The following is a 72,089-nucleotide window of genomic DNA, read 5'->3' on the forward strand; positions in this document are numbered from 1 at the left end:
AAAGTGGAAATGTGAAAGGAGAGATGTCACCTCGGTTTCAAGAGCTCTTGCACGCGCTCGTGTCATGGGTCCAAGAGGTGTCATAGGAGATGTAGTTGGGTCCATGGGGATGGCCTTGGGATGCTCCGCATCATCTCCCCTCCCTTGGGGAAGATCCATCTTCGGATCAAATTCCTCATCACCATGGAAGGGACAGAGATCTTTGACATTGAAGATATCGCTCACGTTGTACTTGTCGCGTGGGAGGTCGATCTTGTAAGCGTTATCGTTGTATCGTGCGAGCACCTTGAAGGGTCCATCCGCTCGTGGTCGAAGCTTGGACTTGCGTTCTTGTGGAAAACGGTCCTTGTGAAGGTAGCCACACGAGATCACCAATGTTGAAGACCATAGGGTGCTTGTTGAAGTTGAGCTTGGACGCAAGGCGTTAAACTTGGCGCTCGATGGTGTTCCTTGTATCTTCATGCACCTTCTTGAGATGTGTCGCTCTTGCACTAGAGTCCAAATCGATGCGCTCTTGGAGTGGTAGAGGGAGAATGTCCAATGGTGACAAAGGATTGAAGCCATAGACGACCTCGAAGGGGGACTTGTCGGTTGTTGAATGTCTTGCTCGGTTGTAGGCGAACTCGGCGATAGGTAGGCACTCCTCCCACTCCTTGATGTTCTTCTTGATGAGTACCCGAAGTAGAGCAGAGAGTGTGCGGTTGGTAACTTCCGTTTGGCCGTCGGTTTGTGGATGATATGTCGTAGAGAAAAGTAGCTTGATTCTGAGCTTGGCGCATAGGGTCTTCCAAAAGTAGCTAAGGAACTTGATGTCGCGGTCCGAGACGATAGTCTTTGGCACTCCATGTAGACGCAATATTTCCCTACAAAAGATATTAGCAACATGTGAAGCATCGTCTATCTTGTTGCAAGGAATAAAATGTGCCATTTTTGAGAAACGGTCCACAACGACAAATACCGAATCCTTCCCATTTCTAGTCCTAGGCAAACCAAGTACAAAGTCCATGCTAATGTCTTCCCATGGTTGATATGGAATTGGTAGAGGCATATAAAGGCCATGAGATTGAGCTTTGGACTTAGCTTTGTGACATGTAGAGCAACGGTTGGTGAAGCGATTGACGTCGCGAAACATCTTTGGCCAAAAGTGGTTCTTCGAGAGCGTAGTGAACGTCTTGTCGCATCCAAAATGTCCCATTAAGCCTCCTCCATGAAATTCCTGCAAAAGCAACAAACGAAGAGAAGACTCGGGGATGCAAAGTTTGTTATCTCTCATAAGATATCCATCTTTGATGTAATAGCGTTCCCAAGATGTGTGCGTCAAACACTTGGCATAAGGAGTAGCAAAAGTAGGATCATGCTCATACAAGTCTTTGATATGCTCAAAACTAATGACATCCAATTCAAGTTGAGTGACAAGCATGCATATGCGAGAAAGGGCATCCGCTACAATGTTTTCCTTACCCTTAATGTACTTGATGACATAAGGAAAAGACTCAATAAATTCACTCCATTTAGCATGACGCTTGTTCAACTTGGTTTGGCCCTTAAGATACTTGAGCGTTTCATGATCGGTATGAATGATAAACTCATGTGGGCGAAGATAGTGTTCCCATTCATGCAAAATGCGGACTAAAGCATATAGCTCTTTGTCATAGGTGGGGTAATTGAGTTGCGCGCCGGAGAGTTTCTCACTAAAGTAAGCTATGGGGCGCTTCTCTTGCGTTAGCACGCCTCCTATGCCATTACCACTAGCATCGCAATGAATCTCAAAGGGTTTGTCAAAGTTGGGTAAAGTAAGCACGGGAGCATGAGTAAGCAAGTTCTTAAGCTCATTGAAAGCGGTATCTTGGGATGGTCCCCAAACAAAAGGCGCATTCTTCTTGCTCAAAGCATGCAAAGGCGAAGCGATGGTGCTAAAATCCTTCACAAAGCGACGATAGAAACTCGCAAGGCCAAGAAAGCTATGCACTTGATGCAAATTGGTTGGTTCTGGCCATGTCTTAATAGCATTGATCTTGGACTCATCAACATGAACACCCTTAGAGGAAACAACAAAAACCCAAGAAAACGAACTTATCAACGCCAAAAAGGCATTTCTCCATATTAGCATAGAGTTGCTCTTTTCGAAGAGTTTGCAAAACAGTTCGAACATGGGTGACATGATCTCTAAGAGATTTTCTATAAACAAGGATATCATCAAAGTAGACCACAACAAATATGTCAATGTAAGGGCGAAAGACATGATTCATAAGACGCATAAAAGTGCCCGGTGCTTCCGAGAGACCCATAGGCATGACTAACCACTCATACAAGCCAAACTTGGTTTTGAAAGTGGTTTTCCATTCAGCACCCTCTTGTATGCGGATTTGATAGTAACCACTCTTAAGATCAATTTTGGAAAATATAGTGGCACCACTAAGTTCATCAAGCATATCATCTAGGCGTGGAATGGGATACCTATAGCGAACGGTGGTAGCATTGATAGGTCTACAATCGGAGCACATGCGAAAGCTACCGTCGCATTTTGGCACAAGAATGACCAGGACGGCACAAGGGCTCAAACTTTCACGCACATGTCCATGGTCTATGAGATGCTTTACTTGCCTTTGTATTTCTTTGGTTTCTTCAGGGTTGACGCGGTGGGGAGCTTTGTTCGGAAGTGATGCTCCAGGGATGAGGTTGATGCGGTGCTCAATGCCTCGTAGTGGAGGTAGTCCCAGAGGTAGCTCATCGGGGAAAACGTCGTGAAATTCCCGCAAAATAGACGACAATACTAGAGGAAGAATGTGAGAAGTGTTAGTTTGTGGTGCATTGTCTTTGCACACAAGGATGTAGTGTAGGACACTAGATGGGTTCTCACACACTCCTCTTATCTCACTTTTGGTGGCAAATAGAACTAAGTTCTTCTTTTTTCTCATCGTGGAGGTGTTCGATTTGGGCTTGTGGCACTCACTCTCTTTTTGGTGGCTCGCTCTCTCACTATGATCTCCACGATGGGTGGCTTGCTTATCAGCAATCACTTGACTTGGCGACATTGGACGGAGGACGTACTCCTTGCCCTTCATCTTGAAGATGTAGTGGTTCGTTCGGCCGTTGTGGATGACTCCTCTATCGAATTGCCATGGGCGTCCAAGGAGAAGATGGCAAACGGTCATTGGAACAACGTCGCACTCCAATATGTCTTCGTAGGCGCCAATTTTGAAGGAGACTTGTACTCGGTGCTCGACTTGGATGGTGCCGGAGTCGCTAAGCCATTGCACTTTGTATGGATGTGGATGCTTCGTCTTGGGCAATTGGAGCTTGGAGCAAAGTTCTTCACTAGCGACGTTATGACAACTCCCTCCATTGATGATGACCTTGACGGATAGTCCATTGATGCCGGCCTTGGTGTGGAATATGTGGCATCTTTGGTCTTCTTCTTGGTGATGTTGGAGAGTCAAGACCTTGGAGACAACAAGAGCGGGACTTGAATCTTCATCGCAAAAGACTTGTTCCTCTTCATCGTTCACTTGCCGGTGCATGCCGACTTGCTCGATGGCGTCCATTTATTCTTCACTCATTGAATCATAGGTGCCGTCGTTGTTGAGGATCATGGTCCACTTGTTGGTGAACTCATAGGACTTGTGGCCTCGGCCTCCACTTGTGAAGCATTTGAAGGAACTTGTCTTGACGGTCTCATCGGTTGGAGTGGATGATGATGAAGCTCTCGGCTTGAAGTTGCTCGTAGTAGGAGGATGACTTGGAGTTGATGAACCTTTCTTGGAACTCGACTTGTCGATGTTGCTAGTAGAAGGCTTGGTAGTCGGTGTTGGAGTCGTTGAAGCTTGGTTGTTGAAGAAGCCGTAGGACTTGGATGAGAACTTGGCATACTTGAAATCATCTTGCACCTGGTGTTCTGCTTTGGTAGCTTGATGCACTAGCTCGATGAGGTTCGAGTATGGTTGGAAGTCGGTGATCTTCTTGATAGGATGGTTGAGTCCATTCAAGAAACGTGCCATTGTTTGCTCATCGCCTTCCGTGACATTGGCTCGTATCATGGCAATCTCCATCTCCTTGTAGTACTCTTCAACGCTCTTGGTTCCTTGCTTGAGTAGTTGGAGTTTCTTGAAGAGGTCGCGGTTGTAGTAGGTAGGCACAAAGCATGCTCTCATGACATCCTTCATTTGCGCCCAAGTAGTGATGGGTGGTTCACCTCTTGCCTCTCGGCGCTCGATAACTTGTTCCCATCAAATGAGGACATAGTCTTGGAACTCAACGGATGCCATTGCGATCTTCTTCTCTTCTTCATAGTTGTGCAAACGGAAGATTTTGTCGACCTTAAATGCCCATGAAAGATATTCTTCGGGATCGTTGCTTCCATTGAACTTGGGCATGGTGAACTTGAGCTTTCCGTAGCGTTGTTCTTCATTGTGTTGGGGTCGGGGGTGATGACGCCCGTGTTGTAGATGATTGTCAAGCTCGTGTCGCTCTTGGTTAGGAGGGTTGTCAACCTCATGTTGCTCTTGTCGTGGAGGATTTCCATTGTCGTCATGCTCTTGATGAACTTGATGTTCTTGGCGAGCTTGTGGGGGAGCTTGGCGAGCTCGAGGAGGAGCTTGAGGGACTTGACGATGCACGCGAGCTTGAAATCTCTGTTCTTGAATTTCTTCTCGAAATGCTTCTTCTTGTTCTCAAGCTTGTCGGCCTCGGTTGGCTACTGCTTGACTTGAATCTTGGAGGGCTTGTTGCGCCGCAATTGCTTGAGCTTCATGGAGTTGTTCTTCTTGGTGTTGTGCCTCGACATCTTGTGCAACTTGGTGTAGACGCGCTCGCTCTTCCTCTTCATGTTGGCGTTGTTGTTGCCATTCTCGTGCTAGCACAAAAGCCTCTTGGGTTTCACGTCGTCGGCGCTCTTGAGAGTCGGTGTTGCATAGAGGATTGAGGCTTGGTTGATGATCGTTGCATGCGGCACGGCATAGAGTGTTCGATGTCGGTGTACTTGAGCCGGAGAGGGTGAAGTCGGAGTGTCGACTTGAGCGAGTCCTTCTTGATGAAGACGAATAGGAAGAAGAGCGGCTGAGCAACAAAGCGCGAATTTCGTCCATCCTTGCGTCATTCTCTTGCTTGTGATTGTCAAGCTTGTGGTCGAAGTAGTCCCTTGTACGTTGCTCGGAGAGTCGCAAGTCGGCGGCGAGGTTGTCGATGCGTTCACTCATGGCTTGTTGCCCTTGATGCAAAGCACGTTGTGCACCAAAGAGGTGGCTCTTGGTGACGTAGGAGTTCATGTCGTCGTCGTGCTCAATGAAGAGTGGATTGGTAGAAGTACTTTGCATATCCATCATTCCAAGATACACAATGTGAGTGGTAGAAAGAGAAGAACGAATACCAAATGTACCTTGACCGAAGTTGAAAGTGGATCGATGATCACTCCAATGTAGGACAAGGAAATAGCACAATTGGTACTAGCTCTTGTCGGTTTCTCACACCTACACAAGTAAAAGCTTATGGTGGAGCTTGGTTAGGATGGTGGCACAAAATTTGATGCAATTTTAAGTGAGCTTCAATAATGTTGGAAAAGATTCGCAAGATGCAATGTAACAAGTAGACCAAGCATAGAAGGTACACGGAAACACACACGCAAAAAGATAAGTGGGGTTGGGCAACCAAGGATGAGCCAAAATGTGCACAACCTACTTAGCAAAAATGCAACGACTTCTATCCCAAGTATGCTTTATGCAAGGTGTTTCTATGATATGATCCAAGATGACTGAGTATGACAATCTTAATGTTGTATGATGTTATGGTTCTTGCTTAAAAGCTCTTTGCTTATCTTTCATCTTTGCTTAACAGCTTGTTTGGCTCTTCGATGTTGGAGCTCTTTTCTCATGCAATGCTTGACGAACCAAGATAGCAATTGTATATGTGATGACAACTTTGTGACACAAGAGATGATACCAATATATGCAATAATGATGTATGTATGCTATGGGAAGTATGATCACTAATGTGCACAAGTCTTGTTGCCGGCAATACTCAATGGCTAGTCTCGATGGGTAAGCAATGCAAGGGGATAAGGCTATGAGGGCTATCAATGTAATGGAAAGAATGATGTATCACAATACCAAGACGAGGTTACCGGGCTTGCTTCCGGTATGGTGTCAAAATGGTGGCACGAATACCAAGGTGTAGTCGAGGTGGTCGTTGTTGATGACGCGTCTATGGCGAAGATGAGTGGCGGTGATGTCGATGTTGAACCGTACCTAGGTAGCCAAAACATGAAAGGATATGGAACCGCAACTCAAATTCTCAAAGCTCGAAGTGGCAACACGTGTAGGAGAGCGAAACGGGCCAAATGGTGGTGGGATACGGAAGTGGTGATGGTGTAGTGGTGGTGGGAGTGCGTATGTGGAAATGTGGGGCGGTGGTGGTGACTAAACTAAAAAAATCAGTTTCGTCAGGGAACTCCGGGCGTCCGGTGAGGAGCGGTCGTCCAATCGTCGGACGTCCGGTGGCTAGCGGACGTCCGGTGCCTGGGCACTGCTCGGGCACGGGATGAACTTCATGTGGGCGGGGTGGATGAGGTGAACTTCGTCGATTGTGGGCGATTTCGTGGATGGAAAGTGGTGGAGACAAAGGGGAAAAGCTAGATCCACTCAAAACAAAGCAAATCCACGGATCCAAACCAACAAAATCTCAACACACTAACAACTCACAAAAAAAATTGGGGCTATTTTTGTGGGGAATTTTCGAATTAGGATGAAAAACAACAAAACAAGGCTAGCAACACAACGGGGAGGCTTTGAAATCATGATCAACGTGGCTCATGATACCAAGATGATGTAGGGTAGAACCCTAATCGCCCGATCTTTCACGAAAGGAGAGGAATCCCGCGAAGAACACGAAGAATGTGAGGGGGAAACGAGGGAAAACACAAGGGAAACACAAGAGAATCACTAAACCAACACAAGAAAGTCACACATGTGCTAGATCCTCGAATACATAGGGTTCACATGGTACACGATCAACCAAGGACGATACAAAGGTAACGGTCTTCTCTGTGAGGAGGTCTTGATGTTCTTCCCTAAAGAGGGGTCTTGAATCCGCTTGGGGGATCTTCTCCGTAGGAGGCCCGAATCTCCAAGGAGAAGGTAACCAAGTGGATTAGCAAAGCTCTCACACAAAATATGAGCTAATCCTTTGCTAACCCTAGCTAGAAGGAATAGGAGGTCTATATATAGTCTAAGTGCAAATGGCGGCGAAAGTAGGGGTACATGGGCCTCAGGCCCGAATCTGGACGCAGCCAGGTACCGGACGTCCGCTGGTGGCCAGTCGTCCGGTGTCTCAGGAGCGGCCAGTCATCCGGTGTCCTCCGTACGTCCGTTGGTTCTGCTCTGCGATGGGGGTGCTGGACGTCTGGTAGCTCCGGACTTCCGCTGATGTTGGCTCGGGTGCGGTCACGGCGGTCGTCCGGTCTGGACCGGACGTCCGCTTGCTGGGGCTCGGCTGATGCTTCAGGCGCCGGACGTCCGGTCCTGGCCGGTCGTCCGGTGGCTGGGACTTTTCCTTGAGCCCTCCTTCTTCTCCGTCTTCTCGTCCATCTTCCTCTTCTTCTTGTGCTTGCTCCTTAGCTTCTCCATGATACCTGAGTATGCACAGAGTGTCCGTATGAGGTAGTAGCCATGTCTCATGTGCATCAAAGTGGAAATGTGAAAGGAGAGATGGCACCTCGGTTTCAAGAGCTCTTGCACGCGCTCGTGTCATGGGTCCAAGAGGTGTCATAGGAGATGTAGTTGGGTCCATGGGGATGGCCTTGGGATGCTCCGTATCAAGGGCGGAGGCAGCTCGCCTCCAAGCTGCAGCTCATCAGGAAATTGCCGCTGCATCTCAGTATGACCCCAGCTACAACTTTGATCCATGGGCATAGACCAACTTAGGCCAAAATCCTAAGCTTGGGGGAGTATGTATCTCTCACCGACATTACATTCATGTTCACACACTCATGCCAGTTGTCGGTGCTCATACTTTTTCATTGTACCATCCATGCTAGTTTATTCTCATTTTCTCGCTTTCTTCTTGTGTGTTTGAAAAACCTTAAGAAAAACAAAAAATTAGTTGTAGCTTTTAGCTAGTTTACTTTCCATGCCAGTAGTAGTAATTAAAAAGAAAACCCAAAAAGATTTCTCGTTCTTCTTTTGCTTGTTGGGAGCTTTCCCATGTAAATAGTGTTGTTTCTTTTCTTTCCTTTGGGGGTCGAGAGGAGAAGACCATAATGAAAATGTTGAGTGGCTCTTATATGCATTATCGTTGATCTAACAAAGAGCCCATATTACCTTGTCTTCTCTCTTGAATTGAATGCTTGCAGATTCCAGCTTAGTCCAATGCACGTGCACTATTATTATTATCCACACTATTCGGTTGTGCAAGTGAAAGGCAATAATGATGATTATATGATGAACTTATTGAGAGGAGGAAAGCTAGTATGAACTCGACCTCTCTTGTTTTTGTAAATATGATTAGTTCATCGTTCCTGATTCAGCCTATTATGAAAGAAACATATTTGCAATGACAATTAGAGATTATAGTTGCTTATGCCATGCTTAATTTGCTAGGAGTTTATAATGGTTTACCTTGCGTGCCAACATGCTATTAAAATGGTTGTGATATGGTGTGATAGGGTGGTATCCTCTTTTGAACGATTCGAGTGGCTTGACTTGGCACATGTCCACGCATATAGTTGAAACAAAATCAACATAGCCTCCACGATATTTATGTTCATGGTGCATTATATCCTACTCATGCTTGCATTCGGTGTTGATTAATTTTAATGCATGTTCATGATTGTTGTCGCTCTCTAGCTAGTCGCTTCCCAGTCTTTTTCTAGCCTTCACTTGTACTAAGCGGGAATACTGCTTGTGCATCCAATTCCATAAACTCCAAAGTTATTCCATATGAGTCCACCATACCTACCTATATACGGTATCTACCTGCCGTTCCAAGTAAATTTGTATGTGCCAAACTCTAAACCTTCAAATAAACATTCTGTTTTGTATGCTCGAATAGCTCATGTATCAACTAGGGCTGTCTGTATCCTCCATGCTAGGCGGGTTATTCTCAAGAGGAGTGGACTCCGCTCCTCACTCATGAGAAAATGGCTGGTCACCGGGATTCCCAGTCCCATGCTCAAATCAAATCAAAATAATTGCAAACAAAACTCCCCGAGGATTGTTGTTAGTTGGAGGCACCTGTTGTTTCGGGCGAGCCATGGATTGATGCTTGTTGGTGGTGGGGGAGTATAAACTTTACCATTCTGCTTGGGAACCGCCTATAATGTGTGTAGCATGGAAGATATCGAGATCTCTCGGTTGTTATGTTGACAATGAAAGTATACCGCTCAAAATATTATTCATATCTATTTAAAAATCGAGCTCTGGCACCTCTACAAACCCCTGCTTCCCTCTGCGAAGGGCTTATCTATTTACTTTTATGTTGAGTCATCATCCTCTTATTAAAAAACACTAGTTGGAGAGCACCGCTGTCATTTGCATACATTACTATTAGTTTACATTGAGTATGACTGTGACTGGATCTCTTTTACCATGAATTACAATGTCTAGTCAGTCCTTGATCTTTAAAGGTGCTCTGCATTTATGTTTTGCGGTCTCAGAAAGGGCTAGCGAGATACCATCTTGTTATATCATATCATGATTGTTCTGAGAAAGTGTTGTCATCCGAGATTTGTTATTATTGCTCGCTAGCTGATTATGCCATTGATATGAGTAAACATGAGACCTAAATGTTATTGTGAATATGGTTAGTTCATAATCTTTGCTGAAAACTTGAATACTAGCTTTACATATTTACAACAAGAAGAGCAAACAGAGTTTGTAAAAGTTTTTCTTTATCACTTTTAGTTTATCAACTGAATTGCTTGAGGACAAGCAAAGGTTTAAGCTTGGGGGAGTTGATACGTCTCCGTCGTATCTACTTTTCCAAACACTTTTGCCCTTGTTTTGGAATCTAACTTGCATGATTTGAATGGAACTAACCCGGGCTGGCGTTGTTTTTAGCAGAATTGCCATGGTGTTATTTTTGTGCAGAAATAAAAGTTCTCGGAATGATGCTCATCAACCTTCCTCCATCACCAATTTCATGATGCTCACCGCCGTGCGTGAGTAATTCCATCGTAGGCTTGCTGGACGGTGATGGGTTAGATGAGATTTATCATGTAATCGAGTTAGTTTTGTTAGGGTTTGATCCCTAGTATCCACTATGTTCTGAGATTGATGTTGCTATGACTTTGCTATGCTTAATGCTTGTCACTAGGGCCCGAGTGCCATGATTTCAGATCTGAACCTATTATGTTTTCATGAATATATGTGAGTTCTTGATCCTATCTTGCAAGTCTATAGTCACCTATTATGTGTTATGATCCGTTAACCCCGAAGTGACAATAATCGGGACCATTACCGGTGATGACCGTAGTTTGAGGAGTTCATGTATTCACTATGTGTTAATGCTTTGGTCTGGTACTCTACTAAAAGGAGGCCTTAATATCCCTTAGTTTCCAATAGGACCCCGCTGCCACGGGAGGGTAGGACAAAAGATGTCATGCAAGTTCTTTTCCATAAGCACGTATGACTATATTCGGAATACATGCCTACATTACATTGATGAACAGGAGCTAGTTCTGTGTCATCCTATGTTATAACTGTTGCATGATCGATCGCATCCGACATAATTCTCCATCACCGATCCAATGCCTACGAGCTTTTCATATATTGTTCTTCGCTTATTTACTATTCCGTTGCTACTGTTACAATCACTATAAAACCCAAAAATATTACTTTTGCTACCGTTACCATTATTATCATATTACTTTGCTACTAAATACCTTGCTGCAGATATTAAGTTTCCAGGTGTGGTTGAATTGACAACTCAGCTGCTAATAATTGAGAATATTCTTTGACTCTCCTTGTGTCGAATCAATAAATTTGGGTTGAATACTCTACCCTTGAAAACTATTGCAATCCCCTATACTTGTGGGTTATCAGCCTCGCCGCCGCCCCGCGCCACCACGCCGCCCATCGCACCACGTGCGCCGCCGCCCTTCGCCACGCCACCGTCGGGATCCGCGCCGTCCCGGCCGGATCCGGCCTCTTCGGTCACCCGCCGCCTCGCTGGAGTTTGATCTCCGCCGGCGTTGACTTCGCCTCAGATCTGCACGGGCTCATCCCGATCCACTCCGAGATCTGCACCACTTTGTCCCAGATCCGCCCCGTCCAGTTTTCGGAGGGTATATTTTTCTCTAAGTCCCGAATCACTGATATTTTTATGCCTCCTTCATCATGTCATATCTTGGTGCTCGGTGCTCCAAATCATGCATATGATATGTCAAATTGTTTGTCTCGTTGAGATATTCATGTTAGAAGCATTTCCATGCATATTACTATCTATTATGATGCCATTTTCATTGATGAAAGACTGCTATAAAATGTTAGCTGCTGGTACTTATCAGATCATGTTGATTTGTCATTTTTGTTGCATTTGATGTGTGCATTATATGAGCATGAGGTCTACATGTGTTTTGAACTAAAATATGCCATCTTTATAGGGGTGCAAGTCTTGTATTTTTGTGATCTATGTGGTGACTAGCACGAGCATGCAAACTAGGCTTCGTGATGTTGCTGTTTTCAGGGACTTAGGATTTTGCTAAGTCCATTTCCTACTGTTATTTTGATGCCATATAAACTTGATGTTACATTGAGATCCATGCTTATTTTGGGATACTTCAGTGAGGATGTTTTGATTATGTGGTTATGATGTACTCATTCATGCCCCTGTTTGCAATTATGGAGTTCTCTAGCATGTCATTTTATTGCTCTACTTTTGCTATAAAATGTTCCTAGCAGAATGTTAACATGTTAATCAATATTTCCTTGGTTGTTGCTAGTGATACATGCATCCTATGAACTTGATCTTGTCATGGTTAGCTTCATGAACATGTCATCTTGCTATTGGTATGCTTATGTTGTCATGTAATGCTTTGTGGTGAGTGGCATGAGCTCGCAAAGTTGCTATCATAATTTTGTTTATGCCATGCTCTATTTTTCTTCTAAGTCTGAAACTGTTAATAAAACTTGTTATGTTTACATTGGTGCCATCATATCTTCTGTGCCTTTTTGGCTCATGTTCAGTAAGGGATTTCTGTTCTATGCATTTATTAGAATCATGTAATGCCTTTGTTTGCTATGATATGTTCCTGTAGCATGTTGTTTGCTTGCTCTAAACATTGCTTCCTGATGTTGTTTTTGATATGTTAGTATTTCCACTAAGTCTGTGAAGCTGATATCTTTTGCACTTTTGCCATGCTTGTTTGAACATGTTTTTGAGTGATTTAGCCATAGCTCAGTGTTCATGTTTTGTCAAGCATATCTTGTACATAACTTACATATGCTTTGTTGCTATGTTGGAGTGCAGTAGCTTAGTTACTTGTTGCATTCTAAGTGCTATCATGTTGTTAATCGCAGATTTGCGTCATTCTTGTTTTGCTTGCCATTTACAAACCGTGCATCCGTTTCCGGTGATCTTTATATCTATTTCAACCAAAATCATCTCCTCTTTACAGCGGAATACTTGGTTTGCCAAGTTGATGCCTTTATCATTATTTCCCTTCTGAAGCACGCATATGCATTGCATATCATATCTCGCATATCATGCCATGTATTGCATCATGTTGCTTGTGCATTGCACCGTGATTGATTGTTGTTCCATTGCTTGTGTTCTTGTTTTGGGTAGATCCGGGAGATGAGTACGTGAATGAGGAACCTGTTGAGTACGCTAACGAGGATCAAGCTTTCGACAACTCTGAGAACATTGCGGGCAAGATGACCATACCCTCGAAATCACTTCTATCTTTGATTTGCTAGTTGTTCGTTCTATCGCTATGTCGTGCTACCTACCACTTGCTATATCATGCCTCCCATATTGACATGTCAAGCCTCTAACCCACCTTCCTAGCAAACCGTTGTTTGGCTATGTTACCGCTTTTGCTCAGCCCCTCTATTAGCGTTGCTAGTTGCAGGTGAAGTTGAAGTTTGTTCCATGTTGGAACATGGATATGTTGGGATATCATAATATCTCTTATTTTAATTAATGCATCTATATACTTGGTAAAGGGTGGAAGGCTCGGCCTTTTGCCTGGTGTTTTGTTCCACTCTTGCCGCCTTAGTTTCCTTCATACCGGTGTTATGTTCCTTGATTTTGCATTCCTTGCGCGGTTGGGTGTTATGGGAACCCCTTGACAGTTTGCTTTGAATAAAACTCCTCCAGCAAGGCCCAACCTTGGTTTTAACATTTGTCACCTAAGCCTTTTCCCTTGGGTTCCGTGGACTCAAGGGTCATCTTTATTTTAAATCCTCGGGCCAGTGCTCCTCTGAGTGTTGGTCCAAACTGGGCGATGTCCGGCGCCCCCTGGGCAACCAGAGTCTATGCCAACCCGACGTCTGGACCATCCGGTGTGTCCTGAGAACGAGATACATGCGACTCCTATTGGGATGTGTCGGCACATCGGGTGGCTTTGCTGGTCTTGTTTTACCATTGTCGAAATGTCTTGTAACCGGGATTCCGAGACTGATCAGATCTTCCCGGGAGAAGGAATATCCTTTGTTGACTGTGAGAGCTTGTGATGGGCTAAGTTGGGACACCCCTGCAGGGTATAAACTTTCGAGAGCCGTGCCCACAGTTATGTGGCAGATGGGAATTTGTTAATATCCGGTTGTAGAGAACTTGACACTTGACTTAATTAAAATGAATCAACTGCGTGTGTAGCCGTGATGGTCTCTTTTCGGCGGAGTCCGGGAAGTGAACACGGTCTTGTGTTATGCTTGAACGTAAGTAGTTTCAGGATCACTTCTTGATCAGTTCCAGCTTCTCGACCATGCGTTGCTTCTCTTCTCGCTCTTATTTGCGTATGTTAGCCACCATATATGCTTAGTGATTGCTGCAGCTCCACCTCACTACCTTTTCCTACCCATAAGCTTAAATAGACTTGATCTTGCGGGTGTGAGATTGCTGAGTCCTCGTGACTCACGGATACTTCCAAACAGTTGCAGGTGCCGATGATGCCAGTGCAGGTGATGCTACCGAACTCAAGTGGGAGTTCGACAAGGATCTGGGTCGTTACTACGTTTCGTTTCCTGATGATCAGTAGTGGAGCCCAGTTGGGATGATCGGGGATCTAGCATTTGGGGTTGTCTTCCTTTATTGTGGTTCCCTTTGATTGTACTTTGGATGATGTATGGATTATTTATGTATTGTGTGAAGTGGCGATTGTAAGCCAACTCTTTATCCCTTTCTATTCAGTACATGAGATTGTGTAAATATTACCCCTCTTGCGACAAAACTACCATGCGGCTATGCCTCTAAGTCATGCCCCGACACATGGGAGATATAGCCGCATTGTGGGTGTTACACTGCTGGAGGGGGATTCGATCACGGAGGGGCTCTACATCAACTTTGTTTCCCTTCTGATGATGTGTGAGTAGTTCACCACAGACCTACGGGTCCATAGCTAGTAGCTAGATGGCTTCTTCTCTCTCTTTGACCTCCAATACAATGTTCTCCTCGATGTTCTTGGAGATCTATTCGATGTAATGACTTTTTGCGGTGTGTTTGTTGGTATCCGATGAATTGTGAGTTTATGATCAGATTATGCATGAATATTATTTGAGTTTTCTCTGAACTCTTTTATGCATGATTGTTAAGACTTTGTATTCCAATCTATTGATTTGGCCAACTAGATTGATTTTTCTTGCAATGGAAGAGGTGTTTTGTCATGGGTTCGATCTTGTGGTGCTCAATCCCAGTGACGAAAGGGGACATGACACGTATTTGCATCGTTGTCATTAAGGGTAAAAAGATAGGGTTTATTCATGTGTGAGTTTACTTTGTCTACATAAGGCGTTACTCCGTTATTAATGAACTTAATACTCTAGATGCATGCTGGATAGCGGTCGATGTGTGAAGTAACAGTAGTAGATGTAGAATCATTTCAGTCTACTTGTCTCGGACGTGATGCTTATATACATGATCATTGCCTTGGATATTGTTATGATTATTTGCTTTTCTATCAATTTCCCAACAGTAATTTGTTTACCCACTGTATGCTATTTTCAAGAGAGAATACTCTAGTGAAAACTATGGCCCGGGGGTCTACTTTTTATCATATATTAAAATTAAAAATACCTTGTTGTAATTTTTCTTCATTTATTTTATTTTGTGTTTTAATTATCTATCTATCACTACGAGATGTGATCCTTGTAATTAACCGCCGAGGGATTGACAACTCCTTATTCGCGTTGGGTGCAAGTATTTGTTATTTTGTGTGTAGGTACTGCTAACGAGGTGTTGCGTGGTTCTCCTACTGGATTGATAACCTTGGTTCTTAATTGAGGGAAATACTTATTTGTACTGTACTGCATCATCCTCTCCTCTTTGAGGAAATCCCAGTGCAGACTAAGGCATAGCCTAGTGGTGGGAAGGGGTTGATGCCTTCCCACCCACCCAGGTTCAAGGCACGGTACTTGCAATTTGGGTTTGCTGCACCAATTATACTATAGGGGGTTCCCTTACAGTCTTTCTGTCAAAAAACGCAGCTCACAAGTAGTAATATGTCAAGAACAATTGAAGTGTAATGCGAAGACAAACAGCAGCTGGGTAGAACAAAGCAGTTTAGGAAGATAGTCTGAAGACAAAGATGCAGATAGAGCGAATGTCTTCACCCAATATCTTCGAACAGAACGAGCAAGCAATGACTTCAGGAAACTAAATAGTAAGTAAAGGAATGAAGTGATAGAACCAGTTGCTCGAAGAAGACACGTGATTTGTTTGGCCGGTTCCAACTATTATGACAGTTGTACGTCTAGTTGGGGAGGCTGAGATTGAACTCTGAAGACCTAGTCTTCACCTTATTCCCCTTGAGCTAAGATCCATAGATCTCGCCCAACCACTCAAGTAAGCCTTCAAGGTAGACTTACAAACTTTCACAGACTTCATTCACTGGCAATCCACAATGACTCTTGGATGCTCAGAACACGACGCCTAACCGGCTGGAAGATCACGACCTTCAAGTGCAACAAGTCTTTGGTTCACGCGGAACAAAAAGGCTTCGGTGATTCTCAAACACTTTTGGGCTCACATTGTTTTGGGTTTGTCCTCGCAAGGATTCTCTCTCAAAGAATTCAGAGGTGGGTTGCTCTCAAATGACAAAAGTCATGCACTAACTCGGAGCAGCCACCAATTTATGGTGGAGGGGATGGGCTATTTATAGCTAGGAGGCAACCCGACATGATATGTCCGAAATGACCCTGGGTCAATGGACAACTGACACGTGTCCAGCGGTCGGATTTCAAACACACGCGGGAGCTTGACTTAGGTTCCAAGTAAAGCTGACTCAACCAACTATGGAAAAGATTTTCTCTCATTGTCTTCACTAAAAAGACATGGGATTTTAGGTTGAGCATCACGTCATTTTCTGACTTTGTTTACCTAGACCCCACTTAACAGTGAGGTGGTTCCTATGACTCGGGAACGAAGAAAATGAAACTACCAAAAGACTACGTCTTCACGCTCCATTGTCTTCAAGCGAAAGTCTTCGCGTACCATTATCTTCAACACAAATGTCTTCACGAACCACCATTATCTGCAATATCTTCATACATTTTTAGGGGACATCTTCGATGGGTAAATCGAATCAATGAGGACTTCTACCTGTGTTCTCCTATGAATCTCACAAACACATTAGTCCCTTAACCAAGTTTGTTGTCAATACTCCAAAACCAACAAAGGGTGGCATTATATGCACTTACAGAGTGAAGTTGAAAATGCTGAAGCGAGAAAAAATATGATACAATTGCTTGGTTTGGCACCGGGGTGTTCATGATTTATACTTTATACGAGGAAGATCGAGTTATGCCATGCTTACACGATTAAATGAGTAGTAATAACATTCATTGACATAGATATTTTGAAGAGTAACAATTATTTTATCGCATTCTTTTATATTATTGTTTTCATATCTATTACGTCATCGTTTCTCAACATTCATACCTAAAAAAAGATTACATGATTAAGACATGTTAGGTAGTACCATAGGCCACAAAGTATCAACCATCAGAATTTGATGGTATCATCAACATCATTATAAAGCACGCATCAAGGCAAGGAAGTAATTGCCTGCCATCTTAGCTATGAAAATGAGACCAAAGAAACTTAATGATGTTGTTTTATGACGAAATAGGGTTATCCATCTCACACATAGTGGCAGTAATGTACCAATCAATCGGAGAGACGCGGGCCTGAGGCCGCCAGGGCCGGGACAACACTAGCAAGGAGTGTCTCGACGGCTCCGAGTCAGCCACAACCGCGGATGCATCACCGCCTCCTCGCGAGAGCCGTCACCGTGGCCCCGGGGGCGCCAGAGACGAGAGGGGCCGCCTGCATGGGAGGCAGGCCGCGAACGCCCCCGCAACCGGCCGCAGACCACAAACCCCACCACAACCGACAAGCACCAGCAGGACTTGATCGAGGCCGCGGAATGACGAAACTGCAAGGGGGCACCCATGGGAACGGCCAGGAACGTCGGAATCGCTAGTGGGGGCGGCCCGAGAATCGTGGGGGCAATCCCCGAGCGAAGGTGGTGGAGGCACGTGAGGAGGGGGCGTCCGCGACTATCGAGGATGACAGGGGGGCTGCAGCTAATCGGAGAGCGCAAGGTCAGGCCCTTGGGCGGCCGAATCCATCATCGCCGAACCAACAGGGGGGCGCTGCAGTACGGTGGCATGGCACGGGGTGCGGGGATTGGGCGTGAGGGGCCCAAATCAGCTCCACCGCCACCTACCGTGTCGGCCCTTTGACAGCTACGATGCAGGGGAGGCCGGCGCCGGTGGCTAAGGTTCCCCCGTGTCAACAGAGATTGGTGGCGCAAGGCGAGGGGGGGAGGGGAGGGGTATTATGCAGCTGAACCAGTGAGATGTATCAGGAACATCTATTTCCTCGGATATTTCCAATGGAGTTTTTGAATAGTACCATAGGCCACAAAGTATCAACAATCAGAATTTGATGGTATCATCAACATCATCATTATAAAACACAAATCAAGGCAAGGAAGTAATTGCCCGCCATCTTAGCCATGAAAATGAGACCAAAGAAACTTAATAATGGTGTTTTACGATGAAAAAGGGTTATCCAACTCACACATAGTGGCAGTAATGGACCAACCAATCAAAAATTCGAAATCATTTTGTTCTTTTTTTTTACTTTCCTGCAACAAGGTTTTGTACATAAACTTTTGATAAACGAATGGTCAACTTGTTACATTGGTTACCATGATCCTGGCTAATCAGGACACAATTAGAGAGAAAATAACCTTTTGCCATCAAGTAAAAATAAATTTGGATCATTGCAAAACTAAATGGAAGATCAGGAAATGCAATTCTATAAGAATGCAGGTAAATGGTGGTTCTAGTTTAATTTCTAATGGTTCCCTAAAGAAGCAATCTAGGATGAGTTACTAAAAATGGTTTATCTATTCAAGGCTCTATTTATCTACATAATTCTTCATCTCATCCTGCAGACCTGCCCTGTTATCCATCCTGCCACTGATTGCTTTGTTCATGACAATTAGTTCTTGTTCTTCTGGGCATTTAGCCTTCTTAAGGAGCCTGCTGAGTTTAGTCTCCTCAGCACAGGAATTATTGTGGAAACTGGATCGTTCAGATTCATTGCTGGCAATATCAACCCCAAGTAACCTTATAGAGGAATTAGTGCCATCAACCGTTGTGGTCATCAAAGACTCCGAAAGGAGTCTTCTCAGAGGAGGTGTATGCTTAGACAACCAATAATCTAAGCACTTGTGGTCGGGATCTAGAGCCTCGATTACCTGTAAAAAAAACAAAGGGTTTCTTAGTAACTATAACCTGTGATAATGAAGTGACTACTCTGAGAGAAACAAAAGCTATACATCTCCTGAAAATCTACCTCAATTATTGGTGGGGAAAAGAAACCAAACATTTCAAGCCCATTTACAGAATCGTTCGATAATAAAGCAGGAACGCCAGATTTTCCAGCCCTACATTGCTTTTTTATCTCTTCATTCACCCTGTCTCTCACACTATCCCAACACTGCATTGGTGAAGTGTGAGTAAAAGAAACCTCAGGAAACTCCTCCACAGCCACCTGTAATGATTTTGGGAACATAGCTGTCATATGACCCACAATAAAGCAAATGAGGTCAAGCCTGAAAATAGGAGGTATTTCGAATTACAAATACCCTAAACAATGGTCCGAGAAGTCCAGCATCAATAACTTCTGAAATGTAACAGCATATTCTTGTCGGATCTAGTACGCTGTGAAATGTCACTCGGCTCCTAAATCCTGCAAAGATGTCATTTTCTCTTAATTTTACCATTTTTACACACCATAAAATATTCATTACACTATTTAGGGACCAACTATTACTGTTTACCAAACATTTCAAGCCCATTTACAGAATTAGTTGGATTACTTGTCTGCAGGGACCCCAACTCCAAAATCTAACTCAACTATTTACCTTTTGGGAAGATAGCTTGATGGCTGCACCAATTTTTGCCAACTATTACTGTTCCTTGGTCGAGTTGCTCAACCTGATGTCGTAATTTTGCTGGCCAGGAGACTTCATTGGATTGGCTTGAAGAAGGTTTGCCCAGTTGACTAACCTGGGCACGTGAAGCCTTGGCCACACAGTATTCAGTCTCAATGCCAAACAGTTCCTTAGTAGTTTTGGAAGGTAGAGTAGATCCTGTTGATATTCGAGAAGGGCATGATAATTCAGATGAATGACTCAAGGACTGTGTGCACTGGAAACTTGAAATAGTTGGATTACTTGTCTGCAGGGACCCCAACTCCATGGCCATCTTGTCCTTGTCAATCTTTCCTAAAGCACTAAATGTAGAGCTTGAGAAACCTGTTGTATTTGATGTGCTAGAACTACATACTAACTCTTCTTTTATTCTAGGACTACTGGATGGACCTTCTATGTTCAGATTAACACATCTATTCTGCACTTCCTTCTCTTGCGGATATCCCGCTGACTTGTCAAGGTCCTTGCAGCCATCAAAGCCGCAATCAGTGTTGACATCAATAATTGATCCAGATAAATTTGTACTTTTACTTAAGTCCATCTTCTGCTGCGTAGAAGCAGATAGGCAAACTAAGCCTACATCATACTCTTTCCACTGGTACACTGCAGCTGGATCTCCCTCCAGAGCTGCAACAAGAGCATTCAGCTCCTCCATACTGTATCGGTGCAACACAAATTTTCTATCCATTTCACATGAACATAAAAGATTTGCATGATTTAAGCAAGCAAAACGGTTTGGCGAGCATTGGCAACTGACAGCAGATAAATGAAGATCATAAAAGCATGAAAAGCATTCGCGGTCCGTTGAATCATAATCCTGATCCATCTTCTTACATTGCAAAAGAGCATTCGCCTCACGTGCTGCACCTTCCATTTTAATTCTTGTCTGAAATAATGGGCCAAAAGTAAAAATAAAACTTAATTTCGTTGAGTGAGAACTGACAAATAATTAATGCCAGAATTGAGAAATACCTTAAATGCACTTGTGAGCATTCCATTTTTTCCACAGGTATCAAGCCATATGTATTCCTTCTGACCACTCTTGCAGTTGTGTAGGTTCGCCCAAACCTGTCTGAGAGCTGTTTGTACAGTTTTAAGTAATAACTTGTCATGTGATATTGATGTCTTGCGCCGCTGATCTCTGTATAGCTCAACAGCACATTGTCCATGGGGCAGCCAGTCCACAGGAGCAACATTTACTGCCTCTGCGCAGTTGAAGCCACAGTTGAACCCAGAATGGTAAGCTCGTGGTAATGTCAGAACAAACTCGCCTGGATTCTGAACAACACGGTAAACAGGAATTCCTTCTGATTTTAGAACAGAAGGGGATAACTGTGTGACCTGCACAAAGCAATTCAGAATCAAAAATTGATGAAGGTGCAAAGAACATTTGCATAATGCAGGACGAGGATGTGTTGCGTGCATGGAGTTGGAAGTGGGAATTGGGGATCTGATCAGAGGGGTTAGCGAGGTTTGCCCTCAGGCACACCTAGGGGTTCTTCTCCTGCCATGGCCGCTGGAGGCTAACTCTAAGTTGGGGCAATTTTCTATATTTCATGATTTATAACCCTAATACAAACTATCCTCCCTTTATATAGATCAAAAAGAGCCAGGCACAGTGATGGCCGCGGGCATACTTCTCATCACAGTCAAAGCACGTGCCTTTAGCGTGCCGCAGCAGCAGGCTGTTTGGGTCGTTGACTTGGTTGCTTTGGAAGACAACGTTGTGCCTAGGGATGGTGCGTACTCATCATCTGAGAGACAATGCTGCTCATAAGAGAGTGCTAAGCTCATGGCAGCCTCAAGGTTCAATGGGTACTGCAAGTCCACATCAGTACGGATGGGCTTGCGGAGCCCAGCAACAGACAAACAGCTCGACTTGCTGCTCTTCCAAGAGACTAACACCTGCAAAAAGAGTGAGAATTTCTTCTTGTAGTCACACACCGAGCCTGTTTGTTTCAAGTGTTCAATTTCCGCCAGCCGACTAGTCCTGATCGTCGGCCCAAAACTACGGTTGTATTTGACGAACTTTGGTCATGGTGGTTCGCCATGCATCATCTCCAACCGGCTGTCCCATAGTGCAGCATCATCAGCGAGGTGATAGGAGGTCATCCACACCTTTTCCTTGTCCTCCGTCTGGTGGCCCTTGAAGAATCGCTCAACACAGTTCAAGCAAGGCAACGGGCTGCCCTCCCCTCTATAGTTAGGGAATTCTAGCTTGTGGAACTTCGGAGCAGCACGGCGTTCCTCCCGGTAAGCGAAAGATGCTGCCAGTGCAGCAGCACAGCTGTGCTGTCAATCTCATCATCATTTTTGTTGGGCGCCTTGCTGGATCCTCCCTTCTCCAGAAGGTTGATGGATACCCTAGCAGCCACTAGTTGTTCCTTCAATGTTGCGACAGCTCGGGTAGCGGTTTTAGGTCAGATAGAGGGGGGGGGGGGGGGGTCTACCAAAATGGTTTCTCCAACTAATAATCCGATTATAAATCATGAAAAAATTATGATAAAAAATCAGGCAATGATACTGAATAAAGTAATATGTTCACTGAAGAAAATTGCATAATGCTCTCTTTGATTCCAGGATGGTAAGTAGTTTTCAATCCACATGGACTCTTGGTTCCAAAAAGCATTTACTAGGTTACATTGCAAACAGTGGGTTCTTGTTATCATAATCACTAGGTCAATACACAATAAAAATGTTACCAGCTCATGCAGGAGATCAGGCTGTTCTTCAAACAGTCTTGGCAAGTTCCTTCTCATAGCATCTTCTAGCTTCACTGCATTTTCACCAGGAACACCATACCATACTTTTTGTTCACCAAAATGCATGTAATTCAGAGAATAAAGGAAATGATCTTCCACATGCTACAGCAACATAAAGAACAAGGATATATGAGAACGTGGACCCTAATCAACGTGTCACAGTCATGTATATATTTAAAATTATTAGTCTCAAGATAACCCAACAAAAGGGTTGCATGGCACAGAAGATTTGAAGCACTCAGCTACTAGCATCTTTCAACCACCTACAAAAATACTGCAATATATTCCCTCTGTACACAAATGTAAGATGTTTTAGCAGTTTAATTTAAACTGCAAAAACGTCCTACATTTGTTTACAGAGGGAGTACTTAGCAAGGTTCAAGCCAACTTGCGTGCGCACATGATTTAGGAGCATTATACTATTATTATCCACATTTCATGAGATGGATGAGAAATAGAAGAATGAAAAATCTTACCCAGCAAAATGATGAGAAACACATCCCAACATAAAGCCAAGGGACCACAACACCAGATATATCCTCAGTTTCAAATGAAAGAACAGATCTAGGTTGTCGTCGCAGATTATTCAAGTTCCAGCAAGATAAACCATATGGATCTTGCTTATTTGCATCTGATAGAGATGATTTAGGGAATCCACTACTAAATATTGCAGTGTCCAGATCAGCACCGTAATCCACCTACGCAAAGATAGTTTGATGTCAATCAGTAAAAACTTAAATCCTAATAAGAGCATAATCTACACATAAGCAACCAGGGTACCTCAACTTCATCATCAGGGCATACAACTATCCGCCAATATTCTCCCTCAATTTCCTCAACTGATGGTCGCCACATTTCTTTGTGCTGTTTAATTTCAAAAAGAGAAATTTCATCACTTCCCTTCATTCCAAAATATTGCTCCTTGAACATATCAGCGTATTTCTGGAACTCCTCTAGTGTGAAATCTGAGCCAGACTGAAAGCCAAACTTCTCATCCTGGTCTGCAGAGTCAGCGCTACGTCGCTTCTGAGACATCCCAAACCTCAGTTTCTTTCTTCTCTTTCTTTTCTTCTGAACTCGAGGTTGTGTTTCTTTTTTTGGGGGTTCCCGATTTTGAAGCTTGTCAACTTGTTGAGCTCGGGTGTTGAACTCTGTACATTTCCAAAAGCTCTTCTCCTTTAGAGGACACGGTGGTCTCCAAGAAGATGGTGGAACAATACGACAAATTCCATATTTTTCTACTTGAGGACGAATGCTAGTAATGTACCCAATTGCATCTTTGAATTCCTGATGTAAAAGAGTTATACACTGTCAATGCCACATAACATAGTTCTGCTAGTGAAGAGAATAGTCCACAAACCTCCTCAGTTGGGGTAAATACAGGAGCATCATCAATTTCAGGTCTGTTCGATTCATCTGGATGCCACTTTCCATATGTCTGCCCATAATAAATTAAAGAAATGAGACAAACAAATTAGGCACATGATAATCACATAAACTATAAGCGATGGAAAATGATAAATTTGTGCTGATCAAGTCGAAACTTTTGAAGGGCGTACAGTTGTTGTTCCGCCACCCTGAGAAATAGTAGTCATAACAAGATCAACTTCTAGATTAAAATTTCACTTAATTGGAAAGCACTACAGGGCTAATGTTCTCATAGTAGGCAGGAATTTAGACCGAGTTCAGCATACTAATGTATTGTATAATCTCCTTATGAATTTAACCCATGGATTGTGTCATTGATTGGTGAATTAGTAAAATTATTTCATAGTTCGAGTTCTCTATGTTTGCATAACTTAGCAATGGAATTGCTGATTCGATTGCATAGGAGAAGTACCCAATCGGAACAAGACTCACAAATTGTATTCCTACAAGTCAAAACGAATTTAAGTAGGTCAGATCCACCTAGATTGTTCAAAATTTTGCGCCACAATTATACAATCAACATGATCTTTTTTTTGAATATTTACTGCAGGGTAAAAACCCCACAGCCCTTTATTGCATCAAACAAAGAACAAACTGTACAGAGGAAGTTTAAAGGTACAAGCCTAACCTAAGAAGGATAGAAATCTTACAATTATTACAAATCATTATTACAAAGAAACTAGATCAATCCTAGGGGAAACTAGATCTTTTTCTCGGAATTCTAGAACACGAAAAAATCATTATTACAAAGAAACACATAATCATCAATCAGGCAATATCCAAATCGAAGACCAATTCCCCCAACCCGCGATCGCAAAATACGTGACCCCCCTCCCCCACTCCCATCTCCTTCCTTGCATGCGTTCATCAATTCAACTAATATTTTCCAATCCACAACCGGGCCCAAGAACCAGCATGGAACACACGCCCTCCACAAATCGCATCTCACTGCTGCATATATTCCATTGCCCTAGAATTGAGTCATGACCTATACATTGAAATCCATACGAGCAAACGGGAAACAATTCATAGTATACGCATAACAGATATTATATCCCTCATCAATCAAACAAAACCGCTACTGCTTCCGAACCAAACAAACCAACAGGAACAATTCTCGACGTACACAACCGCTGATCAATAACAGTTCTTCAATCAATCAATAGGAACAAAGAAAACAACCCGTACATGGTATTTAAAAAAAGCACACGGCCTGATCTACTAGCATGTAATATCTTCGAGACCCGTACCTGCGGCGGCGCGGCCGTGGAAGCCGGCTCCGGCGAGGCCGTTCTGCCTCGCATTCTCCTTTTCTTGCCGCGGAGCGAGGGCAAACGGGGGCCGCCGCCCTCCTCCTCCCTGGGGGAGGCGGAGGAGGAAACCATGGGCGCGGCGGGCGAGATGCGTTGGTGGTCAGAAGAAGCTATCGCGGAAAGGGAAGTCCTCAGACCCCGCGTCGCGATTTGGTTTTACCGGGAGGTGACGACCCCCGCACGTGCTCTACAGCCGGGGTCCCCGAGTTAGGGTCGCGCTCGGGGTGGCGGGGTAGGGCGCCGCTGTATTCTACTACTCGTTCAGCCTGAGTAACGTGTTTTAGAAGGACAACCCTGCAGTAGCCGACTGGCTAGGGTTTGCTACTTACGGGTTACTCGAAAATCTGACCATGATAAGTGCCACACCATGGCACGAAGCAATTTCATTCTGACATTTTTTATGAAAAATCTAGTTACGTGAGAATGACAACTTAGTTGTGAAGCATGGTATTTTTTATTTGGATGGTAAGTTTCAGCTTTTTTGAGGCTTTTATTTTTTTTCAAATGGCAATGTTAGTTGTAAAAACATCAAAGTGGGATTACTCCATGCCACATGTGCGACACTTATAATTTGAGTTATTTAATAGTTTAACGTAGATTTTTTCTTTGATTGGTTTGAGGTTGAGATATGTTGTGGGAAGGGAATACATAGGCAAAGATATACGGAAGCACATCATCGCATATTTCATTACAAAGCAAACGCTAATTTCTTCATCCATTGAAATACCCGTCGGCGACACAGGGGCCCATAAGAAATTTGTATCAGGTTCATATTAGTCATGAAATAATTAATCATTGATCAAGGGGATTTAATTGATTTACGCATGACCTCAAATCATTTAATTTTGGGCTATCCTAAAGGGGATTTAGTAGCCCAGTATCCTGCTTTATTTTCGTCGGTCTATTTTCACCTCATCTCCCACCACCTCCTCTTACTGGTTTATTTTCGTCTCATCTTCCACCACCCCTCTCACTGGCTTATTTTCTCCATTTCATTTAAAAACCAAATCTTATTAAAGGGAAAGATCTTGTTTCATGCTTGCTTTGGCATGTGCTGATTCAATTTAATTACTTAAATAATAGATAATTAAAAATTCAAAAATTGTACCATATATATGAGATCACCTCCCTAAAAGACAGACATAAAATTTTTCTCAATAACCTTTCAAAACAAAATCAAAATCAGATATTGCTTAATGTGCTACCATTTATTAAATAACAAGCACAACTTTACTAGTAAAATAAAAAAACAAATCTTTTTTACTACATTACCAAATCACATATCTCTATCTCTACCTAATAATTAATATATATATATAAAGCAAATAGTGTTTCTGGCCGTCCGTCATCTAAATTACCCTGGAAGTTGTGAATAATTACCCACCATGCCACCGGTAAGTAAAAAAAATGTTTCGTTTTTTATATTTATTTTGCCGCGGTCAGTTTAGGTCAATAGGGCGGAATCCCAACCATGCATGTAGCCCAGTGATTCGGGCCTTTGGCTACCATGCCGGAGATCGCGAGTTCGAATCCCCTTACAACATTTTCCTTTTCTTTTTTAAAAGATCAAATACTTTTAAAAATATTCATACCTTTAAAATCCTAGCTCCAAATCTAATATGTCATATATGAAAATCCATCAAAAAAATATGTAGATTCCAAATATGCTATTATCATCCACGTTAATAATTTTTTAAATTAGTGCCAAGCCCAACAAAACATTGGTTTCATTGATCTTTATTTTAGATAGCAGTGGCATGTGGGTTAATGATTCATCTCAATCTCGGAAGAGCTTTGAGCCTTCGTTCATGCGGAGAATGAAAGGAGTGAAATGGATGGGGTAGTCGTCTTATGGTCTGTAGTGAACCTTCTACCTTGTAACTAATAGTGTTTGCCTTTTCTCTTATGTTTCGGTCACTTTACAATGGCCTATATACCCTGTAACCTGGCTGTTTCCCTCTTAACGAATGAAAAGCGATGCATGTTGCATTTCATCAAAAATAAACAAGCAACCACTTGAGAATTATTTATAATGACACTGATTCAACGGTAATTTGCTTGCCCAAAACTTGGTAATTTGTCTTCTTCGGATTATTTATAGGAACGGTTTGAGATGGATGGCTACCTTGCATATGTTCTGGAACAAATAAAATAATTAATTACTTTAATTATGTCAATAAACTAGACTGTTTGTGGCTCACAGTTTAACGCAATGTTCCTTTCACAAGGTACATTTTCCTTTTCTTTTTTAAAAGATCAAATACTTTTAAAAATATTCATACCTTTAAAATCCTAGCTCCAAATCTAATATGTCATATATGAAAATCCATCAAAAAAATATGTAGATTCCAAATATGCTATTATCATCCACGTTAATAATTTTTTAAATTAGTGCCAAGCCCAACAAAACATTGGTTTCATTGATCTTTATTTTAGATAGTAGTGGCATGTGGGTTAATGATTCATCTCAATCTCGGAAGAGCTTTGAGCCTTCGTTCATGCGGAGAATGAAAGGAGTGAAATGGATGGGGTAGTCGTCTTATGGTCTGTAGTGAACCTTCTACCTTGTAACTAATAGTGTTTGCCTTTTCTCTTATGTTTCGGTCACTTTACAATGGCCTATATACCCTGTAACCTGGCTGTTTCCCTCTTAACGAATGAAAAGCGATGCATGTTGCATTTCATCAAAAATAAACAAGCAACCATTTGAGAATTATTTATAATGACACTGTTTCAACGGTAATTTGCTTGCCCAAAACTTGATAATTTGTCTTCTTCGGATTATTTATAGGAACGGTTTGCGACGGATGGCTACCTTGCATATGTTCTGGAACAAATAAAATAATTAATTACTTTAATTATGTCAATAAACTAGACTGTTTGTGGCTCACAGTTTAACGCAATGTTCCTTTCACAAGGTGTCACGCTATGGCATATTAACCTGGAGGTAGCATCTAAATGGATATGACTTTGTTCCTTGAGGTGAGCATATATTGTTCATCTGCTCATGTCAATTGCAAAAATTCCTTAATTCACCGTATATGTTGTGAGGTACATTTGTTATATTTGCAAGTGTATACCATGACCACTGGCCGATGAGACAAGGAGGATAAGCAACAATAACATACTATTAGCGAGACATTACTTAGAATGCTATAACGTTCTATTAGCAGTGCTATATTACGTTTTTTTTAAGTGAATGATACCTATGTTCAAATATTAGGGCGTGCACATATTATTGGGTCATGTTTATTGCACTGTCTTATGATATTGTTCTTCTCCCATTGCAACGCACGAGCATTTTTGCTAGTATTTCTTAAATTATCAAATCATATATATTTCTACTATTTTTTGAACAAAGTACAGACGCAAGCGCTCATATACACGCGCATACACTCACCCCTATAAACGCACATATGCACACCATACCCTATGAGCACCTCCGAAAAACTGAGCCGCCATATCATCTTGAAATTTATGAAGTCACCGTAGGCACCTCGTCATTGACGGGAACGTCTCCTCCCACTGAATGCGCGTCGCCGGAAATCCTGAAATGAATCCAGGAATAAATACGAGCACCAGGATTTGAACCCTGGTGGGCTGGGCATACCATAGTCTCTCTAACTATCCAACCACGGGTTGGTTCGCCATATATTTCTACTATTAAAAGGGGAGTCGATACATCGGTACGCACCATTTATTTTTGCCTTTATTTTCGTCTTCACTTGTCACCACCATCCCTCCATGCTGATTTTTCTTCCTTGCACACCCTCACCTCCGTGGCGGCACGTGGGTTGTCGGACCGTCACGTACAGGCATACGTGGACGTGGTCATGTTATATTTCTTGTTAATCAAGTGTGTTCATTCAAATGTCAAAAAAATATTAATGAAATGTGTCCTACTCCCTCCGTTCATGAATAAGTGTACATCTAGGTTTTGTCCTAAATCAAAGTTTTAAAATCTGATCAATTTTATAGAAAAGAGTAGTAGCATAGATGACATCAAATTGGTACATTATGAAACTACATTTCAAAATGAATCTAATGATACCACATAAATGCAACCAACTTGTGATTGTATGGTTAGAGGGACTGTGGTATTCCCAGCCCACCAGGGTTCAAATCCTGGCGCTCGTATTTATTTCTAGATTTTTTTCAGGATTTCGGTGATGCGCATTCAGTGGGAGGAGACGTTCCCGTCAACGACGAGGCGCCTACAGTGACTTCATAAATCTCAAGATGATATGTCGGCTCAGTCTTTCAGAGGTGCTCATAGGGGTAGGGTGTGCGTGTGTGTGTTCATAGGGGTGAGTGTATGCGTGTGTATATGAACGCTTGTGTCTGTACTGAGGTTCAAAAAAATTTAGTGCTATAAATGCTGCTACTTTTCTTTATAAAGTTGGTCAAAATTTTAAAACTTGACTTAAGACAAAACCTAGATGTACATTTATTCGCGGACGGAGGTAATACAATACTCGGCAAGTTTTGCAAAAATGAATCTCTACTACTTAAAAAATATAAGGTTCCTATTTCACATTTCTTTCCACCGCCTCTTCGTCCAACCTTCCATGTATATTATAACCAATCACCTTAATTTACTTACCTTCTGAATTAATTTCACGCTAATTTACTTACCAAACTCTAATCAAAATATAAAGTAATTTACAGTCAAAATTTGATTTGATGGACATTTATTTACACAATCGCATTATTATTAACAAGTAAATCACAAGCTAACATACTAAAATATTTATATCTCATTGCAACGCACGTGTATTGTTCTAGTCCACAACAAAAGGCTCTATTGTCAAGGAAGTATTTATGTAGTCGTCGTTCGTAGCAGTCATTCGTGCGAAAATAATTTGGAAATTGAGCGCTGAATCAATTTGGAAATGAAGCAATTAATACAATTAATTAGCTAGACAGTTAATTACATATGCAATTAATTAGGTCCATTTAAATTGGATTTTTCACACCAAATTAATTTAGAAACCGAGTCATTATTGCAATTAATTAATTAGGTAGACAATTAATTATGCCTACAGATAATTAGGTAGGGATTTTTTTTCAATTAGGTCGATAATTAGGCATGCTAAGAATTAGGTAGGAAGCTACTTATCTCTACTCTTAATGTTTGAGTTGGTGAATAGCCTTCACGGTTTATTTTCGTCCCACCACTTTCAACCTTTTTTCGCTGGTTTTTTCGTCTCTCCTCCCACCAGCCCCTAGTTTATTTTTGCGTCGCCTCCCACACAACAAAAGAAATCTAAACGGATCAGAACTTTTCATGCTGACCCAAGTTCTTGTTGGGGAACGTAGTAATAATTCAAAATTTTCCTACGTGTCACCAAGATTAATCTAGGAGATGCTAGCAACGAGAGAGAGTGAGTGCATCTTCATACCCTTGAAGATCGTTAAGCGGAAGCGTTACAAGAACGCGGTTGATGGAGTCGTACTCGCGGCGATTCAAATCGCGGAAGATCCGATCCAAGCGTCGAACGGACGGTGCCTCCGCGTTCAACACACGTACAACCCGGGGATGTATCCTCCTTATTGATCCAGCAAGGGGAGAGGAAAAGTTGAGGGAAAGCTCCGGCAGCACGATGGCGTGGTGGTGGAGCTTGCGGTTCTCCGGCAGGGCTTCGCCAAGCACTATGGAGGAGGAGGAGGTGTTGGAGGAGGGAGGGGCTGCGCCTCGGAAAGGGGTGCGTCTGCCCTCTCTCTCTCCCTCACTATATATAGGGGGAAGGGGGAGGAGGAGGCGCCCTAGGGTTTCCCTAGCGGAGGGGAAGCGGCCACATGGGAAACCCTATATGGGTTTGGGCGCCCCCACCCCTAGGAAACTTGCCCCCCAAGCTGGGAGGGGCGGCTGCCCTAGGGGAGGAGCCCCCACCTCTCCAGGTTATGTGAGATGGGGTGGGAGGGGCGCACAACCCCTTAGTGGGCTGGTGTGCCCCTCCCCTTGGCCCATAAGGCCCCCCAACGCTTGTCGGGGCCCTCCGAAACTCCTTTCGGTCACGCTGGTCGTTACCCGGTACTCCCAGAACAATTCTGGACTCCAATACCCTTCGTCCAATATATCGATCTTCACCTCCGGACCATTCCGGAGTTCCTCGTCATGTCCGGGATCTCATCTGGGACTCCGAACAACCTTCGGTAACCACATACTATTCACATTACAATTCTAGTGTCACCAAACCTTAAGTGTGTAGACCCTACGGGTTCAGGAACCATGCAGACATGACCGAGACACCACTCCGGCCAATAACCAATAGCAGGATCTGGATACCCATATTGGCTCCCACATGTTCCACGATGATCTCATCAGATGAACCAGGATGTCGGGGATTCAATCAATCTTGTATACAATTCCCTTTGTCCATCCGTATGTTACTTGCCCGAGATTCAATCATCGGTATCCCCATACCTCGTTCAATCTCGTTACCGGCAAGTCTCTTTACTCATTCCATAACGCATGGTCCCGTGGCTAACTCCTTAGTCACATTGAGCTCATTATGATGATGCATTACCGAGTGGGCCCAGAGATACCTCTCCATCATACGGAGTGACAAATCCCAGTCTCGATTCGTGCCAACCCAACAGACACTTTCGGAGATACCTGTAGTGCACCTTTATAGCCACCCAGTTACGTTGTGACGTTTGATACACCCAAAGCATTCCTACGGTATCCGGGAGTTGCACAATCTCATGGTCTAAGGAAATGATACTTGACATTAGGAAAGCTCTAGCAAACGAACTACACGATCTTGTGCTATGCTTAGGATTGGGTCTTGTCCATCACATCATTCTCCTAATGATGTGATCCCGTTATCAACGACATTCAATGTCCATGGTCAGGAAACCATAACCATCTATTGATCAACGAGCTAGTCAACTAGAGGCTTACTAGGGACATGTTGTGGTCTATGTATTCACACATATATTACGGTTTCCGGTTAATACAATAATAGCATGAACAATAGATAATTATCATGAACAAGGAAATATAATAATAACCATTTTATTATTGCCACTAGGGCATATTTCCAACAGTCTCCCACTCACACTAGAGTCAATAATCTAGTTCACATCGCCATGTGATTAACACTCATAGTTCACATCGCCATGTGACTAACAACCAAAGAGTTTACTAGAGTCAATAATCTAGTTCACATCACCATGTGATTAACACCCAAGAGTTTACTAGAGTCAATAATCTAGTTCACATCACCATGTGATTAACACTCAATGAGTTCTAGGGTTTGATCATGTTATGCTTATGAGAGAGGTTTTAGTCAACGGGTCTGCAACATTCAGATCCATGTGTTCTTCGCAAATCTCTGTTTCATATTGTAGATGTTGCTACTATGCTCCACTTGGAGCTATTCCAAATGGTTGCTCCACTATACATATCCGGTTTGCTACTCAGAGTCATCCGGATAGGTGTTAGAGCTTGCATCAACGTAACCCTTTACCCCGAACTCTGTTGGGGATCGTACTAATAATTCAAAATTTTCCTACGTGTCACCAAGATCAATCTAGGAGATGCTAGCAATGAGAGAGAGAGAGTGAGTGCATCTTCATACCCTTGAAGATCTCTAAGCAGAAGTGTTACAAGAACGCAGTTGATGGAGTCGTACTCGCGGCGATTCAAATCGCGGAATATCTGATCTAGCGCCGAACGAACGGCGCCTCCGCGTTCAACACACGTACAGCCCGGGGACGTCTCCTCCTTCTTGATCCAGCAAGGGAGAGGAGAAGTTGAGGGAGAACTCTAGCAGCACGACGGCGTGGATGGAGGAGCTCGTGGTTCTCCGGCAGGGCTTCGCCAAGCACTACGGAAGAGGAGGAGGAGTTGGAGAGGGGGAGGGCTATGCCAGGGGAAGGGTATGGCTGCCCTCCCACCCCCTCACTATATATAGGGGGAGGGGAGAGGGGGAGGCGCCCTAGGGTTTCCCCTAGGGGGCGGCAGCTAGGGCAGATTGGATCTCCCTAGGGAAACCCTAGGGAGACTTGCCCACCAAGCCAAGCTAGTGGAGGCTTGCCTCCCAAGATAGGTGGAGGCGCCCCACCTCCCCAAGTAAATGTGGGGAAAGGGTGTGGGGGCGCACAGCCCCTTAGTGGGCTGGTTTAACCCCTCCCCTTGGCCCATGAGGCCCTGCAACACTTGCCGGGGCTCCCGAAACACCTTTCGGTCATGCTGGCCATAGCCTGGTACCCCCGAAACACTTCCGGACTCCAATACCCTTTGTCCAATATATCGATCTTCACCTCCGGACCATTCCAGAACTCCTCGTGATGTCCGGAATCTCATCCAGGACTCCTAACTTCCTTCGGTAACCACATACTATTCCTGTTATAACTCTAGCGTCACGGAACCTTAAGTGTGTAGACCCTACGGGTTCGGGAACCATGCAGACATGACCGAGACACCTCTCCGGCCAGCAACCAATAGCGGGATCTGGATACCCATATTGGCTCCCACATGTTCCACGGTGATCTCATTGGATGAACCACGATGTCGGGGATTCAATCAATCCCGTATACAATTCCCTTTGTCTATCGGTATGTTACTTGCCCGAGATTCGATCGTCAGTATCCCCACACCTTGTTCAATCTCGTTACCGGGAAGTCTCGTTACTCGTTCCACAATGCATGATCTCGTGACTAACTCTTTAGTCAAACTGAGCTCATTATGATGATGCATTATGGAGTAGGACCAGAGATACCTCTACGTCATATGGAGTGACAAATCCCAGTCTCGATTCGTGCCAACCCAACAGACACTTTCGGAGATACCTATAGTGCACCTTTATAGTCACCCAGTTATGTTGTGACGTTTGATACACCCAAAGCATTCTTATGGTATTCAGGAGTTGCACAATGACGCCCTCGATTCAATCGTATACTAATCATACACGCAAATGTGTACGATCAAGATCAAGGACTCATGGGAAGATATCACAACACAACTCTAGACACAAATTAAAATAATACAAGCTTTATATTACAAGCCAGGGGTCTCGAGGGCTCGAATACATAAGCTCGAATACACAAGAGTCAGCGGAAGCAACAATATCTGAGTACAGACATGAGTTAGACAAGTTTGCCTCAAGAAGGCTAGCACAAAAGCAACATCGATCGAAAAGGCAAGGCCTCCTGCCTGGGAGCCTCCTAACTACTCCTGGTCGTCGGCGGTCTTCACGTAGTAGTAGGCACCCTCGGGGTAGTAGCCGTCATCAAAGGTGACATCTGGCTCCTGGACTCCACCATCTGGTTGCAACAACCAGCAAGAAGAAAGAAAGGGGGGAAAGGAGGAGCAAAGCAACCGTGAGTACTCATCCAAAGTACTCGCAAGCAAGGATCTACACTACATATGCAACATTATCAAAGGAAGGTTGTATATGTGGACTGGGCTGCAGAAATGCCAGAATAGAGGGGAGAGCATTGTCCTATCGAAGACTAGCATCTTCAGCATCTTCAAGCATCATGCAGCATCAGAAGAGATAAGAGTAGCATAAAGTAAAGTAGTAGTAGTGTTATCAACCTCGCCCAGAGATCCTTTCTCGACCCCCCCCTGCGAGAAAGAAATCCCAGAGCCATACCATCCATTTCTCATCACAAGTATCCAGTTCTAGTTGTATCGATCGGGATACAACTCCAAGTGTCCGTTACCGTAGGATAGGCTATCGATAGATGTTTTCTTCCCTGCAGGGGTGCACCAACTTACCCACCACGCTCGATTAACTCCGGCCGGACACACTTTCCTGGGTCATGCCCGGCCTCGACCAAACAATACGCCGCAACCAGACCTAGGCTTAATAGAGAGGTCAGCACGCCGGACTAAACCTATGCCACCAAGGGTCATGGGCCATCACCCCGAGAACTCCTACACGTTGCGTGGGCGGCCGGTGAGCAGACCTAGCTACCTCCTTAAAAAGGTAGGAGCTTACCAGTCCAACCCGACGCGCGCCGCTCAGTCGCTGACGTCTAATAAGCTTCGGCTGATGCATATGTTGGGGAACGTTGCAGAAAACAAAAATTTTCCTACGGTTTCACCAAGATCCATCTATGAGTTCATCTAGCAACGAGTGATTGGATGCATCTACGTACCTTGTAGATTGCGAGCGGAAGCGTTCAAAGAACGGGGATGAGGGAGTCGTACTCGACGTGATCCGAATCACCGGAGATCCTAGCACCGAACGGACGGCACCTCCGCGTTCAACACACGTACGGTCAGCGCAACGTCTCCTCCTTCTTGATCCAGCAAGGGGGAAGGAGAGGTTGAGGAAGATGGCTCCAACAGCAGCACGACGGCGTGGTGGTGATGGAGCTGCAGTACTCCGGCAGGGCTTCGCCAAGCTCTATGGAGGAGGAGGATGTGTTGGAGAGGGAGAGGGAGGCACCAAAAGAAAAGGTAAGAGGTCCTCCATCCCCCCCACTATATATAGGGGGGGCCTAGGGGGGCGCCGGCCCTAGGAGATGCAATCTCCTAGGAGGGGGCGGCCAAGGGGTGGGGGGCTTGCCCCCCAAGCAAGGGGGCGCCCCCTTTAGGGTTTCCCCCACCCTAGGCGCATGGGCCCTAGGGGAAGTGGCGCCCCAGCCCACTTTGGGATGGATCCCTTCCCACTTCAGCCCATGGGGCCCTCCGGGATAGGTGGCCCCACCCGGTGGACCCCCGGGACCCTTCCGGTGGTCCCGGTACAATACCGGTGACCCCGAAACTTGTCCCGATGGCTGAAATAGCACTTCCTATATATAATTCTTTACCTCCGGACCATTCCGGAACTCCTCGTGACATCTAGGATCTCATCCGGGACTCCGAACAACATTCGGGTTACTGCATATACATATCCCTACAACCCTAGCGTCACCGAACCTTAAGTGTGTAGACCCTACGGGTTCAGGAGACATGTAGACATGACCGAGATTGCTCTCCGGTCAATAACCAACAGCGGGATCTGGATACCCATGTTGGCTCCCACATGCTCCTCGATGATCTCATCGGATGAACCATGATGTCGAGGATTCAAGCAACCCCGTATACAATTCCCTTCGTCAATCGGTATGTTACTTGCCCGAGATTCGATCGTCGGTATCCCAATACCTCGTTCAATCTCGTTGCCGGCAAGTCACTTTACTCGTACCGTAATGCATGATCCCGTGACCAGACACTTGGTCACTTTGAGCTCATAATGATGATGCATTACCGAGTGGGCCCAGTGATACCTCTCCGTCATACGGAGTGACAAATCCCAGTCTTGATCCGTGTCAACCCAACAGACACTTTCGGAGATACCCGTAGTATACCTTTATAGTCACCCAGTTACGTTGTGACGTTTGGTATACCCAAAGCACTCCTACGGTATCCGGGAGTTACACGATCTCATGGTCTAAGGAAAGGATACTTGACATTGGAAAAACTCTAGCAAACCAACTATACGATCTTGTGCTATGTTTTGGATTGGGTCTTGTCCATCACATCATTCTCCTAATGATGTGATCTCGTTATCAATGACATCCAATGCCCATAGTCAGGAAATCATGACTATCTATTGATCAACGAGCTAGTCAACTAGAGGCTTACTAGGGACATGTTGGTGTCTATTATTCACACATGTATTATGATTTTCGGATAACACAATTATAGCATGAATAAAAGACAATTATCATGAACAAGGAAATATAATAATAATGCTTTTATTATTGCCTCTAGGGCATATTTCCAACAGCATACGGCGCAAAACGCCCATACAATGCCCACATGATTTTTAGTGCTATCAGGCCAAAGGCCCCTCGGATCAAATATCCAAAACGTTATTGTGTTGGTAGTGCGGTCACGAGCAGAGACTCATGAAAGATGTGACCCCATCGCCCCGTCTTGAGTATTTGCGGCAAGGGGTAAGAATGCCCGGCCACGCCTCGTAAGTATCCCGCGGGCACCTTCCAGGTCAACCCGACTCCACATCACTCGCCATTAAGCTCGCGCGAGTACCCCTCAGGGCCGACCCGTCTTTAGTAACATGGTAGTGTAAAGTCATTGTAACCATAGTAACTGTGTGTCTAACACCAAGGGGAACCCTGAGGAACCACCCTCAATGGATTCCACTCGATGTAATCATCAAGGTGAACGTAAGAGGAACCACCCTCGAGGTTCACTCTTGAGGGGTTGCACGACAGAGTCGTATCGGAAGTGGTTAAGGAGGAAATCACCCTCGATGACCGTGACTGAATAGCTACACCAAAGAGATCTCATCAGGAGTGATGTATGAGGTGACACCCTCGACACTCGATAGTAACTCTGCAGAGTCGTACAACTAGGGGGTGATGTGCGGTGGCGAGGCCTGGACGTCGATCACGTTGATCGAGTCATCGAACATAAAGCGGGGCAACAAGGACAAGGTGGGGGTCACTGATGGATCACTAACCAACCTATACTAAGCGGTTTAGGATAAGCAGGTAAGGTAACAATGAGCAGGTTACAAAAGAAGGCTATGCATGAGAATAGGAGCAAACAATAATAGTAGCAAAATCTAATGCAAGCATGAGAGAATGGAATGGGCGATATCGGGATGATCAAAGGGGGGCTTGCCTGGTTGCTCAGACGAGAAGGAGGGGTCGTCGGTGACGTAGTTGATCATAGTGGCATCGGCAGCCATCACGGGGTCTACCGAAGAGAAGAGGGGGGAGAAACAGTAAATACATAGCAAGCAAGAGCATAACAGGACAACATGTAGAGCTAGGCATGTTCTTACGCGGTGCTACACGCTACCGGCGAAGGGGGATAACATCCGGGAATGCTTTCCCGAAGTTTGGCATTTTCGGACAAATGAAAAGAGAGGGGACGGTTCCATGTTCAGCATGCTAGGGGCATGTGATAGATGAACGGACCGCGTATCCGGATTCGTTGGATTTTTTGAGCAACTTTCATGTAGAAAACTTTTTCATCCGAGTTACGAATAATTTTCTTTGAATTTTCTAAGTTTTAGCAATATTATGAAATTATTATTAAATCTAAAATGGGGTTATTGCATTAGCATGACGTCAGCAGTCAACAGAGTTGACCAAAGTCAACCCTGGCGTGTGGGGCCATTATGTCATAGACTAACAACTAATTAACATTTTTAATTAACTAATCAAGTTAATTAGGTACCAAACAAAGTTAATTAAGTTAATTAATTAATTAATTAATTATTCTTATTTTTAAAATACATTTTTTAAAGGGGCTGGGCGCCATTGTCAATGGCGCAGAGGCCAGCTGGGCGAGCGCTATCGAGTGCGGGCGCCCGCACACCCGCACGGGAGTGACAGACGGCGTCGACGGGGCCATGGCCAGCCGGGGTAGGAGGGCGGGAGCGCGGCCTCCGGCACGGATGCACGCACGCGGCATCGCCGAACGAGGGAGGGCCTGGAGCGCGGGGGGACAGGGCCATGGTGGCTGCGGTCACCGGGCGCGAGAGCGGAGTGGCGCGCAACAACGGCAGGGCGGCGGACAGCAGCGAGGTGCGGCGACCGGAACGGCGTGAGTGGTAGGACGAGTAGCAGCAGGCAAGGGCGCAGGCGGCCAAGCACGGCCTGGGGCGCGTGGACAATGCTGGTGCGGTCAGCAGCGACAGGCGCGCAGGGGAAGCAGTGGGGCAAGCGGTGGGCGCGCTGTAGCGCGTGCGCGGGGCCGCGGTGGTCGGGGACTGCGGTCGCGGCCGGGGACGAGCGGGACGATGGGGACGGCTTGAGACGGCGGCCTACGGTGAAGAAAACAGAGGGGAGGCAGGGGGTAGCGGCGAAAGGGCTCACATCAGAGCACGACGACGAGGTCGGGGAGGCGCCGGAGTAGGAGGACGACGACGAGGTAGTGGCGGGGCCAACGGGAAGAAGACGACGCGGTGGCGTCGATGCAGGCGCGAACCGGGCCGATCCGGCCTCATAGACGACGTAGGCGATGTAGTGGGACACAGAGGAGCTCCTGGACTCGACGGCGAGGCGCGAGGCGGTCGGTGGCCGTGACTTTAATGGGGGGACGACCATGGTCATGTGGCTCCAGGCGCGGGCAGCGAAGGGAGAGGGAGCGAGAGGAGAGTGGATCTGGGCGAGGTGGAGGGGAGGGGCCTGAGTCGAGATGGGGGCATCCTTATCCCTGCAGCGACGGGGCTGGCGAGGTGGTCGGGCGGCGACCGCGCCCTGTAGCGTCGCGGGACGGAGGAGGAGTGCACAGGTGGGGGGAGAAGGAGAAGGTGGGCTGGTTCGGTGAGATGGGCCGAGGCCTAGGGGGTCAGGGGAGGCCTTTTTATTTTATTTTTATTTTGCTTTTTTGTTTTCTAATTATTTTCCTTTTATTTTTAGTTTTACAAAATACAACACTTGTCTCTAAATCAACACTAGTAACTTATGCCACTGCCACAATTAGTTTGAGGTTAAAATAAATTAGTTTAGTATTTTTACAATTTAAAAAGCAATTAAATTATTATGCCACTGTGTTGACTAGCTTAAGACATTTAAACACTTTGCAAAAATGTTGGTTCACCACCATAATTAGTTATGGAATATTTGCCACACTTTGAACATTTTATTTTGCATGTTTGACAAAGTTGAATTTTTGGACTTTAATTTGAATTGAATTTGAGTTATGCTTTGGATCAAATGAGGATTAGCAATAGTAAGAATGATGACGTGGCATCATTAGCAGGGGATTACTGTAGCTTAATTATCCGGGTGTCACAATTCTCCTCCACTACAAGAAATCTCGTCCTGAGATTTAAGGTGTGATGTAAGGGGAATATACTCAGGAAAGACGGGGCTCAACAGAAGATAGGTAACTGGGGGCTATCTTGCGAAGGTGGCATAGAGGCATCTCTCGATTTGAAATTCAAGAAAGTCATCGAGAGCAAGGCTAGAAGGTGCAATAAGAAGCTTCAAGCGGATGGACAATCGATGTCTGAAAGAGAGTGTGAAAGGGAGGTTCAGATCATCGAGAATAAGTAAGCATATGATACCAGAACAGATCACAAGAAGGTGGTTCGTGAACTACATACGAAGCCAAGCGTGAGGAACAATTTTAGAAGAAAGGAATGTACAGGAGAGTCAGGTTTCGATCCTGTGGAACCATGGGTTATGGGCCCACCATGTGAGTTAAAAGTAGAAAGGCACTAACATTTTGCACGGCCATGATGGCAGGGCAGGTCATAGGATAGCCTGTCAATTATGTTGGCAACAACGTTGGTACCAAGGGCGATGGACAAAGAGAACCATTTTCCTGCTCGTTGAAATGAGGTGGACCAAATTGCAAAGTTCTCGTCCATCGGTGGTTACCAGAACATCATCAACAATAGTAACAGGGTCTTACTGACAGAGTTGGGCACCAAGGTGCTTACTTAACCAGGGATTTATTACTGCTTAGATCATAAAATTTATAAAAGAGGTTAATCAAACCAACGAAAAGGGAAATGTGTCTAACAAACTTAACAGACCAATGGAAAGGAAAATGTGTTTCACACAAGAATTGGGAGTATATACTTCCCAAAGAAAAGCGGAGCATGATATACATGATAGGACATTAAGTGAGAAGCATTTAAATAAGGGACGAGCGAAGAATTAGGATATTACCCATACAATGGTGCTTGGATAATAGATCAAGAAGCATTTAGCATTTCGCTTCAAATGTTCGTGTTGATATTCGGAATACCACAGTAATGCTTCGAGATAGCACTGATATGGTGTTTCAATTAAGGATTGGGTCTGTAGATCATCAGAGATTCCAAGGATCATTTCCAAGATTATCTCATAACGTAAGGTATAACCAAACAAAATCAGGTCTATGTTGGCAGGAAGTCAAGGACATTGTCGATGATAACACAATCATCGAGGGGGGGATGGTATTTCTCATCATGAATTCGATTGATAGCCTGAGACAAGTCAGTAAATTGATGGGGATCACGACAGATTTTGTCAAGGTACTATGAAGAGGCCATCGAACAGCGATGACATCAAGCAAAAGGAATGATGAAGCGAAAGGTTATTGGAACCACCGATGCGACACAAGCTCGAAATCAAGCTTGTTGTTTGAGGTGAAATGATAAGATGAGGAAGATCGACGTAAGCTTAGCTCATCGTCGAAAGTTGTGCTCCCGGAAGAAGGACTGGGTAGCACAGTTAAAATTAGCTCGATAATGATATAGCCGATCAGGCTAGGAATGATGTGATGGAGTATCATTCCAATGAGAATTCACAAGAGGTAGTGCAATGACACAATATCCTCGAGATAACAAGGGGCAATACTTGAGGTAGATCAAAAATAGAGGTTGGACAGAAGAAATGATCTGCAGAAGATAAGTATTTTAACTTGTCCGGGAAATGGAATTAAGGAGAAACTATGGTCGGAACCACGGTTATGAATGATCAAACCACTGATACAAGATGAAATTATAACAAGGGGTAATCATTTTTACGAGCAGCTTCCATGATAAGTTCTACATCGGGTCCATGGGCATAAACACAAAGGTTCAAGGTCGACTCCCACTTCTTCAATGCATAACCTTTCATTCACTCCTCGTTTTCGAAGAAATTATAGTGCAGAAGATTTATCTGGCGAAGTACCAGAAGAGTAAGACTCACATCTCTTTTGAGTTCACACGGATTAGGGAAGGCATAGGTTCAACCCGTAGGGGTATCTTAGGAACACCTACCACTAACTTCCAGAGCATATAACATCAGCTCAATAGCAGAGCATGGTTGACAATAAGCAGAGGATACAATTTACCAAAGGCAATATGTATCAAGGGAAGAGCGCACGAGATTTTGAATATGAAGGACATTGCTGGATAATAATCCAACAAAGGATTCAGTGGTCCTCAATGGATCTGATGTGAGTATCAGTACTCAATCAGAAGAGGGAAAGAATGCAAAGGCATCATATTATAGAAACAGCTGAATAATTCGACGTCCAAGTTGAAGGGAACTAGGTGGACAATCATTACAACATGATTGGCCAAGATCCAACTCATGTCTAGAATGACTTATGAGCATCAAGGTCAAATTTCAGGGTTCTACTGATGAGTGCGATCAATCACAACATAAAGAATCAATAGGCTTAGGATGACAAGGACAAAGGATGTTAATGAATATTGCTAGACATATGGATTTAACCATAATGCAGGCAAACAAGACTTTTTGGAGCACGAGGCTGCAGAGGATCTTTGGGAGATCGAATTGCATTCGAAGAATTTTGTGAGACATAAGATCAACTGGGGATGAACGAATCCCTGATAAGTGTGAGGAATTTTTCGTAGGGTTATTCAGGCGGAAAAGAGCTGCAAGGCAGTCGAAAAAAGGATTCTAGAAAGTCGAAGAATACTTTCAGGTATCTTGTAATAACAAGAACAACTAGGGATGGAAGTAAGAACGGCAAGGGTACGTCGTTATCCATAAGGATTCAACGGTGTTAAGGGATTGCAAAAGAAATGAACACAAGTTCTCAGGAGTAGATCGGAGAGTATCTTCGAATTCTTCTGGTGAGGCAGGCAACCATCCGAAATGAAGGGGTTCTTCGGGGAAAGTCGTTACGAGAACCTAATGTAGTTAGTAAATTCATTTAACCCTGAATAGAAGAGAGAACAGTCCAAGAGTATAGACAAGGAATAAAAGATCCTAATACCATCCAATGGCGACGTCGACCCGTAAGCCACACAACCATGTTAGTAAAAGTTTTTCAATGACTAGACTCAACTTCGGCCAAGGAGTTGGAAAGGGGCCTACCTACAGGCAGTCGGCTCTGATACCAACTTGTGACGCCCTCGATTCAATCATACACTAATCATACACGCAAATGTGTACGATCAAGATCAAGGACTCACGGGAAGATATCACAACACAACTCTAGACACAAATTAAAATAATACAAGCTTTATATTACAAGCCAGGGGCCTCGAGGGCTCGAATACACAAGATTCAGCGGAAACAACAATATTTGAGTACAGACATGAGTTAGACAAGTTTGCCTTAAGAAGTCTAGCACAAAAGCAATATCGATCGAAAAGGCAAGGCCTCCTGCCTGGGAGCCTCCTAACTACTCCTGGTCGTCGGCGGTCTTCACGTAGTAGTAGGCACCTTCGGGGTAGTAGCCGTCGTCAAAGGTGACATCTGGCTCCTGGACTCCACCATCTGGTTGCAACAACTAGCAAGAAGAAAGAAAGGGGGAAAAGGAGGAGCAAAGCAGCTGTGAGTACTTATCCAAAGTACTCGCAAGCAAGGATCTACACTACATATGCAACATTATCAAAGGAAGGCTGTATATGTGGACTGGGCTGCAGAAATGCCAGAATAGATGGGAGAGCCTTGTCCTATCGAAGACTAGCATCTTCAGCATCTTCAAGCATCATGCAGCATCAGAAGATATAAGAGTAGCATAAAGTAAAGTAGTAGTAGTGTTATCAACCTCGCCCAGAGATCCTTTCTCGACCCCCCTGCGAGAAAGAAATCCTAGAGCCATATTATCCATTTCTCATCACAAGTATCCAGTTCTAGTTGTATCGATCGAGATACAAGTCCAAGTGTCCATTACCGTAGGACAGGCTATCGATAGATGTTTTCTTCCCTGCAGGGGTGCACCAACTTACCCACCACGCTCGATTAACTCCGACCGGACACACTTTCTTGGGTCATGCCCGGCCTCGGCCAAACAATACGCCGCTACCCGACCTAGGCTTAATAGAGAGTCAGCACGCTGGACTAAACCTATTCCCCCAAGGGTCATGGGCCATCGCCCCGGGAACTCCTGCACGTTGCGTGGGAGGCCGGTGAGTAGACCTAGCTACCTCCTTAAAAAAGCAGGAGCTTACCAGTCCAACCCGGCGCGCGCCGCTTAGTCGCTGACGTCTAATAAGCTTCGGCTGATGCATACGACGCAAAACGCCCATACAATGCCCACGTGATGGTTAGTGCTATCAGGCCAGAGGCCCCTCGGATCAAATATCCAAACCGTTATTGTGTTGGTAGTGCGGTCACAAGCAGAGACTCACGAAAGATGTGACCTCGTCGCCCCGTCTTGAGTACTTGCGGCAAGGTCTAAGAATGCCCGGCCACACCACGTAAGTATCTCGCGGGCACCTTCTAGGTCAACCCGACTCCACATCACTTGCCATTAACCTTGCGCGGGTACCGCTCAGGGTTGACCCATCTTTAGTAACATGGTAGTGTAAAGTCATTGTAACCATAGTAACTATGTGTCTAACACCAAGGGGAACCCTGAGGAACCACCCTCGATGGATTCCACTCGATGTAATCATCAAGGTGAACGTAAGAGGAACCACCCTCGAGGTTCACTCTTGAGGGGTTGCACGACAGAGTCGTATCGAAAGTGGTTAAGGAGGAAATCACCCTCGATGACCACGACTGAATAGCTACGCCAAAGAGATCTCATCAGGAGTGATGTATGAGGTGTCACCCTCGGCACTCGATAGTAACTGTAGAGTTGTACAACTAGGGGGGTGATGTGCGGTGGCGGGGCCTGGATGTCGATCACATTGATCGAGTCATCGAACATAAAGCGGGGCAACAAGGACAAGCTGGGGGTCACTGATGGATCACTAACCAACCTATACTAAGCGGTTTAGGATAAGCAGGTAAGGTAACAATGAGCAGGTTACAAAAGAAGGCTATGGATGAGAATAGGAGCAAACAATAATAGTAGCAAAATCTAATGCAAGCATGAGAGAATGGAATGGGCGATATCGGGATGATCAAAGGGGGGGCTTGCCTGGTTGCTCAGACGAGAAGGAGGGGTCGTCGGTGACGTAGTTGATCATAGTGGCATCGGCAACCATCACGGGGTCTACCGAAGAGAAGAGGGGGGAGAAACAGTAAATACATAGCAAGCAAGAGTATAACAGGACAACATGCAGAGCTAGGCGTGTTCTAACGCGGTGCTACACGCTACCGGCGAAGGGGGATAACATCCGGGAATGCTTTCCCGAAGTTTGGCATTTTCGGACAAATGAAAAGAGAGGGGACGGTTCCATGTTCAGCATGCTAGGGGCATGTGACAGATGAACGGACCGCGTATCCGGATTCGTTGGATTGTTCTGAGCAGCTTTCATGTAGAAAACTTTTTCATCCGAGTTACGGATTATTTTCTATGAATTTTCTAAGTTTTAGCAATATTCTGATTAAATCTAAAATGGGGTTGTTGCATCAGCACGTATCATGACGTCAGCAGTCAACAGAGTTGACCAAAGTCAACCCTGGCAAGTGGGGCGGTTATGTCATAGACTAACAACTAATTAACAGTTTTAATTAACTAATCAAGTTAATTAGGTACTGAACAAAGTCAATTAAGTTAATTAATTACCTAATTAATTAATTATTCTTATTTTTAAAATATATTTTTAAAGGGGCTGGGCCCAACTGTCAGTGGCCCAAAGGCCAGCTGGGCGAGCGCTATCGGGTGCGGGCGCCCGCACACCCGCACGGGAGTGATAGACATCGCCGGCGGGGCCATGGCCAGCTGCGGCCGGCCGGGGTAGGAGGGCGGGAGCGCGGCCTCCAGCGCAGACGCACGCACGTGGCGTCACCGAACAAGGGAGGGCCTGGAGCGCGGGGAGGGGGGGACAGGGCCGCGGTGGCTGCGGTCACCGGGCGCGAGAGCGGAGTGGCGCGCAGTGGCGGCGGACAACATCGAGGCGTGGCGAGAAGAACGGCGTGGGTGGTAGGACGAGCAGCCGCAGGCAAGGGCACGTGCGGCCAACCGCGACCTGGGGCGCGCGGACGTGACCGGCGCGGTCAGCAGCGACAGGCGCGCAGGGGCAGCAACGGGGCAAGCGGGGCGCGCACTGCAGCGCGTGCGCGGGGCCGCGGCGGTCGGGGGCTGCGGTCGCGGTCAGGGACGAGCGAGACGACGGGGACGGCTTGAAACGGCGGCCTACGGCGAAGAGAACGGAGGGGAGGCAGGGGTAGCGGCGAAAGGGGTCACAGCGGAGCACGACGACGGGGTCGGGGAGGCGCCGGAGTAGCAGGACGACGGCGAGGTAGTGGCGGGGCCGATTGGAAGAAGATGACGCGGTGGCGTCGATGCAGGCGTGATCCAGGCCGATCCGGCCTCGTAGACGACGTAGGCGACGTAGTGGGACGCGGAGGAGCTCCTGGACTCGACGGTGGGGCACGAGGCGGTCGGTGGCCGCTGCTTCAGTGGGGGGGACGGCCATGGTCATGCGGCTCCGGGCGCGGGCAGCGAAGGGAGAGGGAGCGAGAGGAGAGTGGATCTGGGCGAGGTGGAGGGGAGGATCCCGAGGGGTCGAGATGGGGGCATCCTTATCCCTGCAGCGACGGGGTTGGCGAGGTGGTCGGGCAGCGACCGCACCCTGTAGCGACGCGGGATGGAGGAGCAGTGCACGGGTGGGGGAGAAGGAGAAGGTGGGCTGGTTCGGTGAGATGGGCCGAGGCCCAGGGGGTCAGGGGATGCCTTTTCATTTTATTTTCATTTTGCTTTTCTGTTTTCTAATTAGTTTCCTTTTATTTTTAGATTTACAAAATACAGCACTAGTCTCTAAATCAACACTAGTAACTTATGCCACTGCCACAATTAGTTTGAGGTTAAAATAAATTAGTTTAGTATTTTTACAATTTAAAAACAATTAAATTATTATCTATGCCACTGTGTTGACTAGCTCAAGGCATTTAAACACTTTGCAAAAATGTTGGTTCACCACCATAATTAGTTATGGAATATTTGCCACACATTGAACATTTTATTTTGCATGTTTGACAAAGTTGAATTTTTGGACTTTAATTTGAATTGAATTTGAATTATGCTTTGGATCAAATGAGGATTAGCAGCAGTAAGAATGATGATGTGGCATCATTAGCAGGAGATTACTGTAGCTTAATTATCCGTGCGTCACATGCACAATCTCATGGTCTACGGAAACGATATTTGACATTAGAAAAGCTCTAGCGAACGAACTACACGATTTTGTGCTATGCTTAGGATTGGGTCTTGTCCATCACATCATTCTCCTAATAATGTGATCCCGTTATCAACAATATCCAATGTCCATGGTTAGAAAACCATAACCATCTATTGATCAACGAGCTAGTCAACTAGAGGCTCACTAGGAACATGTTGTCATCCATGTATTTGCACATGTATTGCGGTTTCCGGTTAATACAATTAAAGCATGAACAACAGACAATTATCATGAATAAGGAAATATAATAATAACCATTTTATTATTGCCTCTAGGGCACATTTCCAACAGTCTCCCACTTGCACTAGAGTCAATAATCTAATTACATTGTGATGAATCGAACACCCATAGAGTTCTGGTGTTGATCATGTTTTGCTCGTGGAAGAGGTTTAGTCAATGGATCTGCGATATTCAGATCCGTATGCACTTTACAAATATCTATGCCTCCATCTTGAATATATTCACAATGGAGTTGAAGCGACGCTTGATATGCCTGGTCTTCTTGTGAAACCTGGGCTCCTTGGCAAGGGCAATGGCTCCAGTGTTGTCACAGAAGAGAGTCATCGGGCCCGAGGCATTGGGGATAACTCCTAGGTCGGTGATGAACTCCTTCATCCAGTCTGCTTCCTGTGCTACCTCCGAGGCTGATATGTACCCCGCTTCACATGTAGATCCCGCCACGAGGCTTTGCTTGCAACTGCACCAGCTGACTGCCCCACCATGCAAAATGTACACGTATCTGGTTTGTGACTTGGAGTCATCCAGATCTGTGTCGAAGCTAGCATTGACATAACCCTTTACGACGAGCTCTTCTTCACCTCCATAAATGAGAAACATATCCTTAGTCCTTTTCAGGTACTTTAGGATATTCTTGACCGCTGTCCAGTGTTCGATGCCGGGATTACTTTGGTACCTCCCTACCAAACTTACGGCAAGGTTCACATTAGGTCTGGTACACAACATGGCATACATAATAGACCCTATGGCTGAGGCATAGGGGATGACACTCATCTTTTCTCTATCTTCTGCCAAGGTTGGGCATTGAGCCGTGCTTAATCTCACACCTTGCAATACAGGCAAGAACCCTTTCTTGGACTGATCCACATTTAACTTCTTCAATATCTTGTCAAGGTATGTGCTTTGCGAAAGACCAATGAGGCGTCTCGATCTATCTCTATAGATCTTGATGCCTAATATGTAAGCAGCTTCTCCAAGATCCTTCATTGAAAAACACTTATTCAAGTAGGCCTTTATGCTTTCCAAAAGTTCTATATCATTTCCCATCAGTAGTATATCATCCACATATAATATGAGAAATGCTACAGAGCTCCCACTCACTTTCTTGTAAACACAAGCTTCTCCATAAGTCTGCATAAACCCAAATGCTTTGATCATTTCATCAAAGCAAATGTTCCAACTCCGAGATGCTTGCACCAGCCCATAGATGGAGCGCTGGAGCTTGCATACCTTATCAACATTCTTAGGATCGACAAAACCTTCCGGCTGCATCATATACAATTCTTCCTTAAGGAAACCATAAAGGAATGTTGTTTTGACGTCCATTTGCCATATCTCATAATTGTAGAATGCGACAATTGCTAACATGATTCAGACGGAGTTCAGCTTCGCTACGGGTGAGAAGGTGTCATCGTAGTCAACCCCTTGAACTTGTCGATAACCCTTAGCGACAAGCCGGGCCTTATAGATGGTCACATTACCATCTGCGTCAGTCTTCTTCTTAAAGATCCATTTATTCTCTATGGCTTGCCGATCATCGGGCAAGTCTGTCAAAGTCCATACTTCGTTTTCATACATGGATCCTATCTCAGATTTCATGGCTTCAAGCCATTAGTTGGAATCCGGGCCCGCCATCACTTCTTCAAAGTTCAAAGGTTCACTGCTGTCTAACAACATGATTTCCAGGACAGGGTTGCCGTACCACTCTGGTGCAGAACGTGTCCTTGTGGACCTACGAATTTCAGTAGCACCTTGATCCAAAGTTTCATGATCATCATCATTAACTTCCTCTCTAGTCGATGCAGGCACCACAGAAACATCTTCCTGAGTTGCGCTACTTTCCGGTTCAAGAGGTAGTACCTCATCAAGTTCTACTTTCCTCCCACTTACTTCTTTTGAGAGAAACTCTTTCTCTAGAAAGGATCCATTCTTGGCAACAAAGATCTTACTTTTGGATCTGAGGTAGAAGGTATACCTGATAGTTTCCTTAGGGTATCCTATGAAGACGCATTTTTCTGACTTGGGTTCGAGCTTTTCAGGTTGAAGTTTCTTGACATAAGCATCACATCCCCAAACTTTCAGAAACGACAACTTAGGTTTCTTTCCAAACCATAATTCATACTGTAGGATCGAAAGTATGTCTAGAGGGGGGGGGTGATTAGACTACTTGACCAATTAAAAATCCATCCTTTTCCCAATTTTAGTCTTTGGCAGATTTTAGCTATCTTAGCACAAGTCAAGCAATCTTAACACAATTCAAGCAAGCATGCAAAGAGTCTATGAGCAGCGGAAAGTAAATCATGCAACTTGCAAGAATGTAAAGGGAAGGGTTTGGAGAATTCAAACGCAATGGGAGACACTGGTGTTTTTGTCGTGGTTCCGATAGGTGGTGCTATCGTACAGCCACGTTGATGGAGACTTCGACCCACGAAGGGTAACAGTTGCGCGAGTCAACGGAGGGCTCCACCCACGAAGGGTCCATGAAGAAGCAACCTTGTCTATCCCATCATGGCCATCGCCCATGAAGGACTTGCCTCACTAGCGGTAGATCTTCACGAAGTAGGCAATCTCCTTGCCCTTACAAACTCCTTGGTTCAACTCCACAATCTTGTCGGAGGCTCCCAAGTGACACCTAGCCAATCTAGGAGACACCACTCTCCAAGAAGTAACAAAAGGTGTGTTGATGATGAACTCCTTGCTCTTGTGCTTCAAATGATAGTCTCCCCAACACTCAACTCTCTCTCACAGGATATGGATTTGGTGGAAAGAAGATTTGAGTGGAAAGCAACTTGGGGAAGGCTAGAGATCAAGATTCATATGGTGGGAATGGAATATCTTGGCCTCAACACATGAGTAGGTGGTTCTCTCTCAGAAAATGTGTATTGGAAGTGTAGGTATGTTCTGATGGCTCTCTCCACGAATGAAGAGTGGGTGGAGGGGTATATATAGCCTCCACACAAAAACTAACCGTTACACACAATTTACCAATCTCGGTGAGACCGAATTGAGAAACTTGGTCAGACTGATTTAGCAAACCTAGTGACCGTTAGGATTTTCGGTGGGACTGAGATGCAACTCGGTAGGACCGATATGGTTAGGGTTAGGGCATAACGTAATCTCGGTGTGACCGATTACACAAACTCGGTGGGACCGATTTTGGTAATAAGCTAACCAGAGAGTTGGTCAGGTAAACTCGGTGGGACCGATTTGCTCATTTCGGTGGGACTGAAATGTTACAAAAGGGAAATAGAGAGTTTACATTGCAATCTCGGTGGGACCGATCGCTCATCTCGGTAGGACCGAAACGTTACGAAAGGAAACAGAGAGATTACAACCCCATCTCGGTGTGACCGAGATCCCTATCGGTGAAACCGATTTGCCTAGGGTTTGTGGCAGTGGCTATGACATCTGAACTCGGTGGCGCCGGATAGAAAGAATCGGTGGGGCCGAGTTTGACTTTTGGTTTAGGTCATATGTGGATGTGGGAAGATAGTTGAGGGTTTTGGAGCATATCACTAAGCACTATGAAGCAAGAACCTCATCAAGCAACACCTCATCCCTCCTTGATAGTATTGGCTTTTCCTATAGACTCAATGTGATCTGGGATCACTAAAATATAAAATGTAGAGTCTTGAGCTTTGAGCTTGAGCCAATCTTTTTGTCCTTAGTATTTTGAGGGGTCCACTTTCCTCATCCATGCCATGCCATTCATTGAGCTTTTCCCGAAATATTTATCTTGGAATAATGTTAGCTCAATGAGCTATATGTTGTTAGGAATTACCAAAACCACCAAGGGATAGTTGCACTTTCAGTCTCCCCCTTTTTGGTAATTGATGACAACATATAGATCAAAGCTTCGACGAATGATAATAAGAGTGAAAAACATTGTCACTTTGAGAAGTATGTGAAAAGCAAGAGCTCCCCCTAAATTTGTGCATAGTTTATGATTTGCTTTGGACTGCAAATGCACAGAGAGATAGGCTCATGGGTTACTCTTCCATGTCACATACATCTTGGTGGAGCGCTCAAAATGATAATAATTAAATACATGCACTCATCACCAAGCAAAGTGAATGATCATATAGGGATAAAATGATAATGTCATCCAACAAGCATTAATGTAGCATATGATCAAACACACATGATCATCCAAGTATCACACAGATAGAAAGTATCTCAATCAAGCAAATAAAGTTCAACCACCAAAGCAAGAGAGAATAAAAAAGCAACACTCTCTCTCGAAGCCTATGATCTATACATTTTTCTCCCCCTTTGGCAACGAGTTACCAAAAAGTTCATAGAAAATGCATAGCACTAAATCGTCTCTCAGGCTTGGTCTTCAGGTGGTGGTGTCCGGAGAACTCCAAGAACGAAGGCTTCAGTCGATGTAGATGGAGCTGTTGGAGTAGGTGCTGGAGCTTGTGGCACTGAAGCTGTAGCTGGTGCAGATGAAGTGGCTCTGGTGTCTGTTACTGGCACCGCAGTTGACCTCTAAGCTCTAGGCACTTTGGCAAATGCCTCAGTGGTTGTCTTTCCCTTCCTCTCCTGCATATCATCCTGAAGTTGCTCCACAACAGACTGGATCTCAGTTATCTTCACATCCATGTCATAGAACTTCTGCTCCATGATCCTTTCCAAGCTCTCCTGGTTTTGAGTCAGGGTGGCCAGCCCTTTCTCAATCCTTAGAGTGGATACAATCAAGTAGCCAAGCTGATCTTTCTTGCTCTTCAGAAGATACTGAGATGCCTCTTCCATGGTTGGCATCTTTGCAGCTTTCTCAGCCTTTGCCTTCTCCCTCTTTGCTTGAGCGTGCACAGAAGATGGTTCATCCTCATTCATAACCACTTGGTTGTCCTCAAAGTCTGGATAGATAGGCATGTGCTCATTGTCCAACAAGTATGTGCCAGTGCCCATCTTGGAGTTAATCAACTCCTGGATCTGTGGTGCATACCCACAACTTCTCTTTTGGTCAGCAGCTGTCCTCTTGATAGTTTCAACTATAAGACTCATGACCTTAAACTTTTGTGGCACATCAAATATATGTAGCAGATTGATGGAGTGGCTTCTAATCATTCCGTGATCACCAGACTTGGGCAGAACAGTGTGCCTGAGGATCCAATTGATAGTAGGCAGTCCTGACAGCAAGTGTTTCACTGATCCAAATTGGTGAGTCTCAAGATCTGCATCAGGGATCTCCTTGTACATGCTAGCCATGGAGTTGTGATCCTTCTTCTTCTTGGCATAGACATCCAAGTCATCTTCATTCTCTTGAGGAGCATTGATCAATTGAGCCCATTCTGCTACTGTTGACTGGTATCTAGTGCCTTCAGACATCCAGACTATCTTGCCATCTGGGTAGTAGTGAGCTGTGGAGTAGAACTGCATGATAAGCTCATCATTCCACTTTGTGAGATTCTGAGCCACAAACTCATCAACTCCACAAGCCTTGAAACTGTCATATACTCCTGGATAGTGTTCTTCATTCTCCTTGATGTACTCCCAGTTAACCCATCTCATGTCACATACTATTGGTTTCTTGTCAAGCAACACTGTCTCATAAAAATCCTGCTGTTCTTTGGTATGGAACATGTAGTCCACATCAGTTCTCCTTCTGGTGGCATATGGATCTGACTCTCTCCATAGCCTCAATCCCGAGTCCTTCCTGATCTTCATGTTTTCTGCTACAGGATGAGCATCATTATGATCTGGAATTTTTGGCTTTAACTTCCTCAAAACATGTGTCTCATCATCTTCTTCTTCAGCAACAGTTTCAGGCACTGGGGCCTTGTTTTTCTCAGCAGCTAGAATGTTCCTGGTACTCTTCTTTGGTGCAGCTTTGGGTTTTGGAGCAGCTGGCTTGGGAGCTTCTTTGGGCTTAGATGAAGCAGCCCTTGATCTTATGGCATCTCCCATAAGTTTCTGTGCCTTAGGTGCTGGTGCAGCATCTTCTTCCTCTTCCTCTTCAGAGTCTCTCATCATGGATGGCTTTCCAATTACTCCGGCCATGGTCTTCTTGACCCTCTCTTTCCTCTTCTTGCCATCTCCAGCTTCCTTGGGTTCAAGAGTGAGCTCCATTTCCTCACGTGTGGCAACTTTCCTAGGTTTAGACATTGGCTGTCTTCCTGCTGGCCTCTTGGTCTTCAGACCTGGCTTAGTTGCAGCAGTGCTATATTCCTTTTTAAGCACTTTCTTCTTGGAAGTGGCCTCATCCTCAACTGCCACATAGTCTTCATCCTCAGATTCAGAAGTTTTCTTCTTTCTGGCCCTGGTGGCAGCTTTTGGCAAGTTGCTGGGTGTGCTCCTGCTTCCATCATCTGAGCTGCTAGAGGGATTAGTGCCCTCACTCATGTGAACCTGCTCCTCTGATTTGTTCTGACTGTCACTTTGATCAGACATAATGCAATCTCTGACAGCTGGCCCTGTGAATAGATTATAGATGAGGTAGAGTGGATGAGCATCACAAAATATGGAGGTTTTTGCAAAAGAATGAATCAAAAACTTAGTTTTAGTTTTCCTCAGAAAGCATTTCGAATCAACCGATTTGTAAACTCGGTGATACCGAAGCAGCTGTTGGAACCTAAACTAGTGAACTCGGTCAGACCGAGTCACAGTTCGGTGGCACCGAGACTGCTAGGGTTTCACAAAGTCCTGAACTCGGTCACACCAATTTTCAATTCTCGGTCAAACCGAGAATCACATGTGCAATGGCCTGAGCCGAATTGGTGGTACCGAGTTCCACAACTCGGTTGGTTCGAGATGGTTTCGGCGGAAACCTAACCCTAGTTTTTCAAATCATCTCTAATCTACGGAGTGTTTTTGACTGGATAAGATAGTTTAAATCATGGCAAGATTCATGGCGAACACAATGTTCTAGGAGTCAGATAAGGATAGCACAGTGATCAAGTTCATACCCTAGTTCGGCGATGAACTCGCTACGGCGGCAACGGCGGGGATGATTCCTGTTGACGGCGGCGGAGACCAGCGGCAGGAGGCAACTGGCAACGAGGAGGACGATCCGGAGACCCTCGAGGCAGAGCGGGCTAAGCGTGGGCGAAAGAGTTCGGAGAAAATTTCCAAAATTTTGCCCGTGGGTATATATAGCCCGACCCTGTCGGTGTGACCGAGTGGAACAACTCGGTGGCACCAAGATGCATAACTGCAAGCAGTTGCTGCAACTCGGTGTGACCAAAAAGTTCAAATCGGTTGCACCGAGATTGAAAACCTAGACCGACTTAGTGATCTCGGTATGACCGAAATGGGTGAATCGGTCAGACCGAAATGCACAAAGAAGTTTCGTAAGTTTAAGTCTATGACGAATCGGGGACTCCGAGTGCTCCTCACACAGAGTGGTTCGAATCTGACTTGATCAAATTTTGCGATGTAGCATGAATAGAGTTTGAGACGAGAAAAGCATACATAGCTAGAGAAGGTTCTTAGGCATTCTTGTCCATCCACTTGGCAAGAGAAAAAAGAAACCGATCAATCAAAACAACAAGTGGATGCCCTTGAATGAGTAAATTATGCAACCAACATGCTCACACAATGAAATGGCAATTGAAATATGTGGCAAAGCATGCACAACCAATTCTAGGATCTATCAAGCAAATGGCGATGACTAGGTCATCTATATATGAGTATATTGACTTAGGAGTTGCTACGTCTTGAGCTTGCATTGGTTTTCCCCGAAGAGGAAGGGATGATGCAACAAAGTAGCGTAAGTATTTCCCTCAGTTTTTGAGAACCAAGGTATCAATCCAGTAGGAGGCCACGCTCAAGTCCCTCGTACCTGCACAAAACGATAGCTACTCGCAACCAACGCAATTAGGGGTTGTCAATCCCTTCACGGTCACTTACGAGAGTGAGATCTGATAGATATAATATTTTTGGTATTTTTGATATAAAGATGCAAAGTAAAAAGTAAAGGAAAAGTAAAAAAGCAAAGCAAGATTAAAGTGATGGAGATTGATATGATGAGAATAGACCCGGGGGCCATAGGTTTCACTAGTGGCTTCTCTCAAGAGCATAAGTATTCTATGGTGGGTGAACAAATTACTGTTGAGCAATTGACAGAATTGAGCATAGTTATGAGAATATCTAGGCATGATCATGTATATAGGCATCACGTCCGTGACAAGTAGACCGAAACGATTCTGCATCTACTACTATTACTCCACTCATCGACCGCTATCCAGCATGCATCTAGAGTATTAAGTTAAAAACAGAGTAACGCCTTAAGCAAGATGACATGATGTAGAGAGATAAATTCATGCAATATGAAATAAACCCCATCTTGTTATCCTCGATGGCAACGATGCAATACGTGCCTTGCTGCCCCTTCTGTCACTAGGAAAGGACACCGCAAGATCGAACCCAAAGCTAAGCACTTCTCCCATGGCAAGAACTACCAATCTAGTTGGCCAAACCAAATGGATAATTCGAAGAGACTTGCAAAGATAACCAATCATACATAAAAGAATTCAGAGAAGATTCAAATATTATTCATAGATAGACTTGATCATAAACCCACAATCCATCGATCTCAACAAACACACCGCAAAAAGAAGATTACATCGAATAGATCTCCACGAGAGAGGGGGAGAACTTTGTATTGGATTCAAAGAGAGAGAAGAAGCCATCTAGCTACTAACTATGGACCCGAGGGTCTGAGGTAAACTACTCACACTTCATCGGAGGGGCTATGATGATGTAGAAGCCCTCCGGATGACCGCCCTCTTCCGGCGGAGCTCCGGAACAGGCCCCAAGATGGGATCTCGTGGATACAGAAAGTTGCGGTGGTGGAATTAGGTTTTTGGCTCCTGTTCTGATCGTTTGGGGGTACGTAGGTATATATAGAAGGAAGGAGTATGTCGGTGGAGCATCGAGGGGCCCATGAGGCAGGGGGCGCGCCCTAGGGGGGGCACCCCCCACCCTCGTGACCTCCTCTTTGACTCCCTAGAGTAGGGTCCAAGTCTCCTGGATCACGTTCGGTGAGAAAATCACGTTCCCGAAGATTTTATTCCGTTTGGACTCCGTTTGATATTCTGTTTCTCCGAAACACTGAAATAGGCAAAAAAACAACAATTCTGGGCTGGGTCTCCAGTTAATAGGTTAGTCCCAAAAATAATATAAAAGTGGAAAATAAAGCCCAATATAGTCCAAAACAGTAGATAATATAGCATGGAGCAATCAAAAATTATAGATACGTTGGAGACGTATCAGGCATCCCTAAGCTTAATTCCCGCTCGTCCTCGGTAGGTAAATGATAAAAAGAGAATTTTTGATGTGGAGTGCTACTTGGCATAATTTCAATGCAAATCTTCTTAATTGTGGTATGAATATTCAGATTAGAAAGATTCAAGACAAAAGTTTATATTGACATAAAAATAATAATACTTCAAGTATACTAACAAACCAATTATGTCTTCTCGAAATAACATGGCCAAACAAAGTTATCCCTACAAAATCATATAGTCTGGCTATGCTCCATCTTCACCACACAAAGTACTTAAATCATGCACAACCCCGATGACAAGCCAAGCAATTGTTTCATACTCTAACTTTTTCAAAACTTTTTCAATCTTCACGCAATACATGAGCGTGAGCCATGGATATAGCACTATAGGTGGAATAGAATGGTGGTTGTGGAGAAGACAAAAAGGAGGGGAAGATAGTCTCACATCAACTAGGCGTATCAACGGGCTATGGAGATGCCCATCAATAGATATCAATGTGAGTGAGTAGGGATTGCCATGCAACGGATGCACTAGAGCTATAAATGTATGAAAGCTCAACAAAAGAAACTAGTGGGTGTGCATCCAACTTGCTTGCTCATGAAGACCTAGGGCAATTTGAGGAGCCCATCATTGGAATATACAAGCCAAGTTCTATAATGTAAAATTCCCACTAGTATATGAAAGTGACAACATATGAGACTCTCTATATGAAGAACATGGTGCTACTTTGAAGCACAATATATGAGACTTGCTATATCATGGTGCTACTTTGAAGCACAAGTGTGGAAAAAAAAGATAGTAGCATTGCCCCTTTTTATTTATTTTCTTTTTTTGGGCCTTCTTTTTTTTCTTTGGCCTTTCTCCTTTTTTTGGGACAATGCTCTATTGAATGATGATCATCACACTTCTATTTATTTACAACTCAATGATTACAACTCGATACTAAAACAAAGTATGACTCTATATGGATGCCTCTGGCGGTGTACCGGGATATGCAATGAATCAAGAGTGACAAGTATGAAAAAAATTATGAACGGTGGCTTTGCCACAAATACTATGTCAACTACATGATCATGCTAAGCAATATGACAATGATGAATGTGTCATGATGAACTAGATGGTGGAAAGCTGCATGGTAATATATCTCGGAATGGCTATGGAAATGCCATAATAGGTAGGTATGGTGGCTGTTTTGAGGAAGGTATATGGTAGGTGTATGATACCGGCGAAAGGTGCGCGGTATTAGAGAGGCTAGCGAAGGTGGAAGGGTGAGAGTGCGTATGATCCATGGATTCAACATTAGTCATAAAGAACTCATATACTTATTGCAAAAATCTAGAAGTTATCAAAGCAAAGTACTACGCGCATGTTCCTAGGAGGATAGATTGGTAGGAAAAGACCATCGCTCGTCCCCGACCGCCACTCATAAGGAAGACAATCAATAAATAAATCATGCTCCGACTTCATCACATAACGGTTCACCATACGTGCATGCTACGGGAATCACAAACTTCAACACAAGTATTCTTTAAATTCACAACTACTCAAATAGCATGACTTTAATATTATCACCTCCATATCTCAAAACAATTATCATGCTTCAATCTTTTCTTAGTATTCAACACACTCAAAAGAAAGTTTCACAAATCTTGAATGCCAAGCATATTATTATTAAGCAAATTACCATGCTATTAAGACTCTCAAAATAATTTAAGTGAAGCATGAGAGATCAATAGTTTCTTTAAAACAAATCCACCACCGTGCTCTAAAAGATCTAAGTGAAGCACATAGAGCAAAATTATAACGCTCAAAAGATATAAGTGAAGCATATAGAGCAAAACTACTTAGCTCAAAAGATATAAGTGAAGCACATAGAGTATTCTATCAAATTTTAATTCATGGATGGCTCTCTCAAAAGGTGTGTACAGCTAGTATGATTTTGGCATACTAAGACACAAAGACACAAATAATACAAGACGCTCCAAGCAAAACACATATCATGTTGGTGAATAAAAATATAGCTCCAAGTAAAGTTACCGATGGAAGTAGACGAAAGAGGGGATGCCTTCCGGGGCATCCCCAAGCTTTGGCTTTTAGGTGTCCTTAGATTATCTTGGGGGTTCCATGGGCATCCCCAAGCTTAGGCTCTTGCCACTCCTTGTTCCATAATCCATCAAAAGAATTCACCAAAAACTTGAAAACTTCACAACACAAAACTCAAAATAGAAAACTCGTGAGCTCCGTTAGCGAAAGAAAACAAAAGAACACTTCAAGGTACTGTAATGAACTCATTCTTTATTTATATTTGTTTTAAACCTAATGTATTCCAACTTCTCTATGGATTATAAACTATTTTACTAGCCATAGATTCATCAAAATAAGCAAACAACACACGAAAAACAGAATCTGTCAAAAATAGAACAGTCTGTAGTAATCTGTAGCTAGCGCAAGATCTGGAACCCCAAAAATTCTAAAATAAATTTCTGGACGTGATGAATTTATCTATTAATCATCTTCAAAAAGAATTAACTAAATATCGCTCTTCAAATAAAAATTACAGAAGTTCTCGCGAGCGCTAAAGTTTCTGTTTTTTACAGCAAGTTCAACAAGACTTTCCCCAAGTCTTCCCAACGGGTCTACTTGGCACAAACACTAATTAAACACAAAAAACACAACCAAAACAGAGGCTAGATAATTTATTTATTACTAAACAGGAGCAAAAAGCAAGGAATAAAAATAAAATTGGGTTGCCTCCCAACAAGCGCTATCGTTTAACGCCCCTAGCTAGGCATAACAAGCAAGAATAGATCTAGGTATTGCCATCTTTGGTAGGCAATCCATAAGTGGATATCATGATAGTTTTATATGGCAATTTTATTTTGTTTCTTGGAAAGTGTTCCATGCCCTTTTTAATGGAAATTTAAATCTAATATTCCCTTCCTTCATATCAATAATCGCACCAACCGTTCTAAGGAAAGGTCTACCAAGAATAATAGGGCAAGAAGGATTGCAATCTATATCAAGAACAATGAAATCTACGGGCACATAATTCCTATTTGCAACAATAAGAACATCATTAATCCTTCCCATAGGTTTCTTAATAGTGGAATCCGCAAGATGCAAGTTTAGAGAGCAATCATCAAAATCGCGGAAATCTAGTAAATCACACAAAGTTTTGGGGATAGTGGAGACACTAGCACCCAAATCACACAAAGCATAAAACTTATGATCTTTAATTTTAATTTTAATAGTTTGTTCCCACTCATCATAGAGTTTCCTAGGGATAGAAACTTTCAACTCAAGTTTTTCTTCATAAGATTGCATCAAGGCATCAACAATATGTTCGGTGAAGGCTTTATTTTGATTATAAGCATGTGGAGAATTTAGGACGGATTACAAAAAGGAAATACAATCAATTAAAGAGCAACTTTCATAATTAAATTCCTTGAAATCCAATATAGTGGGTTTAGCAACATCTAGATTTTTATTTCTTTCAATCCCACTTTCATCAATTTCATCATAAAGATCTAAATACTCTGAATTTTTAGAACGCCTTCTAGGTAAAGGAAGATCATATTCAGTTTCATCAAGATTCATATTGCAAAACAAAGATTTAATATGGGACACATCAATAAATTTTAGATCTTCATCTTGATTTTCATAGGAATTGGAAGAACACGCTTTAATAAAGGCATCTTTGGAAGCACGCATCCTAGCGGTTCTTTCCTTACACTCATCAATTGAAATTTTCATGGCTTTGAGAGACTCATTGATATCATGCTTAGGTGGAATAGATCTAAGCTTTAAAGAATCAACATCAAGAGCAATTCTATCAACGTTCCTAGCCAAATCATCAATCTTAAGCAATTTTTCTTCAATCATAGCATTAAAATTCTTTTGTGAAGAAATAAATTCTTTAATATTAGATTCAAAATCAGAGGGAATCTTATTATAATTTCCATAAGAGTTATTGTAGGAATCCCCATAATTATTAGAAGGATTACTAGGATATGGCCTAGGATTAAAATTCCCTCTATAAGCGTTGTTACCAAAATTATTCCTACCAACAAAATTCACATCCATAGATTCATTGTTATTCTCAATCAAAGTAGACAAAGGCATATCATTAGGATCAGAAGAAACACTCTTAGTAGCAAATAATTTCATAAGTTCATCCATCTTTCCACTCAACACATTAATTTCTTCTATCGCATGCACTTTTTTATTAGAAGTTATTTCAGTATGCCATTGAGAATAATTAACCATAATATTATCTAGGAGTTTAGTAGCATCTCCTAAAGTGATTTCCATAAAAGTGCCTCCTGCGGCCGAATCTAAAAGATTTCTAGAAGCAAAATTCAATCCGGCATATAAATTTTGTATAATCATCCACAAATTCAAACCATGAGTAGGGCAATTACGTATCGTTAATTTAATTCTCTCCCAAGCTTGTGCAACATGTTCATGATCAAATTGTTTAAAGTTCATAATATCGTTTCTAAGAAAGATGATCTTAGCGGGAGGAAAATACTTAGAGATAAAATCATCTTTGCACTTGTTCCATGAATCAATACTATTTTTAGGCAAAGATGAAAACCAAGCTTTAGCACGATCTCTAAGCAAAAAAGGAAATAGCTTCAATTTAACGACATCATTATCGACATCTTTTTTCTTTTACATATCACATAAATCAACGAAGCTATTCAGATGAGTAGCGGCATCTTCACTAGGAAGGCCGGCGAATTGATCTTTCATAACAAGATTCAACAAAGCAGTATTAATTTCACAAGATTTAGCATCGGTAAGAGGAGCAATCGGAGTGCTAAGGAAATCGTTATTATTGGTATTGGTGAAGTCACACAATTTGGTATTATCTTGAGCCATCGTGACAAACAAGCAATCTAACACATGAGCAAACAAGAGAAAACGGGAAAAAGAGGCAAATAGAGAGGGAGGATAGAGAGAGAGAGGGCGAATAAAACGGCAAGGGTGAAGTGGGGGAGAGGAAAACGAGAGGCAAATGGCAAATAATGTAATGCAAGAGATAGGGATTGTGATGGGTACTTGGTATGTTGACTTTTTGCGTAGACTCCCCGGCAACGGCGCCAGAAATCCTTCTTGCTACGTCTTGAGCTTGCGTTGGTTTTCCCCGAAGAGGAAGGGATGATGCAGCAAAGTAGCGTAAGTATTTCCCTCAGTTTTTGAGAACCAAGGTATCAATCCAGTAGGAGGCCATGCTCAAGTCCCTCGTACCTGCACAAAACGATAGCTACTCGCAACCAACGCGATTAGGGGTTGTCAATCCCTTCCCGGTCACTTACGAGAGTGAGATCTGATAGATATAGTATTTTTGGTATTTTTGATATAAAGATGCAAAGTAAAAAGTAAAGGCAAAGTAAAAAAGCAAAGCAAGATTAAAGTGATGGAGATTGATATGATGAGAATAGACCCGGGGGCCATAGGTTTCACTAGTGGCTTCTCTCAAGAGCATAAGTATTCTACGGTGGGTGAACAAATTACTGTTGAGCAATTGACAGAATTGAGCATAGTTATGATAATATCTAGGCATGATCATGTATATAGGCATCACGTCCGTGACAAGTAGACCGAAACGATTCTGCATCTACTACTATTACTCCACTCATCGACCGCTATCCAACATGCATCTAGAGTATTAAGTTAAAAACAGAGTAACGCCTTAAGCAAGATGACATGATGTAGAGAGATAAATTCATGCAATATGAAATAAACCCCATCTTGTTATCCTCGATGGCAACGATGCAATACGTGCCTTGCTGCCCCTTCTATCACTAGGAAAGGACACCGCAAGATCGAGCCAAAGCTAAGCACTTCTCCTATGGCAAGAACTACCAATCTAGTTGGCCAAACCAAACGGATAATTCGAAGAGACTTGCAAAGATAACCAATCATACATAAAAGAATTCAGAGAAGATTCAAATATTATTCATATATAGACTTGATCATAAACCCACAATTCATCGATCTCAACAAACACACCGCAAAAAGAAGATTACATAGAATAGATCTCCACAAGAGGGGGGGGGGAGAACTTTTTATTGAGATTCAAAGAGAGAGAAGAATCCATCTAGCTACTAACTATGGACCCGAAGGTCTGAGGTAAACTACTCACACTTCATCGGAGGGACTATGATGATGTAGAAGCCCTCCGTGATGACGGCCCTCTTCCAGCGGAGCTCCGGAATAGGCCCCAAGATGGGATCTTGTGGATATAGAAAGTTGCGGCGGTGGAATTAGGTTTTTGGCTCTTGTTGTGATCGTTTGGGGGTACGTAGGTATATATAGGAGGAAGGAGTACGTCGGTGGAGCACCGACGGGCCCACGAGGCAGGGGGGCGCGCCCTAGGGGGGGGCGCCCCCACCCTCATGACCTCCTCTTTGACTCCCTGGAGTAGGGCCCAAGTCTCCTGGATCACGTTCGGTGAGAAAATCACGTTCCCAAAGATTTTATTCCGTTTGGACTGTGTTTGATATTCTGTTTCTCCGAAACACTGAAATACGCAAAAAACAACAATTCTGGGCTGCGCCTCCGGTTAATAGGTTAGTCCCAAAAATAATATAAAAGTGGAAAATAAAGCCCAATATAGTCCAAAACAGTAGATAATATAGCATGGAGCAATCAAAAATTATAGATACGTTGGAGACGTATCAGGAGTCAAATGAGAACATTTGATCATAGGTCATACTCATCGTTTAAGCACAAGCGGGGTTACCACTTTTACATAAAGCGTTGTTGTTTTCACACCATTAGAGTTGCTTTAGCTCAATTCTTAAAGTAAAGCTCCCCCTAGATGTGAGATCCCCCCTTAAGAGGGATGAACTAACCTTGGGTTTTGTCGATGATGACTTCATGTAGATGTTGAAGATGTGGATGCTCAATGTTGATGTAGATCATTTGGAGCTATCCTTTGGAGTGAGTTGCACTTTCAATACCTACACGGGTTAGTCCCACAAGGAACAAACAAGGATATCGATAGGCATAGAGTGATGCAGACACAAGATGATGTCTATGACAGCTTTAGGTTACCTTGTCCCTTGTCTTACCAACAAGAGGGTTTGTGACTCCTTGAACTAGTGCAAGATGTGGAAGTTGATTGCACTTGTTCTTGCCAAAATGATAAGAGTGAAGTATGTTGGCGGAGTCACCCTCAAGAACTCTCTAGTTCTTCTTCTTCGGGATCCACACCATCTTGATGGGAATCCTCGGAGTTGTAGTTGTACTTGATGAAGTGGAACTTGATGTAGTCTTGGGAACCCACTTGACCAAGGCCTTAGGAGCTTCTTCAAATGCATCAATTTCCTCTTGAAGTTTGTCCTTACCTTTTTGCTTGTGGTCTTGTGGTGGAAGATCATCTTGAGCCTGTGTCCATTTGAAAGAAGTAGGATCATACTTCTCTTGTTGAGGAAAAAACTTCATCTTGGGGTTGAAAGGATCGAGATGGACCTAGAGGGGGGGGGGTGAATAGGTACAATTACAAATTTTAATTGTTACTTAGCAATTTTAGGCACAAATGCGGAATATGAAAGTGAGCCTGACAATTGTAAGTGTAGTACTAAGTGCTAAGCAACATAAATAAGTAATACAAGTAAGTAGACAGACAAACACAATAGATATAAGTAAGTGCTAGGAGACAAGTAACCACAAGTAGAGAGTTAGGGTTAGGAATAACCGCAACTCCGGGAGACGAGGATGTATGTCGATGTTCACTTCCTTGGAGGGAAGCTACGTCACCGTTAGAGAGGTGGATGTTACCACGAAGGCACACCAATGCCACGAAGGCTCACCCTATTCTCCCTTTGAGACAACACCACGAAGGCGTTTCTCAACCACTAGTGGTAGACCTTGGGGTGGTCTCCAAACCCTCACAAACTTTTTCTGGGGGTAATCACAAAGGTCGATTCCTCTCCGAAAGACTCCTACAGCCTAGGAGTCTCCAACCTCCAAGAGTAACAAGATCGAAGGGGAAAAGCTCAAGACTTGCTCAAATCACGAATTCCTTTGGTGCAACGAAGGAGAAGGAGTGGATCTATCACTTGATCGGACAACTTCTCTCGAAAGCTCTCTAATCCCTTGGGGATCTAAGATTTGGTGTGGAAGAGTGAGAGAGAGAGAGTGAAATGTGTTCTAGGGTTTGTTCAAAGTGAAATGGTCAACCCTCTCCCATGGAGGAGAAGGGCTATATATAGTGTGAGCTCAAATATGGCCGTTGTAGTGCAAGTGAACGGGCAGGCCGGACATCCGGGCTAGGGGCCGGACATTCGGCCTGGCAAGCAACTTGATAAGCAAGGCATAAACAGAGCAGGAAACAGATGGGCCGGACATCCGGGGGGTCAAGCCCGGACATCCGGCATAACAGGAAGGCCCGGACATCCGGCAGGTGGCCGGACATCTGGCGTGCAGCCCAGCATAAAAACGTTCTCTGGACAGCTATGCCCGGATATCCGGCAAGGAGGCCGGACATCCGGCAAGAACTGGGAGCCTGAAGATCCGGCGTAGAGGGCCGGACATCCGGCAGCAGTACTGCACAAAAGTGCATTCTGGAATGGCTAGGCCCGGATATCCGTCGAGAGGCCCGGATATCCGGGGAGCAGCCCAGACATCCGGCACGAGGCCCGGACATTCGGCACTCCCAGAGACATAATGATTCAAAGTTAAGAGGGGATAAAAAGAACTATGGAAAGGAGTATTTTTGACTCGAGCAAGTCTGTTGTGAACCCAATTGATCCCCTCTTAATAGTGCGGGATCCTATACTCAAGGAAACAAAACGTAACATCATTTTAACACTTCATCCTTGAGAGAACCCACTTCGTATGCTCTTGATCCACACACAATCTGACGAACCGGGGATCAACACCTGAGATTCACTTGACAACCATTGTTAGTCCCCTACATGTAGATTGTCATTAACATCAAAACATAATATAAGGGCATGATTGCACTCTCAATCTCCCCCTTTTTGTTTGTTGATGACAATCATACATGTAGTATCATAAATGTAATAAATAATCTTAGCAATGACAATCATGAGAGCAAAAAGGATACAAAATATGTTTAGTTACAATTTGCTTTTAGCTCCCCCTCATTGTGTGCATGCGATGAGTATATTAGAATGACCCACACAACAGTTCGTATGATTGCATATGTAACACAAAGAGATAAGAGAAAGAACAAACAATGAGAGACAAGCACATATGAAATCATCATAACACATCAAATAGACCGAGAACATTTCATGGCCACACACTAACATAACATAGTCTCAGACGAACAAGCAGGCACACGAATAGTAACATAGTCTCAAACGAACAAGTACAATAGGTAGCAACATAAAGTTGAAATAACATCTCAAAGCATGACCATATTACTAAGATACTACTTCTCCCCCTTTGACAGCAACAAGTAAAAAGGGGCGAAGAAATAAACAGGCTCAATCACTCCCGACGGATGTCATCATCATCATCAAAGAACTCGGGGTACTCAGCACGAGATGGAAAGCCGAAAGTGGACGAGGATGGAGCTACGGGAAGGGGATCATCATCACTAATGGGACTCCCACGGTCACGGAGGCACTGTTTGAGCAGATTCTTGGAGATGATTAGGCGCTTCTGAACATCATGATTTTGCTGACAGCTGAAAGTGATCGCCTTCATGATAGCAGATTGAGCCTTACCCAAGAATGATGCAAAACGACCGCGAGGAGCAGTCGAGGAAGATGGAACAGAAGAACTAGTGGGCAGAGTGGGAGCAGCTGTCCTCCCACCAGCAGACCTCCTAGGCTGAGCAGGAGCAGGAGCTACCACACGCATATGAGGAGGAGGCTTCCAAATGGAGTGCACAGTTGGCTTAACCACCTCAAAGGGAGCAGTGTGATCAATCAGAGCCTGAATAAATGGAGCATGAGGGAACTGGCGCGTCTGAATGAAGCTGCAAAGACGGATCTCATGCCAAATGAAGTTGGCTATGTCCAGAGGCTTAGTGGGTTTCTCATGCATATGAACCATCAAGTCAATGCAATAGTTGCGAGCCCTCGAGCGATCTCCCTTCTTAGGGTAGAGTGTGTGAAGCACACACTGATAGAGGATGAAGAAGGGAGCACGAAAGATGGATACTTCATTGACTGGATATGCTTTCTCTTCATCAGTGAGCTGACAGGGAGGTTTTACAAGAGGCATGCAAGCATCAATCCCTTTGGGCTTGTACTCTGGATCCATACTGTGGATGCAATGGCCCACACCGGAGAGACCCAAAATCTAAACAAACCTGTCATAGGTGATGCTCAGTGTGGTGTCATCGGTCATCCAAGTGAGAGTGTTGTCTGGACCAAAGAAACAGGTGGCATAGAACTGTAGGATGGCAGCTTCACTCCAATCGCACCTGAAGGTCATTGCGGGACCAAGAGTCATATCATCAATGATCTTGACCGGATCGTTAAGGAACATGGCAGGATTATCACGCAGGAAGTTGAGATCCAAGTATGAGTGAGGAGCAAGGCCACGCCCATGGACAAAACTGGAATAGAGATCCTGCTGCATACGAGTCCGGAACCGAGGATCTTCGGCATCAGCCACCATCTCATATTGATTGACATCCCGGTGGAACTGAAGATATTGCCCCGCCCCCACAATTGTGAAGTCGTGAGTGGGGCGACCTTCACTGTCAGGAAGCTCCATGGAGATGCGACGACCATGGGTAATGGGCATGGCAGAACCACGAACTTGAGGCACCGGCGCCCTCCTAGTACCGGGCTTGGACTGTCCAACAGACTGTCTTGGTGCACTGTCACCCTCTTCCTCTCCAACATAGTCCGCATCATCTGGATCCGAGGCCGACGGACTAGTGGATGGTGCCTGCTTCTTCTTCTTGGTGGTGGTCTTCTTCTTCTTAGGCCGAGCATGCTCATCGGAGTCGGTTGAGCCTTGCCGGCGATCAACTGAAATGGATAATGAGAAGATTCCAATAAGAAGAAGCCAAAGGATATGAACAGGGATACACCAAATTAAACCGTGGGATGAACAATTTTTTTTGATTATGACCATAGGACAAGTCCAAATGGAGATAAAAAAATTACATGCCCATGGTTAAGTTGAGTAGCCGAGTACATATAGAAGTGATTGTAGGCTTAGGTATTCAGTACCAAAACGCGAGAGCAATAGATATGGCAAGATGTACATGGAGACTAATGCAACCCTAATCAGATTTTGGTCACAAGGAAAAAGGGAGATGGAGAGAGACAACATTCTTACCCAGAGAAGACACCTCGGGACGCATGGGATCGCAGTTCTTGGTGCGAGCCATGAAGAACTCCGGCAGTGAATCCCTCCGAACACCGGCCCCTCCCGAGAGACTCAAGCCACAATCCAAGAGATGGATTGGATAGAGTCATAGATCGGGAGGAGGAGAGTCCGTGGGCAGGAGATCGGGGCCGGAGATCGACGGAGACTGGCTGGGGCAGCGCCGGAGCACACCCCGGCGGCGACGGGCTGTGTGGTGAGATGGGGAGAGGAAACGGGAGCGAGTGAGTAATTCCCCCTAAAGCCCGAGCCCTTCCTCTGTTATACGGTGCGGCTACGGGCCGGACATCCGGGGCATGGCCCGGATATCCGGTGGTTGGAGGTCACGGAGTGGAAGAAATAGGTCCAATGGGTCGGACATCCGGGGACCAGCCCGGAAATCCAGCCACTGGAGATGTAGGATGGTGCCTTGCGCAACAGCAGGGATTTACAGGGCCCGGATGTCCGGCAGAGGAGCCGGATGTCCGGCCACTGGACAGAGAGAAGGATGGGGAATGGATTTTCAAGGAGTCAACACAAAGACTTGAATATAGACCCCGCCAAGGAGTTTTTAGCGATTAATATGGGTAGAAGTCTGAGTCATCTATGGTCATACTAAGATAAAAATAACCACCCAACTTAAATAAGTAATGAAAGATCCATACATGCAAGGTACAAGCGGTGACCGAGGTCACCATGTTTGAGCATATGGACCATAGGACCGCAAAGATGTAGACTTTGAGCACATGGTCACGACTCCATCATATTAAAGCCCATAGTTCGAGAACCATGAAACTTTGAGAGTGTTTGTTCTATTTATGCATTATGTAGGGTGAGAACATCCATGAATTGAATGTCTCTCCCTAAATATATGCCTACATCAAGACAAGACAGAATGTTCATGCATGAATGAGTACTAGATTTCACATAATGTTGTCAAGCTCCAAGATACCAAGTTCACGCCTAAGTTGACAAAACCTTGCTTCATCCAATGGCTTGGTGAAAATATCTGCAAGTTGCATATCTGTGCCAACATGAGCAATGTCAATATCACCCTTCTCCACATGATCTCTCAAGAAGTGGTACCTAATCTCAATGTGCTTGGTGCGGGTATGATCTTTGGGGTTCTCAGCAATATTAATGGCACTTTCATTATCACATAGAAGAGGCACATGTCTATAGGTGATACCGTAATCCTTCAAAGTTTGCCTCATCCATAGTAACTGAGTTGCACAACTGGCGGTTGCAATATATTCAGCTTCGGCAGTGGAGAGGGCAACACAATTTTGCTTCTTCGAGGACCAACTTACCAAAGAGCGTCCAAGAAATTGACATGCACCGGAGGTGGATTTACGATCCACTTTGTCTCCAGCCCAATCCACATCCGTGTACCCAACGAGATCAAACTTAGTATCCTTGGGGTACCATAGACCCAACTTTGGGGTGTGAACAAGATATATAAGAATATGCTTAACCGCCTTATGATGGCTTTCCCTAGGGGAAGCTTGAAATCTAGCACACATGCATACACTAAACATGATGTATGGTTTAGATGCACAAAGATAAAGCAATGAACCAATCATAGAGCGGTATTTAGACGGGTCGAAGGGGATACCGTTTGAGTCTTCAGTGAGTACAATTTTGGTTGGCATGGGGGTCTTACATGGGCTAGCATCAGTCATACCAAATTTTGCTAGGATATCCTTGAGGTATTTGGCTTGAGACAAGAAAATTCCTTCTTGAAATTGTTGGATTTGAAAGCCGAGGAAGAACTTCAAATCCGCATTGAGTGACATTTCAAAATTCTTGGTCATTGATGCCGCAAACTTCTTGCATAAATGAATGTTAGGAGAACCAAAAATGATATCATCTACATAGATTTGGCATAAGATCAAATCACCTTTGTCCCTCTTAGTAAAAAGAGTGGGATCGATCACCCCTCTCACAAAACCATCATCGAGTAGAAACTTCTTAAGATGATCATACCAAGCACGAGGTGCTTGTTTGAGGCCATACAAAGCCTTATGAAGTTTATACACATAGTCTTTGTGATCGGGGTCAACGAACCCAGGTGGTTGTGATACATATACTTCTTCTTGTAGAGGACCGTTAAGGAAAGCACTCTTCACATCCATTTGATGTAATGTAAAGCCATTGAAAGCAGCATAAGCAAGTAAGATGCGAATGGATTCAAGACGGGCAACGGGGGCAAAGGTCTCACCAAAGTCCAAACCTTCAACTTGTGAGTACCCTTGTGCCACTAACCTTGCCTTGTTGCGGATGATTACGCCATTCTCATCTTGCTTGTTCTTGAAGATCCACTTTGTTCCAATGACGTTGTGTTCCGTAGTTAGCCTCTTGACTAATGACCACACTTGATTGCGCTCAAAACTATTTAACTCTTCTTGCATAGCAATGAGCCAATCATTGTCTATCAACGCATCTTGTATATTGAGAGGCTCAACACTAGACACAAAAGAGAAGCGAGCACAAAAGTTTGTTAATTGTTTACGAGTGACTCTACCTTCCAATATGCCGGTGAGGATTTTATCAACATCAACACGACCGGCTACTCGAGGCATGATGGAGCTTAAGGTTTCGCGAGGTTCAACTTCATGTCCATCATCCACGTCCTCAACATATGGATCATTAATGTGTGGTGGAAAATCTTCTTCTTCTTCTTCTTCTTCTTCTTCTTGCATTTGTTGAATTTCATTGTCAATGATTCCACTTTCTTGTTCTTGCCCTTGAGGATGATCTTGTTCTTGATGATTATCATGAAGAGGAACTTGATCATCATCTTGTACATGGACTATGGGCATTGATTGAGTAATAGGGGTTTGTGATGGTATGGGTGTTGAAGTAGTTTGATGGTGTGTGAGGCCTTCATCTTCTTCTTCATCATCATGAGGGTCTTGTTCCATTGGAAGAAGTGCACCAACACCCATTGTCAAGATATCTTGAGAAGAATCATCTTCACCTACATCACTTAGATCAACTTGCTCCCCATGGGAGCCATTAAATTCATCAAACACCACGTCACAAGTTTCTACAACACATCCATTGGATTTGTTGTAGACTCTATAGGCGTGAGAGTTTGATCCATAGCCAACAAATATGCCCTTAATGGTTTTAGATTGAAATTTTCCTAACCATTCTCTTTTGTTGAGGATGAAGCATTTACACCGAAATACACGAAAGTACTTGACATTTGGCTTGTTCCCGGTTAGGAGCTCATATGGAGTCTTTTCCAATATCGTAAGTAGGAAGAGCCCGTTTGATGCATGACATGCAGTGTTGATGGCCTCGGCCCAAAAACTATGTGGCGACTTGTATTCATGCAACATGGACCTTGCCATCTCCACAAGGGTGCGGTTCTTCCTTTCTGCAACATCATTTTGTTGGGGAGTGTATGGAGCTGAATATTGATGCTCAATCCCTTCATCACTAAGGAACTCTTCCAAGGTGTAGTTCTTGAACTCGGATCCATTATCACTTCTTATTGCCAGAATTTCTTTGTCAAACTTGCGTTGTGCTTGCTTGGCAAAGTCAATGAAGGTGATCTTCATCTCATCCTTGGATTTGAGGAAGAAAACCCATGTATACCTTGAGTAATCATCCACAATGACAAGTCCATACTTTTTCCCGCCAAGACTATCCCATGAAGGAGGCCCAAAAAGATCCACATGAAGGAGCTCCAAAGGCCTTGAAGTAGACACAATATTCTTGGGTGGGTGCTTTGATTGATGTTGCTTCCTGGCTATGCATGCACTACACACACGATCTTTCTCAAAAGAGACATTTGTTAGTCCAAGGATGTGATTTCCCTTTAAGAGAGCTTGAAGATTTCTCATGCCGACATGGGCTAGCTGGCGATGCCATATCCACCCCTTGTCGGCCTTGGCCATTAGACAAGTTGCATGGAATGTGCTCTATTTTGAGAAATCAACCGTGTAAAGGTTGCCATCCAACTCTCCAACAAAGGCCACTTCAAGAGTATCTCTCTTAAAGACTTTCACATCCGTTAGTCCAAATAGTGTATCATAGCCAACAAAAGCCAATTGGCGAACAGAAAGCAAATGATATTTAAGGGATTGGACAAGCATGACATTTGCAAGAGACATGTCATTTGTGATAGCCACCTTACCCAAACCGAGTACCTGTCCTTTTGATCCTCCACCAAACATAATGCTCATAAA

At 44.2% G+C, this 72,089-nt stretch overlaps 1 protein-coding gene across 2 annotated transcripts; it reads right to left on the reverse strand.

The window, feature by feature from the left end:
* Positions 1-18,260: 18,260 nt before the first annotated feature.
* Positions 18,261-25,362, reverse strand: LOC125554144 (lysine-specific demethylase JMJ18). 2 transcript variants are annotated; one of them, XM_048717753.2, is made up of 11 exons: positions 25,095-25,362; positions 23,777-23,854; positions 23,197-23,703; positions 22,893-23,114; positions 22,357-22,518; positions 20,627-20,995; positions 19,898-20,540; positions 19,586-19,813; positions 19,307-19,410; positions 19,015-19,212; positions 18,261-18,916 (listed from the first exon to the last, which is right to left on the reverse strand). In XM_048717753.2, exons 1-11 carry the CDS (start codon positions 25,227-25,229, stop codon positions 18,575-18,577), a joined length of 2,988 nt encoding a protein of 995 aa, XP_048573710.2. In that variant the 5' UTR covers positions 25,230-25,362; the 3' UTR covers positions 18,261-18,574. The 2 variants fall into 2 exon arrangements, with proteins under 2 accessions (XP_048573710.2, XP_048573704.2); XM_048717747.2 differs by having other exon boundaries at positions 19,586-20,540; positions 25,095-25,361.
* Positions 25,363-72,089: the final 46,727 nt, after the last annotated feature.

Source organism: Triticum urartu, chromosome 1A (genome assembly GCF_056163025.1).
Source record: "Triticum urartu cultivar PI428250 chromosome 1A, HENAU_Tu73, whole genome shotgun sequence".
Taxonomy (NCBI): Eukaryota; Viridiplantae; Streptophyta; class Magnoliopsida; order Poales; family Poaceae; genus Triticum; species Triticum urartu.

Coding starts and splice junctions, on each gene's coding strand:
- LOC125554144 (XM_048717747.2), bottom strand. CDS start 25,229: ATGGTTTCCTCCTCCGCCTCCCCCAGGGAGGAGGAGGGCGGCGGCCCC. Junction 23,704..23,776: donor TATTTACCCCAACTGAGGAG/GTTTGTGGACTA, acceptor CTTTTACATCAG/GAATTCAAAGATGCAATTGG. Junction 19,411..19,585: donor TCAAGCTATCTTCCCAAAAG/GTAAATAGTTGA, acceptor ACATCTTTGCAG/GATTTAGGAGCCGAGTGACA.